The 64,952-nt window shown below is 55.2% G+C and overlaps 6 protein-coding genes across 7 annotated transcripts in view; 1 reads left to right on the top strand and 5 right to left on the bottom strand.

The window, feature by feature from the left end:
- Positions 1 to 4,639, top strand: part of LOC148045254 (atrial natriuretic peptide receptor 2-like) — a 4,953-nt gene extending 314 nt beyond the window's left edge. Inside the window, exons 2-9 of the mRNA XM_087715291.1 lie at positions 5 to 162; positions 1,677 to 1,823; positions 1,934 to 2,057; positions 3,395 to 3,463; positions 3,567 to 3,741; positions 3,828 to 3,926; positions 4,306 to 4,397; positions 4,502 to 4,639. Coding sequence (XP_087571417.1) covers positions 5 to 162; positions 1,677 to 1,823; positions 1,934 to 2,057; positions 3,395 to 3,463; positions 3,567 to 3,741; positions 3,828 to 3,926; positions 4,306 to 4,397; positions 4,502 to 4,561 — 924 coding nt within the window. The 3' untranslated portion in view covers positions 4,562 to 4,639. The remainder of the gene's footprint in view (positions 1 to 4; positions 163 to 1,676; positions 1,824 to 1,933; positions 2,058 to 3,394; positions 3,464 to 3,566; positions 3,742 to 3,827; positions 3,927 to 4,305; positions 4,398 to 4,501) is intronic.
- Positions 4,174 to 12,277, bottom strand: LOC148045255 (sperm-associated antigen 8-like). The gene is made up of 7 exons (XM_087715235.1): positions 12,175 to 12,277; positions 11,733 to 11,982; positions 11,391 to 11,565; positions 9,271 to 9,316; positions 5,780 to 5,897; positions 5,631 to 5,693; positions 4,174 to 5,375 (listed from the first exon to the last, which is right to left on the bottom strand). The coding sequence occupies exons 1-7, from the start codon at positions 12,186 to 12,188 to the stop codon at positions 5,253 to 5,255; spliced, it is 789 nt and encodes a 262-aa protein (XP_087571361.1). The 5' UTR covers positions 12,189 to 12,277; the 3' UTR covers positions 4,174 to 5,252.
- A 14,744-nt stretch (positions 12,278 to 27,021) lies between these two features.
- LOC148045256 (adenosine 5'-monophosphoramidase HINT2-like) lies at positions 27,022 to 29,125 on the bottom strand. The gene is made up of 5 exons (XM_087717057.1): positions 29,047 to 29,125; positions 28,756 to 28,890; positions 28,556 to 28,660; positions 27,361 to 27,433; positions 27,022 to 27,205 (listed from the first exon to the last, which is right to left on the bottom strand). Exons 1-5 carry the CDS (start codon positions 29,104 to 29,106, stop codon positions 27,114 to 27,116), a joined length of 465 nt encoding a protein of 154 aa, XP_087573183.1. The 5' UTR covers positions 29,107 to 29,125; the 3' UTR covers positions 27,022 to 27,113.
- Positions 29,126 to 29,281: 156 nt separating this feature from the next.
- On the bottom strand, positions 29,282 to 33,952 carry LOC106550881 (TATA box-binding protein-associated factor, RNA polymerase I, subunit C). Its single transcript, XM_087715236.1, is given in 13 exon segments — positions 29,282 to 30,275; positions 30,554 to 30,691; positions 30,815 to 30,992; positions 31,201 to 31,244; positions 31,247 to 31,322; positions 31,473 to 31,608; positions 31,962 to 32,033; positions 32,581 to 32,690; positions 32,692 to 32,699; positions 32,792 to 32,920; positions 33,010 to 33,252; positions 33,387 to 33,462; positions 33,566 to 33,952. Coding segments are annotated over 13 exon segments (2,583 nt in total). The 5' UTR covers positions 33,950 to 33,952; the 3' UTR covers positions 29,282 to 29,286.
- Positions 33,953 to 37,966: 4,014 nt separating this feature from the next.
- On the bottom strand, positions 37,967 to 46,654 carry FAM221B (family with sequence similarity 221 member B). 2 transcript variants are annotated; one of them, XM_087717058.1, is made up of 7 exons: positions 46,537 to 46,654; positions 45,694 to 46,154; positions 44,777 to 44,920; positions 44,321 to 44,431; positions 40,846 to 41,049; positions 39,704 to 39,823; positions 37,967 to 38,069 (listed from the first exon to the last, which is right to left on the bottom strand). In XM_087717058.1, exons 2-7 carry the CDS (start codon positions 46,145 to 46,147, stop codon positions 38,029 to 38,031), a joined length of 1,074 nt encoding a protein of 357 aa, XP_087573184.1. In that variant the 5' UTR covers positions 46,148 to 46,154; positions 46,537 to 46,654; the 3' UTR covers positions 37,967 to 38,028. The 2 variants fall into 2 exon arrangements, with proteins under 2 accessions (XP_087573184.1, XP_013924342.2); XM_014068867.2 differs by having other exon boundaries at positions 37,967 to 38,228.
- Positions 46,655 to 49,126: 2,472 nt separating this feature from the next.
- LOC148045257 (avidin-like) lies at positions 49,127 to 50,553 on the bottom strand. The gene is made up of 4 exons (XM_087715307.1): positions 50,382 to 50,553; positions 49,976 to 50,177; positions 49,615 to 49,735; positions 49,127 to 49,160 (listed from the first exon to the last, which is right to left on the bottom strand). Exons 1-4 carry the CDS (start codon positions 50,481 to 50,483, stop codon positions 49,127 to 49,129), a joined length of 459 nt encoding a protein of 152 aa, XP_087571433.1. The 5' UTR covers positions 50,484 to 50,553.
- Positions 50,554 to 64,952: the final 14,399 nt, after the last annotated feature.

A 64,952-nucleotide genomic window follows, 5' to 3' on the forward strand; every position in this document is an offset into this window, starting at 1 on the left:
GCAGAAGGTGTGCAACAGCCAGCCGCCCTACTTCCGGCCCACCACCGACACCCGCCTGCACAGCGAGGAGCTGGCTGTCCTGATGGAGCGCTGCTGGGCTCAGCAGCCAGCAGAGCGCCCGGATTTCGCCCAGATTAAAGCCTTCATCCGGCGGTTCAACAGGTAAGGCCTCCTCCTCCTCCTCCCACCCTGGGGGATTGGTGTGTGTGTGTGTGAGAGAGAGAGAGAGAAAGAGATTGAGAGAGAGAGAAAGAGAGAGAGCTTCCTGCTTCAGCTTCTGACCCTCTGACCGGGAAAGGGTAGAAGGTCTCCTCTCCACGCAGCCCTGGAGAAGCTGCTCAGGAGGGCAGGGAGGGCACCTGGTTGCAACCATCCCAAGGTGGTCTTCTCATGAGATGCAGACGTACCTGAAGGGGCCTCGGAGGAGAGCCTTCTCTGTGGCTGCTCCGACCCTGTGGAATCAGCTGCCCCCAGAGGTCCGGACCTCACCCACCCTCATGGCCTTCAGAAAAGCTGCTAAAACCTGGCTGTTCCGGCAAGCCTGGGGGCTGTTGACCTTATTATGTAGGGTCCAACCCCAATCAGAACGTATGCGCGTTGGAGAATGTTTTTAAATTTTTTTTTAAATTTTTATTATTTTTTATTAGTAAAAGAAAAATACAACAGCCAATAGATTGCAAAAGACAATACAACATCCGCCACTGTTTTGCTTTAACATTTGACTACGTTTCGAGACATTCCAAAATAACTTTTCCTCTCCCCTTCTTTCTCTCATACCATTCCCTCCTTCCTTCCCTCCTTCCCTCCTTCCTTTCTTTCTTTTCTCTTAGATTCCCTCCTTTCTTCCCTCCTTCCTTCCTTCCTTTCTTCTCTCCTTCTCTCCTTCCTTCCCTCCCTCCTTCCCTCCTTGCTTCCCTCCCTGCTTCCCTCCCTCCTTCCTACCCCGCTTTCTTCTCTTTCTTCTCTCCTTCCTTCTTTCCACCTCTCCTTTCCCTTCTCTCCTTACTCTTCCTCCCCTTTAACCTTTCCCCCTTCTTCTGATTCCTCCCCTCTTTCCTACTCTTACATTCTTACAAATTTTTTATTTTTATTTTTTGTTTTGTTTTCCTTTTCTTGTTCTGTGGAAGCTGCCCGGGATTGGGCGGCCTATAAATCTAACAAATGAATGAATGAATGAATGAAGGGGGTTCCAGCTGGCCCTGGAGAGAATCTCCCTCTTATCCCATTGAACGTGGACTGAGGGTCCCCATGGGGAGCCCCCCCCCCCCCCGAGACCTGAGATGGAGACAAAGGAGCCAGGGAAGCTCCCTGTGGCAGCATAGGAATCTGGCTGCAGGGAAAGGAGGCTCTCCAAAGCGGGCTTTCTCAGGCTCTTCTGTGGCTCAGCTGACAGATAGCCCCCTCCCCAAAGAGGCGGGTGCTCTTCCCACCCAGAGGATTCAAGGGTGGGCTTCCTGGAGGAGAAGTCAGGGCTGAGGGTGTATGTGGAAACTGAGGCTACTCCAGCAGGGCAGATGCTCCCACTGTCCCCAACCTACAACAGTGTTGCCTCTCACCCAAAGGCGTCCGAGGGAGGGGTTCAGGGGTGGCACTTGCACATGCCCAGTCCTGCCCCCCTTCCCTTCCCCCACCCTGCCTGCCCCCACTATGGACCCTGCCCTCCACCTCTGACTCAGGGAAGGAAGTACCAGCATCCTGGACAATTTGTTGTCGCGCATGGAGCAGTACGCTAACAACCTGGAGAAACTGGTGGAAGAGCGCACGCAGGCCTACCTGGAGGAGAAGCGCAAGGCGGAGAATCTGCTCTACCAAATCCTGCCCCAGTGAGTCCAACTTCTGCCTCCCTCCCTCCCTCCCTCCCTCCCTCCCTCTGGGGCTCTGTGGCCCGAGGCCGCTCGGAGGGTCAGCAGCTCCTCTCCTTCCTACCCCTCAGTCCGGTAGCTGAGCAGCTGAAGCGGGGCGAGACGGTGCAGGCCGAAGCCTTCGACTGTGTCACCATCTACTTCAGTGACATTGTAGGGTTCACCTCCTTGTCGGCAGAGAGCACCCCCATGCAGGTAGGCTGCAGCACAGGTGGGTAGGTAGTCCCTATCAGGTCTGAAATGGATGTGGCCGACTCTGGTCCTCCTTGGTTTGGGCTTGGAGAAGTCTCCCCCCCCACCCATCCACTGGCTGGGGCAGGTCGAAGGACAGATTCCCACCAGCCAGTTTCCCTTGAACGTCAGGAGCTCCCAGGTTCCTCCACTGAGGAGTTGGGGTGAGGTCTGTTTTCCTCACTCAGTGTAGATGGGGAGCCGTGCATGCGGTGCGGCCACCAATAGCAATAGCAGTTAGACTTATATACCGCTTCATAGGGCTTTCAGCCCTCTCTAAGCAGTTTACAGAGTCAGCATATCTCCCCCAACAACAATCCGGGTCCTCATTTTACCCACCTCGAAAGGATAGAAGGCTGAGTCAACCCCTGAGCCGGTGAGATTTGAACAGCCGAACTACAGATAACAGTCAGCTGAAGTAGCCTGCAGTGCTGCATTTAACCACTGCGCCACCTGGGCTCAATAAATATGGCTGGTCCAAAGCAAAAGGCCAGTACTTACATAAGTACCGGTTGTTGGGGAAAGTGGAGTGGCTGTGTTGAGGTGGTCTATTGCAGTAATGGTAAACCTACGGAATGCCTGTCACAGGGTACACGCCACGCCATTTGCGGTGGCATGCCAGGCCTCCGGACACTCTGGAAGTTGACCACTCTCTGAGGGTCCTGGGGGTGTAGTCCAGAGGGGAGGGGAGGGGTGAGGCCTGGAGAGGCCTCTTTTGACCAAGGTGAATTGGAGGGGGGGTATTACACGCCACAGAATCAAGGTGGGCCTTTGCTGAATTTTTGGCATGCTGAGCCCAAAAGATTCACCGTCCCTGGTCGATGGGGATGACCATAGCCCACTGAGCTCAGTGCCATGTTCTTACTAAGCCCCTTGGGGGGGGGGTTGGAATGATCGTGAATCAGGCGACTACTTTCCAGTCCTCCAGTGGTTCGGTGTCACATATTACATGAACACAGCAATCGGGTTTTGGTGCTGGCTTAGGGAGTTGGGTGAATGAAGCCGTTGGGAAGCAGAGGCAAGGCAAAGGTTGCTATTCATCCCCCTCCTAATGGTCCCTTATCCCTCCTGCAGGGCTGGGTGTCTCCAATCTGGTCCTTCTCATTCACCTCTGTCAATTGGTCTCTTCTCGCTTTCTCAAAACTGTCGAACCCTCCACCCGCGGCATCAGCAGGAACTGCGGTGCCGGAGGGTCCCAGCCTCATTGGGTCTTGGCCCTGGATGGCCACCTACTCTTGCTTGATTAGACTCCCCTCACCTGCCCAGCCAGCTCACCTGTCTCTCTCCCACCCACCCATCAGGTGGTGACGCTCCTCAATGACCTCTACACTTGCTTCGATGCCATCATTGACAATTTTGACGTCTACAAGGTGAGCCTGGCTGGGTTGGGGGGAGGGGCTCTTCCTCTACAGCAGCCCTGCAGGGAGCCCGCCCCCTCCCCCGTCTGACCCTCCTCCTTGGCCCTGGCTGTAGGTGGAGACCATTGGGGATGCCTACATGGTGGTGTCTGGTCTGCCTGTCCGAAACGGCAAGCTCCATGCCCACGAGATCGTCCGCATGGCCCTGGCGCTCCTGGAGGCTGTGAAGACCTTCCGTATCCGGCACCGGCCCAGTGAGCAGCTGCGCCTACGCATCGGGGTCCACTCGGGTGAGTCTCCAGCAGGCGAGGGCCCACCCCACCTGAGCATGCACAGAGCACCAGCGGTTCAGCCGCCCTCCTCTGCCTCCCTGCAGGGCCGGTGTGTGCAGGAGTGGTGGGCCTCAAGATGCCACGCTACTGCCTCTTTGGAGACACGGTCAACACGGCTTCACGCATGGAGTCCAATGGCGAGGGTGAGACACCCCCCTCCCAATGCTCTGTCTGCAGGGTCCGTGCATCCTCACCACCCGCTCCTCTGGAGCCTGCCCCCCCTCCACCTTCTTTCCAGCCCGCGCCCCCCGCCCCAACTTCCCTGTGGATCTCCTCTCGTCTTCAGCAGAGGCTCCAGTGCAACAGTAGCCCCGTTTCCCAGAGACCGAGTGGGCTGGGACCTCCTTAAGGGCGAGGGGGGCACAACAAGAACAGCGAAAGCCTCCCTAGTTTAGTCTAATCAACTTTATTGCGGTCTCTGTCACTGCTGTGGGCCCCAAGACCCCCAAGTGCGCTGCTGCTGGGCTCTTTGGGAAGGGGACCCTGGGGGGGCATTCACTCTCCTGCCCCCCTCCCTTCCAGCCTTGAAGATCCACATCTCGGCAGCCACCAAGGAGATCCTGGACGAGTTTGGCTGCTTTCTGCTGGAGCTCCGGGGGGACGTGGAGATGAAGGTGGGTGTGGGGAAGGGGCTGCCCTTTCCCTGCTCCGAGGGGTGGGCTGCATTGTCATAAAAGGGGGCAGGAGGCCCCTCACGCAGGCGTCTGCTTTCCGGCAGGGCAAAGGGAAGATGAGGACCTACTGGCTGCTGGGCGAAGAGAAGACGGCTGTCATCTGAGGGGGAGGGGGGCTCCCTCTGCGGGGACCCAGCAGGAGCAGCTGCTCCCACAAACGAACAAACGGACGGACGGACGGGTGGTGGGTCTGCCCTGCCTTGGAGCAGCGAGGGAGGGCACCAGGCAGCCAGCCTGCAGGCCAGGAGGGCTTTGCGCCAGGGGAGGCAGCGCTATGCCTGGAGCAGCCAAGGTGGGCTCTTGCTGCCCTGGACACCGAGGGGTCTTCCCCCGCCTGGCCTGTGACACCTGGGCAGCAGGAACACACCTGCCGACCCAACTGCAGATGCCCTTTGCCCACTGGGGCCTCCTGGACCCATTCGATGCACCGCGCCCCGGCTCAGCCGGCTGAGCCAGCCCTTCAGCCCTGCTGCTCATTCCCCCGCTTTGGTTGCAAATTCAGGAACCAGGCAAGCAGTTTTGTCCGAATGGAAAGAGGGAGAACAGCCCCCTCCTCCATTTAGCAGGAGAAGGGATGGCAAAGGCTCTCTCCAGCCCCGGATGCTTTGGTGGTGGTGGTGGTGGTGCGGCGGCGCAAGGGAACTTCCTGGAAACGGCTTTGGGGGTTGGGCCTTCAGCTCTTGCAGGAATTTCACAGGGAAACCAACACTTTGAGGAAGGGTCTCTCCATCCCCCCCTCGGCCTGTATGAGCTTGGTACTTTTCCCAATGGGCCAGGGGGGCGGCAAGGAAGTGTTCAAAGGTTGGGGCAGTTTTCTGGGCTGTACAGCGACGGCTGGTCGAGGCATTCCGGGAGGGGGGTGGTGAACGTCGCACACTTCCTGAAAGGGGTGTCGCCAGTCCGGATGCTGGAGGTGCCCTGTGCAGGAGGGGGGTAAAAAAGGCTGAAGAGCAGCCGGGTGGGTGGAGCTGCCCTTCTGGCATGGGTCACCCGTCCTCGTGGCTGAGTTCAAGCCGCCCGGCCAGGACAAACTCTCCCTGCTGGAACAACAGGTGCCCGGGCTGCCCGCCCGCCCGCCCGCCGTGTCCTTCACAGCCTCTCAAGGACGAGCCTCATGGGGGGGGGGGAGGCAGAAGGGCATGGCAACAACAGATTGGAGAGGGTGGCACTCACCGGCACCTCCCGGGCATGTTCAAGCCAGAAGGTCTGTGGTTGTTCCAGCCGGTAGTCGTGGGGCTGCAAGGGGAGAGGAAGCCATGAGGAGGAAGCACAGGAGGGGAGGGGGGGGGTGGCTGCTATTCTAGCCAGCAGGGGCCCCTTACCTGGGTGGGGGGCAGGGGGGCAGAATGGAAGCCCTCCTGCCTGTAGTCCCGGTGGGTGATGGAGAGGGACTCCATGGGCTCAGGCGGAGGGTGGGTGTCGCCCGCCAAGAGGCTGGTGCTGCAAACCAACAGTGACAACGGCAGTTGAGTCAAGAGCTGCACTGGCAGAAGCGGGGGGGGCAGGGGGGCTGGTTGCAAGATGGCTCTCTTGCCCCCTCCCCCCCCCAGGGGGCAGAAGCCACCTCAGGGACCAGAGGGCTTCCCTTGTCAAGCAAGGTGTGAGATCTTCAGCACCATCAACGGCACTGAACCCAGGGAATTTTGGGGGGGGGGGTGTGTCACCAGCAGTTGGGGGGAAGGAAGGCTGGTGGGGGTCACTGCAGCCCCGTAGAAACCTCCTCCCGGAAAGGTTTTATACGTTCATTTTCTAGACGGAGAGCAGAAGGGCGAGGATCATTTTTTTCCAAAGTCTTTTATGAATAAACGAGAGCACCCAAAAACCTGCGGGGTCCTTTCATTGGTTTCCCGGAGAAAGCGGGCTTTGGCACTGCCGGAGCATTCCTTGCGGGAGCCCTGCGTGCCAGCCTCAAAGGAGGCCACTCCCGGCGTGTATAAACGGTTGGGAGCAACACGGCAAACATTGATCGGGCTCTTTGGCCAGGCTCTAACTCGGCCGCCTCCTCTGCTGTCCAATCGCCACGACTGAAGGGGTGGGAGCTCCTCCCAGGCACAGGGAAAGGGCTGGCACAGCTCCGGTGGCTTCATGCCACCGTGCCCATCCCTGCCGACTGGTCGGGCGAGAAGGGCAAGGAAAGTCCCGAGAGCAGCAGCAGGAGCAGTGCTGAAGGGAGCTTCTTCCAGCCCTAGGGTCCCTGTCCCGGTGCCCCTGCGTGAATCCCTTGTTCTCAGCAGGGAAGGCCACAGTGGGAGGAGGGAAGGGGGAGTGAATTCCTTTGCCAGGGCTCCACCTGCCAACCTGCTCTGGACATCAGCTGCCTCCCTGCAGCTGCAGGGGCCCCTGGGAGTGTCCTTGCGTGTCTGCTGGCCACAGTGGAGACTTCTGCAGCCATCGGCCTGCTGGGGTTCTTTCAACCCAAGGAAACCCTAGTTGAGTGGTGGTGGTGGTGGTGGGTGGAACAGCCCGCCTCCTTTTCCCCAGCACTTCTCTGGCCTCCTCCTGCTGCTGCTGCCACTTGCCTTACAGATGGTTCTCTCTGGCCCGGTGCCCCCGTGCAGCTGCTGCTGCCACTCTCTGCCTGGCCAACCTTCGCTGTCCCGTGCCCCACATCCCACTCTGGCCCCTTCCTGCCTGGTTCTCTCCTTCGTCGCTCTTTCAGCTTCCAGGGTTGGGCAACGTGGCCTCCCACCGGTCCTTGGGCAAGACTGGAGAGCCTTCCACGGTTGGTGCTGTGCAGAGGTGGGTTCCTACCAGTTCGCACCTATTCGGTAGAACCGGTTCGTCAAATCTACTGAACCGGTTAGAAGAGGTCCCACCGGTGGACCCGGAAAGCAGGCCACACCTACAGAAGAGGTTCCAAACTTTTTTTGAAACCCACCAATGGTCCTTGGATATGATTATTCTACACTATCAAGCTCCTATTTATAAAACTCATAAGTGCCTCTGTGAAAGGTAAGGATGACTACTGCGTTTGTGGCGCAATCAGAACATTGCGGGTGTTGAAGTTGTTTTAACACAAACCAAAGATGCCTTTTGAAAAACAAGTTTACATCCTATTCTTATGCATGCCAGTGCTGTGTGTGACGTAATTTAAGGTGGTTCTGGCAAGTGTCGTTGGCATCTTCATATCCGGTCACATGGGCGGCAAGCCACTCCCATCCGGTCACATGGGCAGCAAGCCACTCCCACAAAGGAGGCCACACCCACAGAGTAGGTTCGAACAATTTTTGAAACCCACTACTGGTGCTGTGGCTCAGCTCCCTGGCAAAAGGCCCCTGGAAGAGCTGGGCTCTTCCCTTCCGCAAGGGAAGAAATGCCCGGGTAGTCCCACCCTCTGCTCCCAGTCCTTGCACCAACCACTTCATGCTGGCCCCTGCCCACTCGCTCCTCAGCTTCCCCTTCCGGAGGCTCCAGGGGACACTCTCTTAGGCAGCTGATGGTGAAGAATGATGGCAAGAATTGGGAAGGTTTACCTTAATGCAGTGGTCTCCAACCTTGGCAACTTTAAGACTTGTGGACTTCAACTCCCAGAGTTCCTCAGCCAGCTTTGCTGGCTGAGGAACTCTGGAAGTTGAAGTCCACAGGTCTTAAAGTTGCCAAGGTTGGAGACCACTGCCTTAATGGACCAGGGTGGATACGATAGCAGCCTTCCAATACCTGTGAGGCTGCCTCAGGGACGAGGGGGTCAACCTGCTCCCCAAACCACCTGAAGGCAGGACAAGGAGCAACAGATGGAAACTGACCAAGGGGGGGAGCAACCTGGAACTAAGGAGAAACTTCCTAACGGAACAATTAACCAGTGGGAGGGCTTCCCTCCAGAGGTTTTGGGTCCTTCTTGCCTGGAGGTTCCTAAGAGCCGCGTGTCTGAAAGGAGTAAGATCTCCTGCTTGAGCAGGGGGTTGGACTAGAAGACCCCTTTCAACTCTCATTCACTGTCCAGACCAGTTGGAGGAAAGAGGCTGCCCTTTAACAATAGCAGTTAGACTTATATACCGCTTCATAGGGCTTTCAGCCCTCTCTAAGCGGTTTACAGAGTCAGCATATTTCCCCCAACAACAATCCGGGTCCTCATTTTACCCACCTCGGAAGGATGGAAGGCTGAGTCAACCCTGAGCCGGTGAGATTTGAACAGCCGAACTGCAGAACTGCAGTCAGCTGAAGTAGCCTGCAGTACTGCATTTAACCACTGCGCCACCTCGGCTCTTTTTAATATAGATATAGAGATATATAGATATAGATATAAATATAGATATATATAGAGATAGATAGATAGATATACATATACATATACATATACATATACATATACATATACATATACATATACATATACATATACATATACATATACATATATATATATATATATATATATAGAGAGAGAGAGAGAGAGAGAGAGAGAGAGAGAGATAGGTAGAGATAGAGATATCAATAGCAATAGCAATAGCAGTTAGACTTGTATACCGCTTCATGGGGCTTTCAGCCCTCTCTAAGTGGTTTAAAGAGTCAGCATATCGCCCCCAACAACAATCCGGGTCCTCATTTCACCCACCTCGGAAGGATGGAAGGCTGAGTCAACCTTGAGCCGGTGAGATTTGAACCCCTGAACTGCAGATAACAGTCAGCTGAGGTAGCCTGCAGTGCTGCACTCTAACCACTGCGCCACCTTGGCTCTTTTTAATATAGATATATAGATATATAAATATATAGATATACAGCGCCACCTCAGCTCTTTGACCTTGACAGGCCCACAGCAATGCCTGGGTGCTAAGTGGTGGGTGGGCGGGGGGGGGTAGAAGCTCATGCTCTTCACCTGTGTTTCTGGTACAGGAGATGCTCCATCATGGCCTCTCGTTTCCCTGGGGATAGAAGAAGGAGACAAGTGGGGTTGGGGAGCATCCATGGGGAGGCTGGAGAAGGACCTCGCCCAGGAATGGAGACAGGAAGGTGGGCCCCAGGCTTCCGTAAGGGGGGGGGGGAGATGGGAGAAAGCCATCCCCACCAGCACTCCCTGGTGCCCCCAATTGAGACAACCGGACCACAAACCCTCTTTAATTCAAGGTAGGACCAGAAGGGGCCTCCAGCAGGCTCTGCTTATGGAGGCAGGATTAGGTGGCTGCCCAGATGGCTTGGGGATAGCAATAGCAGTTCGACTTATATACCGCTTCCTAGGGCTTTCAGCCCTCTCTAAGCAGTTTACAGAGTCTGCATATTGCCCCCAACAATCCAGGTCCTCATTTTACCCACCTCGGAAGGATGGAAGGCTGAGTCAACCTTGAGCCGGTGAGATTTGAACTGCTGAACTGCAGATAACAGTCAGCTGAAGTGGCCTGCAGTACTGCACCCTAACCACTGCGCCACCTCGGCCCCTTCGCAGAGGGAGTCTGGGTGACTCCTACCTGTCTTAAAAACAAGAGACACCCTGCAGCCACCACCACCCCCTCCCCATTTTAAAAAAGGAGCACATTCATAGCCACAGTCCGGAAGGATCTGCCACCAGGGGCCTCCAGGACTCGCTCCAGCCCTGGAGACACCCTCTAGCTGATCTGCAGGCCAACTGATTCTTAACCCCTCCCCACTTCCCCCCCCCCCTGGGAATTTCACGTGAGCAGGATGCCCGTTTCCCCTCCATGAGCTGTGGGGGCCTGGCGTGATCCATTTTGCTCGGCTGCCCGAAGGAGTCGGGCACAATCTACCTTTTGCAAGGAAGGAGAGCAGCGGGCCATGAGTCGCAATGTGTCCCTCTACAGTTTTACAGTACAGGTAGTCCTCGACTTATGACCACCCTCGGATGTGGAAAATCCACCCTTAAGAGAGCCGTGACATGATTGTGACTTGCAACCCCCCCTTCTGCCTTTCCCGCCGAGTTTACTTGCCGGGCGCTGTCTGGGGAAGTTGCAAAGGGCAGTGCCAGGGCCCCCGAGAACCCTTCAGCAGTTCTAAGGTGAGCACCGGCTGTCAGTCACTTTTTAAGGTGCTGTTGTAACTTTGAGCAGTCATTAAAACAAGCGGTCATAAGTTGAGCACTACCCATAATTTCAAAAATAAACCCTAGATGCTTTAGAGCAGTGGTTCCCAAACTTGGCCACTTTTAAGACTTGTGGACTTCAACTCCCAGAATTCTCCAGCCAGCAGAGCTGGCTGGAGAATTCTGGGAGTTGAAGTCCACAAGTCTTAAAGTGGCCAAGTTTGGGAACCCCTGCTTTAGAGGGGAAAAGGGGGAGTGTGGAATTGAAACCAAACTGTCTCTTTGAAGCATCTTCGGGAGGAGTTCCTGTTGACCCAAGCTGCCCAGGAGGCTGACTCAAAGGGTCTTTCTCAAAAAGTAACTGGATATTTCTTTTTGTTTTCCCTTGGGGGTTTATCTCTGTCTTCCAAGTCCTCTCAGAAAGAGGACTAACGACCAGAGGACCCCAAGGAATATAAAACCTTCCGTTCTCCGCCATTCAGTCAGAACTGAAGAAGCTTCTTGGATGAGGAGCAAAATGTCTTCCAAGGGAAACCAAGAAAATCCAGTTGCCTTTTGAAAAAAAGCCTTGTGGGACTTGATGGACGACCGAGAACTTCCACAGACATGCTCAGGGGGGTGTTTTGGGGGAAAGGCCAAGAAGAGTTGCACATCAGGGCTGCCTGTATCCTGATCGGAAGCCACAGCAAGGAAGGCCCTGCCCAGTGGCCCAAAGGGAGCAGCCAAACTCCCCATCCCTTGGTTACCCGATTGGGGCTGCCCGGCTTTCTAGTGAGTGGGAAACAAGTGGCCGCCAGGGTGGGGAGAATGAACTCCAGCTGGCTAATCCTCTGGAGTAGCATGGCAGCCAACCCCCGAGAGAACCCCTTCCTCTCCCTGCGCAGATGTTGCTCGCTAAGCCCCTCCTGGGCTCCACTCCAGGCCTCAGGAGCCTCTCCTTGGCCCCCTCCTGTCCTCTTGCCCACCTCGCACAGGGAGCCCCGTTTTCACGGGGCGAGGATAGGAGTCCTTCATCGTGGTGGTCGTGGGGATGCCGGCCAGGAAGTCAAGGGTAAGGAGGCCAGGATGCCCATGCCGGTAGAAAAAGCCCTCGGTGCCATACTCGGGTCTCGGCACATGGTCCAGATCATTGGTGGCTCTCTGGGAGAAGCAAACATGGAATCAAAGAATGCTCCCCCCTCCCCCCCCCAGGGCCAACCCCCCCCCCAGCTTGGTCTACAGGGCAGGAGAGGAAGGGTCACTCGGAAGCTCCTCCCGCACGGGCCAGGCAGGGGCTGCGCTGGGGATGCGGAGGGCGCTGCCCTGACCTCTTCCTGCCAGTTGTGCATTAGGCACTGGCCGCGGGCGGGCGGCTCCCTCGGCGCCTCCGGGACGCAGGGCAGGGGCGGCTCCAGATCGGCGGCCGGCAGCTCCCCCAGGTACGGCCCGGGCACGCCATGGCAGGGCGGCAGCTCCACCGGGTGCGTCTCTGCGGCCTGCCGGTCTGCCTCGGGCTCCGGCGGCCTCTCCGCAGGACAGGGGGCCGTCTCCGCCGGGATCCCGCGGGGCTCCTCCTGGCTGGTAGGGGAAGAGACGGGAGAGCGGCGGGTGGCGGTCGGTGGGGCGCTGGGAGGCGGGAAGGGGCCTCGGCTGCTCCGGCCACCCACCGCCCTGCCGAGAACGCCCAGGGCACCGAGAGCCCCCCGCCCCGCTCCCGAAGCCAGAAGCCGCGGGCGGGCAGGGCCGGTGGGGGAGGCGGCTCCAGCTCACCTGTCCGCCTCCATCGCGGCCAACGCTTGGCTGGTCTCCACGGAGACGCGGAACCCGGCGCGGGCGGCCCTGGGGAGGGGGCGAGCGGCGGAGCGGCCGTTGGTTGGCTGAAGACGAGAAGGAGGAGGAGGAGGAGGAGGGGAGCGGTGGGCGGGGTCCGTTCTCCCCCCCCCCCCGGCCGGCGCAGATGAGCGAGTGAGGTCATAGCCCCCCTCCCTGCCCGACAGCAGATGGGATTTGCCCCCTCCCCGCCGGTCAGGCTGGCCAGGGCGACCTCCGAGAATAGCAATAGCAGTTAGACTTATATACCGCTTCCTAGGGCTTTCAGCCCTCTCTAAGTGGTTTACAGCAGTGTTTTTCAACCTTTTTTGTGCAAAGGCACACTTCTTTTCATGAAAAAAATCACGAGGCACACCACCATTAGAAAATGTTAAAAAAAATTAACTCTGTGCCTATATTGACTATATATAAGGTGTTTTTCCCACGGCACACCTTACACTATGTCACGGCACACTAGTGTGCCGCGGCACAGTGGTTGAAAAACACTGGTTTACAGAGTCAGCCTCTTGCCCCCAACAATCCGGGTCCTCATTTCACCCACCTCGGAAGGATGGAAGGCTGAGTCAACCCTGAGCCCGTGAGATTTGAACTGCCGAACTGCAGATAACAGTCAGCTGAAGTGGCCTGCAGTACAGCACTCTAACCACTGTGCCACCTTGGCTCAGTAGCGGAGGCCCAGCGGGTGTCTCTTGCCACGCCTCGGGCGGGGGTCGTGGCTACCGTTGCCTTCAGCACAAGGGGGCTGCGAGGATACGGTCAAGAAAGGCAAGGCGGCAGTTGGATTAAAAGTCCACCCGGGGTCTCACACGCCACACCTTGTCCAGGTCCCTGGAGAGAGGTGGTCCGCCAAGGTGGCCCAAACGCCGCCATCCCAGCCTCTGCTCAGATTGGGCGGCTGCAACTCCAGAAGGCCAAAGCGGGATCCCTGGGGAGGACACAGACATTGCCCAGGGCCACTAGACCTACCCCCTCTTTGCCCCATGCCCACACGGGGTCTCTGTCCACCAGCCTGGATGCCCAGCCCTCAAAACTGGTGCCTGATTGGGGAGCCTGGGGGGTGGGGGGTGGAGGCCCTTTGGACAGCTGCCTGCAGAATGTGTCCCAGCTGCCCCTCAGAGCCAGCTCTCCACCACCACTGCAACAGGTGTTTCCCAGGCAGAGTTTCAGCTCAGGACCCTGGAAGAGAGGCAGGAAAATGCTGTCCCCTAACTCTGTGTGTGTGTGTGTGCCTGCGCACATGCATGCAAGGGGGGGGAGGGAGAGGTCACTTCTATCCAATAGGAAGAAGGGCTGAAGCTATGTGTTTGTGTGTGTGTGTGTGTGTCTTTGTGCACGCTGTCCTAGGGGGCAAAGGAGGGTCCTTGCTCGGCCCTTTGGAACGAGCTCCCTGTGGAGATTCGGACCCTCTCCACCCTTCGGGCCTTCCGGACGGTCATGAAGACCTGGCTGTCCCAGCAAGCCTGGGGTTGAGTTCCCCCCGCTACTCGAATTTGCTGTGTCTGTTGTGCTTTTAAGTTGTTCGTATTGTCTGATTGTTTCTGTCTTACTTTTTGTAATTTCCCCTCCCTTGGCTTTTGTTCAATAGCAATAGCAGTTAGACTTATATACCGCTTCATAGGGCTTTCAGCCCTCTCTAAGCGGTTTACAGAGAGTCAGCATATTGCCCCCAACAATCTGGGTCCTCATTTTACCCACCTCGGAAGGATGGAAGGCTGAGTCAACCCTGAGCCGGTGAGATTTGAACCGCTGAACTGCTGATCTAGCAGTAGCCTGCAGTGCTGCATTTAACCACTGCGCCACCTTGGCTGTTCAGCCGCCCTGAGTCCCTTCGGGGAATAGGGCGGCCTACAAATTGAATAAACTCCAAACTCCAACTTTCCTTCTCCTGAAGGAAGATATTCTGGATCCTCTCACTGGTGCCAGCGCTAGCACCAGCCAGCACCTCTCTTTGGCCCAACATTGGCCTCTCGCTGGCTTCCCTAAATGGCCTGCAGTTCCCCGAGGATGGCTGGCCATTCTAAAAGTAGCACATAGAGCCACAGCCAGCCTGGCAGGGGTCAGGTGAGGGGGGAGGGGCTCCAGAGGGGAAGGACTTACGTTTATTTTATTTATCTTAGTTTGTCAAACATGCAAAAAAAATAACATAAACATGAACACAGTAAACAGGTACGAATAAATGGAGACAGTAGGACAGGGATGGTAAGCACACTGGTGCGCTTATGCGCGCCCCTTACAGACCTCTTAGGAATGGGGTGAAGTCAACAGTAGACAATCTTAGGTTAAAATTATGGGGGGTTGGGGATGTAACAACAGAGTCAGGTAGTGCATTCCAGGTGTTGACCACTCTGTTGCTGGTCATATTTTCTGCAATCAAGTCTGTAGCGATTTACCTTGAGTTTCTATTGATTGTGTGCTCTGATATTATAGCAATAGCAATAGCAGTAGACTTATATACCGCTTCATAGGCCTTTCAGGCCTCTCTAAGCGGTTTACAGAGAGTCAGCATATTGCCCCCAACAATCTGGGTCCTCATTTTACCCACCTCGGAAGGATGGAAGGCTGAGTCAACCCTGAGCCGGTGAGATTTGAACCGCTGACCTGCTGATCTAGCAGTAGCCTGCAGTGCTGCATTTAACCACTGCGCCACCTTGGCTCTTATTGTGATTGAAACTGAAGTAGTCATAGTTCTAGGTTTCCCAAGGCCAAAATTTCAAGCCTGGTGGCATCAGGGATTCTGTTGCAAGCAGAGGAGCGGAGGACTCTTTTCATGAAATATCCCTGGACTCTCTCAATTGTATTAATATCTGATATACAGCGCTTAATTAAATTAAATTAATGTTGCTCTGTTCGGTGGCCACTTTAGGAATAATTATTGTTATGTATGTGTTCACTTCTTTGTGGTAATAGTACCAGAGCTTTTCTTTTCAATGCCTTTGCAAGGAAAACCAAACAGGATTTGGTAAGATTTGGTGGTGTACAAATTAATACCTATTTAAATAGAGACGATTACAAAACCAGCAGATAAATAAATAGCAATAGCAGTTAGACTTATATCCCGCTTCATAGGGCTTCCAGCCCTCTCTAAGCGGTTTACAGAGTCAGCATATATTGCCCCCACAGTCTGGGTCCTCATTTCACCCACCTCGGAAGGATGGAAGGCTGAGTCAACCTTGAGCATGTGAGATTAGAACCGCTGAACTGCAGATAACTGCAAGCTGAAGTGGCCTGCAGTACTGCACCCTAACCACTGCGCCACCTCAGCCATTGGCCATCTCATGAAGGGCCACATCACCTGGTCGCTCACCGGCGATCTTGGAAAAAGTCCAGAAGGTCAGTTAGATTGAAGGAACCAGGATCCACCCACAGCCCTTCAAGTACGGGACGATGGCTGTCCCAGCTCCCCACAGCCTTCTCTTCCTCAGGCTAAACCTGCTCATTTTTCATAGGATTTAGCCCCGAAGGCCCCGGGGCATTTCCGCTGCTTTCCTCTGGACTCCTTCCTGTTCTTCAGCATCCCTCCAGTACTGTGGCTGGAGAGCTGCAAAGAGTATTCCCAGGACAACCTGAAAGAGCAGCAGAAAGCAGGACTCCCTTCCGGTGACTTCAGCATGATGACTCTGCTGGTGCAGCTGAAGAGTGCCTTGGCTCTTTTTGGCTGCTGCACCACACTGCTGGCTCCCGCATAGTTTATGGTCTCCTCCCAAGGGCTCCTCTTCAGCCAGGCACTGCCAGGAGAAGGCCTCAGTTACATTACTCAGAACCCAGAGAGAGGGAGATGAGAAGGCATCAGCTGATTGATCCAAGAGTTGATGAAAGGGAACAACTCCAATCAAGAGAAGCGAACATCAGACCAAGACAATCAGATAGGATTTCAAGAGCCGAGGTGGCACAGTGGTTAGGGTGCAGTACTGCAGGCCACTTCAGCTGTTCAAATCTCACCGGCTCAAGGTTGACTCAGCCTTCCATCCTTCCGAGGTGGGTGAAATGAGGACCCAGACTGTGGGGGCCATATGCTGACTCTGTAAACCGCTTAGAGAGGGCTGAAAGCCCTATGAAGCGGTATATAAGTCTAACTGCTATTGCTATTGCTATTTCTCCATTGGATAGTCCAAGAGAGTATGACCAGAATAAACAAGATATATGAGTTCAGACATACATTTTTTTATTTCACAACCCCACTCCCACCACCCTTGAATGTCCATAGAATTAATCTAGGGTTAAACTAATCACGTACACAGAGTCTTGGCATCTTTCTTGATGGGGTAAGTTTCAACACGTCTTATCTGAAAAAATAGGGTTAGGATATTGCACAACAACTTATCTGTTAGGGCTACTCATCATGATAGGCTTAGGCCATTAAACACATATCCGGCTAGGGTTATGATCTTGTGAAACCTGCACCACATGGGGTCAATTATGCACACCCCAGCCGGGGAGGAGGGGTATGCACGTCACATCCGGAGGGTGGGGGCTGTGCACCTCACTTCCGCTTAGGGGGCATGATCTGGTGATGTAATCAGCACGTGGGTTTGTTTACTTCGATGACGTCACTGATCAAAAGTACTGATGATTTTCATTTAAAAAAAGGTATGAACTATATCTACTCTCTACAAAGAGAAGGGAGGAGACAAAGCTATGCAATGGCCAGAGACAAATCTGGGCAATTGAAATTGCTCAAAGAGAAGATGAAGGGCAAACGAGAAGCAATGTTGAGGTTAGAGATGTTGGCCAATTCCGTAGAGTTCACCACAGAGAGAGCGAACACCAGAGAAGAACCTCAAGACATGATTCTGATGATGGAAACATGGATCAGAGGCACACCCAAACCTATGAGGCTAGCTCAGTAGAAGGTGAAGGACCAAAGAAGAACTTCATCCCATGACTCTGGTACAAGGCAGATCAACCAGAGGAGGAGAGCCCCAACCTATGAGGTTGGCCCTAAAGATGATCAGGGACCAAGGAGGATGCCATCACGTGAGTCTGCTGACCAGAGATGGAGGACCCACACACAAACTGACCTAGTAGGAGATGACCAGAAGCCTTCCAACCCATATGAAGTTGACCCAAGAGATGGTGAGCATCAGAGGACAGCGCAGTCCTCTGACCCTAATTTCAGGGATATTGAAGTAACACAAGATAATATGGGGAACAGCACTCGGCCACGCGAAGCCACCTCTGTTCCCAATCAAACCGCTGACCGTGAACGTAATCTGCTGAGAGACCAAAGGCCACCAGAGTCTGGTGAAGTTCAACCATCAAGGAAGCCTGGACAATCTAAGGCAGAACGAAGTCTGACTTCTGAGCTACTGCTAGAAGCTCCCAGACCAAGTTATCAGTTATTTTCTACCAAGCCAATTTGGGATGGAGGATACTTCATGTGAAGGAGAACCGGGATGGGGGTGGTCAGGAAAAGAGTGGTTGAGGGTAGCCAGGAAGGACAGACCACCTTTGCATTCTCAATGAACCTCAAGCTCCCCTTTTTGGCTTAGTGGCTTCTTGTCACTGCGTGTAGCTGCTAGTCCTGCTTCCACCCAGCTGATCTCCCAGCAGAGGCCTCCAGAGGCAGCCCCACGGCCAGGAGCCGCCCATTCACAGGACTTCCATTCAATTGGGCCAAGCAGCACAGGAAGCCCCCTGCCCCACAGTAGCCCATTCCACAGAGTGTGCACTATCTTTAAAAAACCCTCTTCTTCCAAGGGAGGGAGAAAGGAAAGGGAAAGGAGAGGAGGATGGAAGGGAGAGAAAAGGAAGGAGAGAGGGTAGGAAGGGAAAGAGGAAGAGCAGGAGCAAAGGAGAGGTAAGGGAAGAAGGAAGGGGAAGTTGAGGAGGAAGGAGGAAAGTAGAGAAGGGGGGGAGGGAGAAAGGAAAGGGAAAGGAAAGGAGGATGGAAGGGAGAAAAGAGGAAGGAGAGAGGGTAGGAAGGGAAAGAGGAAGAGCAGGAGCAAAGGAGAGGTAAGGGAAGAAGGAAGGGGAAGGAGAGGAGGAAGGAAGAAAGTAGAGAAGGGAGAGAGGGTGAAAAGAAAGGTAAGGAGAGGGTGGAAAGGAGAGAAAGAGGAGGAGAGAGGGTAGGAAGGGGAAGAGGAAGAGCAGGATCAAAGGAGAGGTGAGGGAAGAAGGAAGGGAAAGGAGAGGAGGAAGGAAGGAAGTAGAGGAGGGAGAGAGGGTGGAAAGAAAGAGGTAAGGAGAGGAGGATGGAAAAGAGGAGAGAGGGGTAGGAAGGGAAAGAGGAAGAGCAGGAGCAAAGGAGAGGTAAGGGAAGAAGGAAGGGGAAGGAGAGGAGGAAGGAAGAAAGTAGGGAAGGGAGAGAGGGTGAAAAGAAAGAGGTAAGGAGAGGAGGATGGAAAGGAGAGAAAGAGGAGGAAAGAGGGTAGGAAGGGGAAGAGGAAGAGCAGGAGTAGGAGAAAGGTACAGGAAGAAGGAAGGGGAAGGAGAGGAGGAAGGAAGAAAGTAGAGAAGAGAGAGAGGGTGAAAAGAAAGGTAAGGAGAGGAGGATGGAAAGGAGAGAAAGAGGATGAGAGAGGTTAGAAAGGGGAAGAGGAAGAGCAGGACTAGGAGAAAGGTACAGGAAGAAGGAAGGGAAAGGAGAGCAGGAAGGAAGAAAGTAGAGAAGGGAGGGAGGGAGAAAAGAAAGGGAAAATAAGGTGGTGTTACAACAGGAGGAAGGGATGGTAAACAAAGCAACCCAAACTGTATATTATAATCTATTAAATGAAATAATAAATGTATAAGAATGATAAATGTTAAAACACCTGTAACCAAACGACATACTGGATGTGATGATGGGTTTTGGGGGTCTTTTTTTGTTTTTTTTATTGTGTGTATGTGTTGTCTATGTAATAAAAATATTATATATATATATATATATATATATATATATATATATATATATATATATATATATATATATATATATATATATATATATATATATATATATATATATATATATATATATATATATATATATATATATATATATATATATATATATATATATATATATATATATATATATATAAACCCTCTTCTTCCTTTGTCCTGGTTCTTCCAGGATTGCATTCCGTGGGTGGCCTCTGGTTCCAGCATCTTGGAAGGGGAAAATAGTTCCTCTTTCTTTCCCCGCTGCTTCTATCCTATCCCCTTCTTCCCAGAGCCCAAAGCCCCCCCCCCACGTTTCCAGCCTTTCCTCCGAGCAAGCTGTTCCAGTCCCCCATCTCTTCATCACCCCCCCCCCCCTGTAAAGAATCTTCTCCAGCTCCACAATGTTCCTTCTGAGGTGGGGCCCTGGACCTGTGCAGTCTTCCAGATGTGGTCACACCACTGGTTTATGCAAGGCACATCCTCACGTTGACCCTTCTGGCCTTTTACACCCTGTAGACCCCCTTGAAAGGTTCCCCTTTACTCCTGGCCAGCTCTGATCTCATTCCTCTGCATTTGGGGCTCTGGACACGTGCCTCACCCCCTGGAGGGGAGAACCAGACCCTCTATGAAGCAGCAGGCCCCCCAGAATGAAAGGGCCCGGGGTTTAAGGGGCTCAGAAAGAAAGCAGCTCACAAAGGGCCCACCGCCTTCAATTCAGGTGCTCCGATGCAGGTCTCCAAAACCAGGACTCTGGAAACCCTTTTTCCGCCTTTCCTTGGGACCGAAGCCCGTTCAGCCGTCGGAGCAGTGATGGGGCCTGCTTGCTCGGCACTTCTGCCAGCCGCTCCCGGAGAATCGGAGCAGCCCGGCGGAGCCTGCCCTGAGCCGGAGCTGCTCGCCCCCTTCGGGCTTAGTTCCGTGACGCGAGGCGGGCTGGCGGAGGGGGCTTGACCGTCAGCGCAGACGAGGCTATTCTTAGCCGGGCGGGCGCAGCAGGCGGGCGGGCGGCCCCTAATTGGCAGCCAACAGGCGCCCCTGCCGTTGCAACCTGCACGTCCGCAGCGCCCCCGGCACCCCTCCCGGAGCCTCTGCCTTCCCCGGGGATGGGGAAGTGCGGGGCCCCCGCAAGGGCCTTCTGGCATCTGGGTGCATCTACCACCTGGCTCCATCTTATGCACGGGTCGCGGGGCGAGGGGTCTGCACGGTGCCGTCGGTCCAAGCGAGAGGCCGTTGACGAGCAGCCCGGGGCGGAAGGGCTGGCGTGTCCTCCCGGGGTCGTCCGAAAGGGAGTCCTCGCGCCCTCCGACGGCCGGGCCCACCCAAGCCAGAAGGGGGTGGGTGTGTGTGTGTGTGTGTGTGTGTGTGTGTGTGTGTGAGAGAGAGAGAGAGAGAGAGGAGCCTCCAGACCTGCTTCTCTCCCTCCACCCGAGGCCCCGATCCAAAAGCCACGCGAGCCATGGGCTCCGGCCCGACCCAGGCTCCCTATGGGCGATCGGTCACGGAGGACCCATGTGGTACCTCCGACATCTCTTCACCCGCATTTCCAGGGTGGCCGCCGAAAGCGCAGAGGCGCCGGAGACCCGCAGCTCAAGACGAGCCCCTGGCGCGGAGGGGGAGGGGGGGAGAACCTCCCTCCCCCGGGGAGCCGGCCGGGCTCGTTCCGCTTTCCCCGCAGCGCAGCAGCGCCATCCGGCGGCCGCTCCGTGCACGGTCTGCCCCACGAGAACAAGAAGGGCTTTCATCCTGCGCTGCCCGAGCCTCGCCGAGCCTCGCCCCGCCGTCCTTCCTCCCGCGGCGGAGCCTCGAGCCAAGCAGCTAAATTTAGACGGGGGCTGGGACGGAGCAAGGGGGTCCCGGTGGGCTGCTCGGTTAGCCGAGTGACGACAGGCACAGGAGACCCTGACATAGTCCAGGCCGGGAGTCGGGACGGGGAGGTGGGCTCCCCATACAGCCGCGCAACTCCAGCCCCGCCCCTCTCCCCACAGAGCCCGTTCGCACAACACACAAACCCGGTCTTTCAATTCACTTGTTTACTGGATTCCACCCAGGAGTTTCACCGTACATTGCAGTTGCTTTTGCTTTTAATGTTTATTTAAAAGAAAGGCATGGATTCAAAAGAAGTAATATTAGTATTTAACAGAATTACAAAGACAAGGGATGCTCAATATAACATTAACAAATGATATAAAAGTATGATAAAAAGTATTAATCTTTCAGTGCAGAACCGAAATCTCCAGTATATTATCAGTAAATGGTAAAAATCCATCCAAATAGTGTAGAGAAGTGCTGAGTGTCTGCCCTCCCTTGTGCCCCATGTGCCAGTGGACAGCTGGGGCACAAGGGAGCACCATGGAGTCAACAGTGCCACTGTGGGGAGCCCAAAAGCAACTGCCCTCCGGAGTGACGTCCCTCCATAATTTAGTAATACCAATAGCAGTTAGACTTATATACCGCTTCATAGGGCTTTCAGCCCTCTCTAAGCGGTTTACAGAGTCAGCATATCGCCCCCACAGTCTGGGTCCTCATTTCACCCACCTTGGAAGGATGGAAGGCTGAGTCAACCTTGAGCCGGTGAGATTTGAACAGCCGAACTGCAGAACTAGCAGTCAGCTGAAGTAGCCTGCAGTGCTGCATTTAACCACTGCGCCACCTCGGCTCTTTTTAATAGAGATATAGATATAGATATATAGATATACATATAGATATACATATGCATATGCATATGCATATACATATACATATACATATATATATATATATATATATATAGAGAGAGAGAGAGAGAGATAGGTATAGGTATAGAGATATATAGATAGAGAGAGAGAGAGAGAGAGAGAGAGAGAGATAAATAGCAATAGCCATAGCAGTTAGACTTATATACCGCTTCATAGGGCTTTCAGCCCTCTCTAAGCGGTTTACAGAGTCAGCATATGGCCCCCACAGTCTGGGTCCTCATTTCACCCACCTCGGAAGGATGGAAGGCTGAGTCAACCTTGAGCCGGTGAGATTTGAACAGCCGAACTGCTGAACTACAGTCAGCTGAAGTAGCCTGCAGTGCTGCATTTAACCACTGCGCCACCTCAGCTCTTGAATTTGAACAGCTCCCAGACCCAAGGACCACCGAAGCCCCCCCCTTCTAGGTTCACCCTTTTTGCCATTGTTCCATTGTTTTTTTTGTAACTTTCATACTGAGTGGCTGGGAGTCAGGCAGCATATAAATTATTTTTTAATATAATAAAACTTTAGAAAACCACATTGTTTGTATCTGCATTGCCATTCTTGCTTAAATTCTGATAAATTTCTATTGTATATAGAAATACCTTTTGCCAAAGTTGCATAGTCTCCAATCAAGATATTGTGTCTTTTCTCCAAAGTTGTGCAGATTTTGTGCTGTCAGCCTTGATACATTATGGTACTTTTTTTTAAAAAAAGAAAATGATATGTTCTGTTATCTAAAGATAGTCCTCACTTAACTGCGAAATACCCGTGGTTCGTCCATAACGCCAATGTGGAGAAAAGACAAGGACACAAGTTTTCTCGGGATGGAGTGACCCAGATTGGGGGTCTGGAAGCCCCTTTTATTGAGATAGGACAAAGGCAGGAGGAGCAATCAGCATGTGATGAAAGACAGCCTGTCAAACTACAATTGCTAATCTACTGCTCAGGGAAGTTCTGTCTATATATGGTCAAATCCTGGGCGTCGTTGGGTAAGGCACATCTAGATTGAACTATCAGGATGTTATGTTGTACTATCAGGATGTTATGGAGTACTATCAGGATGTTCTGTACTTTAGGAGTTTGTTTTTTTCTATGTGGTTCAGCGTAGCTGCGCATGCCTTGTTATGCACTGGGCCATGGGTGACCGCCACACCTACACAAGGAGTTATGTGGCAACACTTAACAGCGGTAATTTGGGACCAGAGTATCTATGTAGCTAAATGGCACGATCACAGACACATGACCTCAGCAGCAGCCCCAGCAGTTCAGGATCTCACAGGACTTCCTGGCGGGGACCCATTGGCCCTGCCTTGTGGGAAGCTGGCAGGGAAGGCCGCCTATGATGCTAGTGAGAACCAACTTCATTTTGAGGCTAATTTTTTACTGAATCTGAATCACAAGCTGTTCCGCTGAAGGGGACCGTGCACCAAAAGTTCTCAGGGCTGCTGGGACACAAGCTTTGGATGAGGCCCAAGCAGTTCTAGGGGGCCCCCAATTGGGTTCACCAATCAAAAGGTGGAGGGTGGGGCTGCAAAGATCAGGCCTGTAATATCTAAAGGTCTGCCCTCCCGCTGCCAGCCTCCTCAGACAGAGACACAGGTGGGCACCATCACATGCCTGGCTTTCTCCCGCAGAACTCCAGGTGTGGGAAAGCCTCGTCCTTCATCCCATCCTTATATTCATCAAGGTTTTGCCCCGTTCGGCACTTTAAATTTATGTACTTGTATTAAGAATTATGATTGTGAAATAGAACTGAGTTACATTCTTTTTTTGCATGTATAGTCTCGATTTTTATGATATATGGGGCACTTGTTAGCTTTTACATCATGTACTTTTAGATGAGTTCCCCATTTCAGACAAGTTTGTCATTGAATTGATAAAAATCCTTCTTGACTATTTGTTTCATCTAATACAAACCTTTTATGTAATGAATTCATAATTTAAAATGTTACAAAAAAAAAAAGAGCCGAGGTGGCGCAGTTGTTAGGGTGCAGTACTGCAGGCCACTTCAGCTGACTGCTATGTGCAGTTCAGAGGTTCTAATCTCACCGGCTCAAGGTTCATTCAGCCTTCCATCCTTCCGAGGTGGGTAAAATGAGGACCCGGATTGTTGTTGGGGGCGATATGCTGACTCTGTAAACCGCTTAGAGAGGGCTGAAAGCCCTATGAAGCGGTATATAAGTCTAACTGCTATTGCTATCTATCTATCTATCTATCATCTATCTATCTATCTATCTATCTATCTATCTATCTATCTATCAATCATCCTATTGATCTATGTCTGTCTATCTGTCTGTCTATCATTCATTTATTCATTCATCTTTATCTATCATCTATCTACCTATCTCTATCTATATCTATCTCTCCCTCCCTCCCTCTCTCTATATCTCCCTCTCTCTATATCTCCCTCTCTCTATATCTATCTATCTATCATCTATCTATCTATCTATCTATCTATCTATCTATCATCTATCTATCTATCTATCTATCTATCTATCTATCTATCTATCTATCTATCTATCTATCTATCTATCTATCTATCTATCTATGTGAAATGAGGACCCAGACTGTGGGGGCAATATATGCTGACTCTGTAAACCGCTTAGAGAGGGCTGAAAGCCCTATGAAGCGGTATATAAGTCTAACTGCTATTGCTATCCCTGGGGGGGGGGGGGGGGGGAGATATCCCAATGCCACTTTCCCCTCCCGGCTGTGCATTTGCCAGGAACCACAGAATTGTCCCAGGAACTATGGCAAAAGCCCATGGAGAAGCCTGGTTTGGGGTCACCCAGAGCCCATGCTCCTGATTGGCGGCTGTTGGAAAGGAAGGTGGCCTGGCTTGCCGCCCCCCCCCCCCCCCCCAGCTTCCAGGTCCACCTTGTACCGGATCCCATGCCTGGGTGGGTGGGTGGGCGGGAGGTGAGCTCACACCCTTGGCTGATTTTGGTTCTCAGGGACGTTGTGGTAAAATCTATGGTTGGAACAATGCCTCTGCATTCGCTGGCTGGGGAATTCTGGGAGTTGAAGTCCTGACGTCTTCAAGTGGCCAAGGTTGAGAAACACTGGGTTAGGGAGACTCTTTCCAGGCAGGGGCATTGCTACATTTGATCAATGAAATAAGAAATGGGGTGGGGGTGGAAGGAGGGCATGTGGGGGGGGGAATTCTCCTCCCTCCAGAGCTGGCAAGAGGCAGCCTTGCTTGAGGCTCTCAGCGCCTTTGCTTCATTCCTCTGTATCGGGGGTGACCTGTCCATCTGAGGTCAGGCATCCTTTCTCCGACCCGCCCGGAGTGCGGCACAAATTAAAAAATCCATCCTCTCCTTCTCTTCTAACAAGTCAGCGGTGCTCAGCAGTGCATCTTGAACCCGGGATCAGACAAGCGATGCTGTTGAAGGGCATCCCAGGACTTTGAGAGGTTTTGCTGGGGGTGGGGTGGGGGACGACACAGAAGCTCAGGCACAACCCTTGCAAGACTGAGTAGAGCTGTTGACTCTCCCCAATGTTGAGGATCCTCCTCTTTGGCTCTGAATGTGACCACATAATGCAGCTTGGGGCCACACTCTGGGTGTGTGTGTGTGTGCTTCCTTCCAGGCTCACAGCTGGAGAAGGAAGAGGAGGAGGAGGAGGAGGAGGCAGTCCCGGCCAAGAAGGCTTGGCACCCTTATCTTGTCACCCAGGTACACCCACGTTACACCTATCCTCCGTGAGCTGCACTGGCTACCCATTAGTCTCCGAATCCACTTCAAGGTGCTGGTCGCTACCTATAAAGCCCTACATGGCATCGGACCTGGGTACCTGAGAGACCGCCTCCTGCCGATCACCTCCCTCAGACCGATTAGATCTCACAGGTTAGGTCTCCTCTGGATTCCATCTGCCAGCCAATGTCGGCTGGCGACTCCCCGGGGGAGAGCCTTCTCTGTCGCAGCTCCAGCCCTCTGGAACGATCTCCCGGTGGAGATCCGGACCCTTACTACCCTCCCGGCTTTCCGCAAAGCCACCAAGTCCTGGCTGCTCCAGCAGGCCAGGGGGGCCTGTGAAACATCCAGCCCCGCGGAAATTGTGAATGTTGCGGTTCTGTTTTTAAAGTGTTGTCTTTGTCTAGTCTTCCCCCTTCCCTTGTCTATTGTGAGCCGCCCGGAGTCCTTCGGGAGTGGGCGGCATACAAGACAAATAGATAATAATAATAATAATAATAGTGTGTCAGTGGCAGCCTTTCCTGGACCAAGGCATCGTGTATCCCCCCATACCTTGGTCAGTTTGCAAATGGATTGTTATAATGTGCTCTACCAGGGCTGCCCTTGGAGACTATTTAGAAACTGCAGCCGGCCCAGAACGCCGTGGCAAGGGCAGGGGGGACTCCGTGGCCCAGAGCCCAGCCGTCTGAGCGGCCACCGGCTTCCCCTGGCTTGTCTCCACACTTCACAATCTTAACAAAGCTGCTGTCCCACCGATGAAAGGGGGTTCTTCTGGAACTGCAGCCCCCTCCCCAGAAAGCAGCCTCCCCCACCCCCATTTGAGGCCATTTGAAACGAGGCTCCCCAACCTGTAGGCGTGAGGGGTTTGCAAGCGGGCCGTGGGAATGGCCAGCAAGCACCGGTGCATCCTCCCTTGTGAGAGCAGCGCGCGAGTATGCATTCCATTTAAGTGAGTGGCAGGCACATGTGCAGAGTGCTTCTGCAAATGGTGCTATGTGCTTGCTGGCCGCTTATGTCCCCTTCCCACCCACCCACCCCCATCCCCAAAGCAGAAACTCCGATTTAAAAGGGCAGCTCTGGTGCTGTTCATACAGGCCTGCTCCTGCGCCGTCTTTTGGGTTCCATGTCTTGACTTTATGGTTCTTCTATGCCAGTGTTTCTCAACCTTGGCAACTTGAAGAGGTCCGGACTTCAACTCCCAGAATTCCCCAGCCAGCGAATGCTGGCTGGGGAATTCTGGGAGTTGAAGTCCGTACCTCTTCAAGTTGCCAAGGTTGAGAAACACTGTTCTATGCCAACCCATCCAGAGATCTGATTAATAACTAAACCATCCCTGTTGCGGACTTCAGAATACGGCCCCAGTAGTGGGAGGGGGGGGGAGTGATTGCCAGCTGGCCTCCTGGGCACTTTGATGAGGTTCCCTTGCCTGGTTTTTGAATCCAGGCCCTGAGGCCTCTCTGAGGTGGGTCCCCATCAGCCGCACTCAGCCAGCGGCCACAAAGCAACCCTTGGGAAGAAAGAAGCCCACGCAGAGCCAAGGGCTGCCTGCTGCCCGCCCAGCGCAGGCCTTTTATTAAGAGCAGCGCCTGTACAGCGCAGGTTGGTTCAGCCGGGGGGCCAGCCCATCTGGCGCCCGCCCAGCACATGGAGGTGGAGGTGGTAGACGGACTGTGCCCCTTGGCGGCCCTCGTTGATGACTGCAGGAGGAGGGAGAAAGAGTTAGAGGGGGGGCACCGGGCACGTGCCAGCACCCTCGGCGGCAGGAGGGAAGAGCAACCCCCTCCCCCGGGACAACAGTGGCCCCGTTCCCCATTCACGGCTCTCGCCCAAACGGCTGCCACCTTCTACTCACCCACTCGGTAGCCCTCGGACAGGCCCTCCGCCTTGGCCGTCTGGCTGGCCACCACCAGCAAGTGTCCCAGGAGCTGGGCAGAGAGGGAGATGGAGGAGTGGGGGGTCGCTGGGCAGGGAGGGAGATGGAGGAGTGGGGGGTCGCTGGGCAGGGAGGGAGATGGAGGAGTGGGGGGGGTCGCTGGGCAGGGAGGGAGATGGAGGAGTGGGGGGTCGCTGGGCAGGGAGGGAGATGGAGGAGTGGGGGGTCGCTGGGCAGGGAGGGAGATGGAGGAGTGGGGGGGGTCGCTGGGCAGGGAGGGAGATGGAGGAGTGGGGGGGGTCGCTGGGCAGGGAGGGAGATGGAGGAGTGGGGGGTCGCTGGGCAGGGAGGGAGATGGAGGAGTGGGGGGTCGCTGGGCAGGGAGGGAGATGGAGGAGTGGGGGGTCGCTGGGCAGGGAGGGAGATGGAGGAGTGGGGGGTCGCTGGGCAGGGAGGGAGATGGAGGAGTGGGGGGTCGCTGGGCAGGGAGGGAGATGGAGGAGTGGGGGGTCGCTGGGCAGGGAGGGAGATGGAGGAGTGGGGGGGGTCGCTGGGCAGGGAGGGAGATGGAGGAGTGGGGGGGGGGTCGCTGGGCAGGGAGGGAGATGGAGGAGTGGGGGGTCGCTGGGCAGAGAGGGAGATGGAGGAGTGGGGGGTCGCTGGGCAGGGAGGGAGATGGAGGAGTGGGGGGTCGCTGGGCAGGGAGGGAGATGGAGGAGTGGGGGGGTCGCTGGGCAGGGAGGGAGATGGAGGAGTGGGGGGTCGCTGGGCAGAGAGGGAGATGGAGGTGGGGGGTCGCTGGGCAGGGAGGGAGATGGAGGAGTGGGGGGTCGCTGGGCAGGGAGGGAGATGGAGGAGTGGGGGGGTCGCTGGGCAGGGAGGGAGATGGAGGAGTGGGGGGTCGCTGGGCAGGGAGGGAGATGGAGGAGTGGGGGGTCGCTGGGCAGAGAGGGAGATGGAGGAGTGGGGGGTCGCTGGCAGGGAGGGAGATGGAGGAGTGGGGGGTCGCAGAGCCCCTTCCCCCCGCCAGGCTCCAGACCCGAGGAGAAGATCCAGCCCCCCCCCCCCCCAAGCGGGAGGCGGGGAAGCACGGATCCTTCACCAGGCTCGTGGGGGGGGGGTGTCGCCCCCTGCCCACCCGCCCTTCACCCTCTGGCCATGCCAGCCTTCTCACCTGAGCGTCGCTCTCGGAGACCCGGCTAAGGCGCGTCAAGGGCCGGCGCGGGATCACCAGGAAGTGCACCGGAGCCTGCGGCGCTGCGTCCCGAAAGGCCAGGCACTGCGGGCGCCCGAGAGAAGGGAGCGAGAGCGCGGTGAGCCTCCTGCGCGCCCCCCTCTTGCCTTCCCCGACCCCCGATCCCAGCCGGCGCCCACCTGGTCGTCCTCGTAGAGCACGTGCGCCGGGATGGAGCCGTCCAGGATCCGGCTGAAGACGGTGGGACCGGGCTGCTCGGCCGCGCGCTGCGCCCGCTCCGCCTCCTCGCTCGGCCCGCCCGCACTCAAGCCCCTCTGCCGGACAGACGGCGCCTGTCACCCCGCTGCGACCCCCGCTTGCAAGGGGGGGGCCTGGAAGCCCCCCCGGGAAGACTCCGGAAGAGGCGCTCGGAGCTATTCTCTCCCCCCACCCGTTCCGCCCCTGCCCGCCGCCGCCGCCGCCCCCCCTACCTGTCCCGGACGGCCCCAGGCGCGAACCAGCAACCGCCCCCCTAGCCTCGCCGCCGCCATGCCTGCTAGCGCCGCCCCCTCGAGCAAGTGCATGCGCACTCCCGCACCTCTGCCCCTAGCGGTGGGACAAGAGATTGCAGGATGCACTCCCCACACACGTGTTACACCGTCCCCTTCCCGACAACAGCAAGAGAGGCAGCCCGGCTAAGAAAGCGACTCCTTTATTCGCACCCCCCCCCCTCAGAAGCCCATGCGGGCCCGTTTCGGCTGCGGCCCCTGGGAAGAGGAGGGTCCCCGCTGGCTGCTGCGCACCGAAGCCTGGCTGGCAGAGAAGGGCTCCTCGGGGGGCTCCGGGGGCTGGTCCAGCACAGCCAGGTACCGGCGCAGGGTCTGGCGTCGTTCGTGGGGGATGCCCCGGGCGCTCAGGCTCTGCGAGGACAGCAGCTCCTGGGAGTCCCCCTGGGAAGCGGCTGGCAAAGTGGGGGGAGCCTGGGCGGGGGGCTCCGCGGGCAGGGCGGGAGGGGGCCTGGGAGCCCTGCCGTCCCCCGACCAGTCACTGAGCTCCGACTGGTAGCTGGTGGAGGAGGTGAAGCTGCCCGAGAGGCTCTGCGTCCCCCTGCGCCGTTTGGCTCGTCTCCGCTGCTCCCTCAGCGCCTGCTGTCGCCGGGCCTTGGTGGCCCCCAACCTCTCCAGCCACCAGGCCGCCCAGTCGCCCGCCCAGGAAGCCTCCAGTCGCTGGCTGAGCTCCCCTGGGGGCAGCTGTGGGGCGGGGGGCACAGGGACCCCACTCTCGTCCCCCCAGGAGCAGAAAAGCTGCTCTTCCCGCATGGCCCCGCGCAGGCGGCGGGAAGCCTCCAGAGAGGACGGGGAAGCCCCCTCCGTGTCCCTCGGCTCTCGGTGGGCGAAGAGGCAGCCCTGGTTGAGCGTGGCCGGAGGGCACTGCCAGTACAGGGTGGGCGGGGCAGCCCGCTTCCAGGACCTCAGCCAGCGCCGGTAAAGGGTTGCAGCTCTCGGGGTACAAGCTGTCTTGGCTCCGCCTGGAGAAATGGGGTCCTGGCAGGGTCTGCCCACCACGGCGCCTGCAACGCTGGTCTCTGGCTCCGAGTCGGTGGGAGCCTCCCCATTGGCCTGGGGGAGCAGCGGCTGGTAGAAGAGGTCCCCGGCCTGGGAAAGCTGGAAGACCAGCAGGGTCTGGATGCCCTCCTTCTGGCCCAGGGCTGCTGCAATGCCTGGATTGGGGGGGGGGGGGAGAGGAGGAGAGATGAGATGGGGGGGGGGGAAACCAATTCTTGAAGCCCTGCTGGATGCCCAGCTATGCCAGGTTCTGCCCTGCTATTGGCAAGGAGGCTAGCCCGGGTTTTTGGATCTGGCTGGTATGTGGGTGGGTGGGAGTGATAGCAGCTTCTCCTCTGGAGGTGCAGGGAGGCACCCAGAACCTCCTTGGAGTGCAAAGCCCGTTTCCCTTCATCTGCCACCCCTCCCACCCACCCACCCCTCCGGCCCCTACCTGCTGTGGGGACGGAGAGCCGCTGGCTGAGGGCGCTCTGCCTCACAGGCACCTGCGCGGGAAAGTGGGGCAGACACTCCTTGATGGAGGGCAGCTTCTGGGGCGCACCTTGGAGCTGGCAAGGGAGGCTGTGCCCACCTGTGGAGACAGCCCAGCCACCTCAAGAGTCCTGCAGCACCTAGGTTCCCCCGCCCCCAGGGCCACTGGGCATGACTGCCTCAATGCCAATGGAGGGTGCAGGGCACTCTTCTGAGTACCCACCTGAGTACTGCAGCAGGAGCATCTCCTGGGAGTGGTGGGCACCCAGGAGCACCTTGTGGCTGTGCTGCCCAGGCCCGGCAGGTATGTGGTGGGCATAGATGGGTGGCCGCTGCATCATGTGCTCCCAGGACAGGACAGGCACCAGGGGGAAGCGTTCGTCCAGCACAAAGACCGAAAACTGCGGGTGAATGAATGTTAATGTGTGTGTGTTGTGTTTCTAGGCACAGGGACCCTCAGCCAAGGAGCCAGCCCCCTGCTTCTGCCAAGCCATGGGGGCAGCCAGGGAAGGCAGCCTGCACAGAAGGGAGGGGGGTGCCCCAGGCTGAGGCCCCTGGTCCAGGCAAAGTCTGCCCCCAACAGCCCCCAAACAACCCCCCCCAAGTTACCTGCGTGGCCACTAAGTGGTGGAAGGGCTCCGAAGGGCCCAGGTCTTGGAGAGAACCAGGCGTTCCCCACGCTGGCAATCCGCTTCAGCCCCCACCTTGAAGAGGTCGAAGTGGGAGGACACCTGGGGGGGGGAGGCAGGCCAGGAAGGTCAGCAGCTAGGTGCGACTGCACCCCCCCCCCCGCCCAGGGGCCCTTCTCAGCAGCCCCTCCCTCATAGGCAGAGGGATTGGCAGCTCAGCCGCCCCCCCCCCCCCCCCCCGCTCAAGCTCACCCTCTGGTCGAGACCCTTCAGGCCGGTGTGGTCGGCAAAAGTCAGCACTTGTGGGTGGGCAGAAAACTCGCTCCAGCGCCAAGGGGAAGGGTCCCGGAAGAAGAGGCTGTCGCGGTCGTGGTGCAGCCGCCGGAGCCTGTAGGGAAAGGGGGTCAGTCCTGCCCCCTCGCAGCCAAAAGCTGGTCTGCTGGCAAGAGGGCAACACCTGGACTTCCAGAGGCAGCAGGGACAAAGGATCTCTCCCCCCCCAAGGCGCTCAGGGGGCCCATTGGCCATTCCTCCCCCCCGCCTCCCCCAGCAGAACAGCTGTTGTAATATAGTTCCTTGTGTAGGTGTGTGTCCCCCATGGCCTAGTTCATACTAGGGCTTGCAGAGCCACGCTGAACCACACAGGAGAAAACAAACTCCTAAAACCCCATAACATTCCCCTCCATGCCTCCCCTCCAGTGTGGGCCCCACTCAAGGAGGCAGCCAGCCTCACTTGCTCACCCCGTCTCCACGTTCCAGAGGTACAGCTCCCCTTGCAGGGTGCACAAGGACAGCTCGCCGGGTAGGTGGGGGCTGCAAGGAGACAGCGGAGCTAGGGAAGGGCAGAGGTCCCTTGCCTCTTCCCCCCCCATCCCAAGCAGGAGGCCAGCCCCTCATGTCCCACTGGCAGAAAGCTCCCGGAGCCCCACCCCCCAGCCCTTTGGAGAAGACGCCTGTTGTAATATAGTTCCTTGTGTAGGTGTGTCCCCCCCCCCATGGCCCAGTTCATACCAGGGCTTGCAGAGCCACGCTGAACCACACAGGGAGAAAACAAACTCCTAAAACCCCATAACATCCTGATAGTTCATAACATAACATCCTGAGATGTGCCCTACCAATGACGCCCAGGATTTGACCATATATAGACAGAACTTCCCTGAGCAGTAGATTAGAAATTGTACTTTTACAGGCTGTTTTTAATCACATGCTATTGCTCCTCCTGCCTTTGTCCTATCTCAACAAAAGGGGCTCTCAGACCCCCAATCTGGGTCATTGTCCCTCCATCCCGAGAAAGGTTGTCTCCTGTCTTTTCTCAACATTGGCCTCATGGGCGAACCACAACGTTACAGACGCCCCTTACCTGACTGCGATGGAAGAACAAGGAGCTTCTGTGCGAACCACCTGCAGAGGGCTGGGGGCCTTTCCACGCTGCTTTCTCCAGGCCCCGCAGAAATGGTCGGAGCGCACCCCCCAGGAAGTCTGGGAGGGAGGAAACAGAAAGGGACCCTTCAAGAGGGGAAGGGGGGGGGCAACAGAGGGCCAGTACCATCCTCGGGACCTGCCGTACCCACCGCTGCCCTCCAGGTGCGCTGCTGCCACTTGCTGGACGGCCCCATTGAGCTCGAACTGGACGGGTAAGCCGCGGAGTTCGGGTCTTAGGGCGCCGCTGGCCATTGGCCTCAAGGCCGCCTCCTGGAAGCCTGCAGGGGCCGTTAAGGAAGAGACGCGCGGCGAAGGGGCGCCTGTCCCGCCGCCCAGGACCGCCCCGCCCCTTCGCGCCGCAGGATACAGAGCCGGTCCGCCGCTTCCCCGGCTGGGAACACCAGGCAGCCCCGGCGGGGAGGTTTACCGCGTGCGCCGTCGGGCAGCCAGGCTAAGGCTCCGCCGGTGGGGCTCTCGTCGAAGGACAGGCGCCGCCGCCGCTCGGCCAGATCCTCGTGGAGCCACTCGGCCACCACCTTCAGGGGCAGCTCCGACAGCCAGTCGCGGCACAGCGAAGCCACCCCGGAGAGAGGCCGACCGGTGCTGAAACGGCACGACGGAACAGCGGCCGCTTAGACGACGCCCGCCCACCGCAACGGTTACCCGAGGGCGTCTCGGGGAAGCAGCCTCGCTGGCCGAGCGCAGGTCCCGGGCTCTCCCCCGCCGCTCGCCCCGCCAAGGGCACTTGCCTGCCTCCTCGCGTCTGGCCTTCCAGGGCTCGAAGGAGGCGGGTCATCCCGCAGACGCCTCCGGCTCTCCTCTGCGGAAGAGAGCGGGCGGCGGGTAAGGAGGGGCCGGCGGGGGCCCGCCGTCCCTCCCCGCAGGACTCCAGGGAACCGCCGCCGCCTCCCGCCCGCGCTGACCCAGTCGGTGGAGTCGCCCAGGTAGACGTGCTCGTGCAGCAGCCGCGCCGTGGCCCCGAAGGCCGCCTCCGGCTGGTCTAGGAAGAGCCGGCCTAGCTGCGGGCCCAGCGCGCTCAGGGCCGGGGCGGCGGAGGCGCCGTCGATGGGGGCCGCCGCCTCCGGGGGCTTCAGCGGCAGCGGAGCGGGCTCGACGGGCAGCCAGATCTCCCGAGCCTTCCGGCGGCGGCGGGGTAAGAAGAGCGGCGGGGCTTCCGGCCCATCTGGAGCCGCCACGCCCACCTGCCCGCACTGGCCCCAGCCGCCCGTCCGCAGCCCGGCCCCGTCGCGCCTAGGCGGCCCCGCGCGGAAGAGTCCCGGGAGCAGCGCCGTGGGGAAGGCCGCCATCGTGCGGGAGTTCCCGGCCGCGCATGCCCGGAGCCGCCCCGCGCGACGCTCCGGCCTGCGCCCCCTGGCGGCCCGAGGGGGGCGATCTCCGAGGGGAGGGGCCAGCTGCCCCGCTCTCCGCCTACAAAGCGCCGTATTCTCCCCCCCCCCCCACTTTCCGTTCTTGGCGATTCTCCGCTTAAGGCGGCTGGGGCTGGAGAGAAGGAGGGGGGGCCGGACAGGTGGGCCGAAGAGAAGGCTTCCTAGCATAGAATTTTTTGGCCAGGTGTGATTGGACACATAAGGAATTTGCCTTTGGTGCAGATAGCAATAGCAATAGCAATAGCAGTTAGACTTATATACCGCTTCATAGGGCTTTCAGCCCTCTCTAAGCGGTTTACAGAGCCAGCATATCGCCCCCACAATCCGGGTCCTCATTTCACCCACCTCGGAAGGATGGAAGGCTGAGTCAACCCTGAGCCGGTGAGATTTGAACAGCCGAACTGCAGTCAGCTGACTGTATGCTGTCAGTGTACATAAAAAAGAAAAAAAAATACATTCATCAAGAATCATCTGCATATCTTAAGGACCACTCAAACGAGAGATATAAACGAGACTGGGAAAAATGGATCGATTATATACAAAATAAATATGGGACTAAGAAATCCCAGATAGCTTATGATTAAGATCAGGAAATGATATAAATTGTTTAAAGTTAGCCTAGCAAGGAGGAGCTAAGTTCAATGTAAAGATGTTATCAATTTTCTATTCTTTTTTCCAATATATTTTAGACTGTTTTTTTAAAAGATTTATACCATGTATGGGTTCTGGGAAGTCCGGGGGAGGGAAGGCTGGGGGGGGGGGTTGGGGGAGGGTGGGAGGGAGAGATGTATATTAGGCTTGACGAGGGGTGTTAGATTTTAAAATAATATGATTGCACATGTATACTGTCTTCTCTTTTTTTAAAAAAAACTAAGATATGTTAAGTATATTGATATGGAAGCATAAATACCATCAACACAAAAGGGAGTTTGCTCAGAAGCTGTAATACACCAAGTGAATGAGAGGAAGAGTGGGAAGCAGAGGAGAGAAGAAAGATAGGAAGAGAGGGATAGGAGAGAGGGTGAGGGGGAAGATGAGGAGAATAAGGAGGAGTGGAATGAAGAGAGAGGAGAAGGAGAAAAGAAGGGGAAGTAGAGTAGGAAAGGATGATGGAGGGAAGAAAGGAGGTAGGAGAGAGGCAGAAGAAAGAGGTGTATGGAGAGCAGAAGAGCTAATAATGGGTTTTTATCTTTCTGGGCGTTGATGACAAGAGGAACTGATGTAATTACTACTTAATACAATAGGATATTGGCTATGGAATAGTATACATGTGGATTATGTGTTATGAAAATGGAAAATAAAAAAGTATATTAAAAAAAATAAGAATCATAAGGTAAAACAATCAGTGATAGTCAGAGGTTACTCATAAGCAATGAAATCATACTAGGAAAAATAGAGCAATATAAATCTTAAAAGATACAAGCAAGATGGTTATAGTTATAAGGGAGAGGAGACAGGTAAATAGGAAGGATGGGGAGAAGAAGAATAGAACAATAGGAATACAATAGAAAAAACAGCGGCTGGAGGGAAAATGGCCAAGGGGTTTTTTAAAACCTCAAAGCGCAGGAAAGGACCTCAACCGAGGGAAGCTTTCAAAAGTTGCCCTGCTCCCTTTCTCCTTCGCCCGTCTCCCAAGACGAAAGAGCTCCACTCGGCTACCTCACCAGCTCTAGGAAGGGAGTCCTTCAGGATTGGGCAGCATATAAATTTTAATAATAAATACAATAAATAAATAAAAACATCACGATGCGCGTTTCCAGCCAGCCGAAGCAAACAGAGCAGAACATTCACCGAGCATCACCCCCCCACACACACATAAGCACTGTACTCCAGGGGTAAGTCGGGCTTAGAAAGGGGCCCAGAGCCCCTCTTCTCCCCTCATAGCAATAGCAGTTAGACTTATATACCGCTTCATAGGGCTTTCAGCCCTCTCTAAGCGGTTTACAGAGTCAGCATATTGCCCCCAACAATCCAGGTCCTCATTTCACCCACCTCGGAAGGATGGAAGGCTGAGTCAACCTTGAGCCGGTGAGATTTGAACTGCTGAACTGCAGATAACAGTCAGCTGAAGTGGCCTGCAGTACTGCACCCTAACCACTGCGCCACCTCGGCTCTCATGGCTCAGCCCCCCTGGCCCCATCCAAATCAAAGTAATGCTGACCAGTTTGTGGGGAGGGAAGCAGGAGCTCAACCCACAAGCCAGACCACCCAGTGCTCAGAACCATCAGAATGGAATTTCTCTCTCGGCCAAGCGGAGCTCCCCCCCCCCACCTCGCACCAAGTACTTTCTTCCATGCCCAAAGCCAAGCGCAGCAGGCAGCGGGAGCCCAAGATGGAAGGCTGAGCCCCTCTGAGCCTTCACCGGCTGCCCCTCTCCTGCTCTCGGGGAGCAACTTGGACCTTCTGGTCCTCTCCAGGCATCCCAACCTTCCAGGCAGTTCCTGAACTGGTTCCCAGCCCCCCCCCAGGACCTGTGCACAGGGGAGGGTCTGTGCCCCCATGGCCCAAAGGGCCTTTCTGGGATGAAAAGGCTAAAAGCAAAAGCAGAACCGAAGGAAGGGCTGTCTCTGAGCAGAAGCCCCCATGCAGCTCCTGCTTCCTCTTGGTTTGGGCCAAAGGAGGGAAAAAGGGATGGGGTCTTGCCTATGCAGCCCCAGGCGGAGGCCCTTCACTCAAAGGAGACTCAAAGGAAGCCACCCAGCCCAGGAAAGCCATTTCCCGCTCTTTGCGTGGGAATGACCCAATGACCAGGGCCTGGATTGGGTTCCACCACAAATCCGCAAAGCCCTTATCCGCAGAGACATAAGCGCGAATACTAATTCGCGCCGTTCGAAGCGCTAAGGAAAAACGCGACCCTACCGCGATGACATAATTGCGGAGGGCAAATCTGTGCATTCCCAAGCACTCAGTACCCTAACCCTAACCTAACCCTAACCCTAACCCTAACCCTAACCCTAACCCTACCTAACCCAAAACCTAACCCTAACCCTAACCCTAACCCTAACCCTAACCCTAAACTTAACCCTAACCCTAACCCTAAAACAAACCCTAACCCAAAACCTAACCCTAACCCTAACCCTAACCCTAACCCTAAAACAAACCCCTAAACCTAATCCTAACGCTTACCTTAATTGAAATCGGCTTTTTGCCGTGGCGACGTTTTAAAGCGCCCTTCTGTTGCCGCGCTGTTGTCGCAGCGGTGATGACGCGCAGTGATGACCTCGCGGCTTTAGTGACGCGCTTATATCTCCGCAGATAAGGGCTTCGTGGTTTTGTCGTGCCACGCCTGGATTGTGCCCACCCCAACTTGGTAGTCAGAGCCAGAGGGCAGAGCCAGCCAAGGAGAAGAGCTGCCAGGCTTCCCTTTGGCAAATCAGGACTTGTTCTGCATTATTTTGCTGCTCAGGAGGATGGACGACACCTCCCCGTCTCCACCTCCCTTACCCAAATGCGGGAGGGCGGGAGCCACTCTTTTGCCTAAGCTGAGAGCTGAATGCTGCATGCATCCCTCTGCTAGAGAAGGGCCTTTCCAGCCCAGCTGGTTCTGGCAGGCTCAGATGCCCTCTTAGAGGGAGGCGGAGGCCCATCACACTCCTGCAGTCACCAGTGGCCAGAGGGCAGCAGCCCCCCGAGTCCTCTGAGCAGAGGGCTCCTTTGCCCTGACCCTGGAAGGTGGATGTGGCCCCAGGGGAGTGCAGGGCCCACCCCCCAGTGGGCATGATGGAGCAGTCCCAGAGGCTTTCTCAAGGGGAGGGCCGTCTCTTTCCCCTCCAACGTCCCTGCAGGGCTGGCTGTGTGAGAGCAGGGGATGTCCACAGGAGGAGGCCCCGCCAGCCCCCTCCCAGGGGAGCAGAATCCCACCCTCAGCCTGGCATCCTCGCTGAGCCTGCTCCCCCCCCGGGGGGGGCTCCAAAGTCACAGACACAAAGACCCCCGCAGAGCCATCTTTCTTTATTGTGCCTCCCTTGCGCAGCAGGAAGTGGGGTGGGGAGGGTGCCTCAAGCCTTCTTGTCGTCCTTCTGCAGGAACCGCCGGGGGCCTGGGGGGGGAAGAGGCAGAGCCCTTGAGCCGGAGGGGGGCGTCAGGGCCTGACAGGCCTGGTCCTGCAGAGCCCTGGAGGCGGAAGGGTCCTCAGAGCGCCCCGTCAGCACCACCGCACGCAGCTCGGGCAGCTCGGCAAAGGGCACATAAGCTTCTCCTGGGGAGAGAGAGGCCACAGGTGTTGGGGGGCCCCTGGACAGACGTGGGGACACGGGCCCCCAGGTAACAGCCTGCGTGAGAGTAAGAATGGGGCAGCCCCTGACCTGGCCCCCCGCGTAGCCCTTCCTGCGGCTCAGGGAGTTTCTGCTTCGGCTCATAAGCAAGCCTCCACCCAGCTGCAGCTCACTCCGCCCCTCTGAGTGGGTGGGTGAGGCGGCTTCTCCCCTGTGGGTGGTCTCTGTTCTTGGGTGCAGCTGAGCTGAGTGCAGCTCTGGGGTCTGCAAAAAGCCCCTCCCTCTGGGGCCCACAATGCCAGGCCACGGCTGCCTTTGCCTCTTCCCCTTTATGGATCCCTCCATAAAGATGACAAGCAGGGAGCAGACCTCGTGGCTAGAGCCCCACAACGGGATCTCCCTGGGGGAGCCCTGGATGACGGTCCTGCTGAAGGGGGGAGGAGGAAGGAGCTGACCAGGGGAGCGCCAGAGGGAGAGGAAGGAGCTGCGCTGCCTGACACCCGCAGCCCCAAAGGTTCCACCACAAAACCGCGTTCGACTAAAGCCGCTCGACGAAACCGCGTAGCTGACGTCATCACAGCGCGACAAAAAAAGCACGCTGCGAACGCTAAAGCTAAAATTAACCCCTAAACCTAAACCTAACCCCCCCAAAACTAACCCTAAACCTAAACCTAACCCCCCCAAAACTAACCCTAAACCTAAACCTAACCCCCCTAAACCTAATCCTAAACCTAACCCTTAACCTAACCCTAAACCTAACCCTTAACCTAACCCTTAACCTAACCCTAAACCTAACCCTTAACCTAACCCTAAACCTAACCCTTAACCTAACGCTAAACCTAACCCTAACCCTTAACCTAACCCTAAACCTAACCCTAAACCTAACCCTTAACCTAATCCTAAACCTAACCCTTAACCTAATCCTAACCTAACCCTTAACCTAACCCTTAACCTAACCCTAAACCTAACCCTTAACCTAACCCTAAACCTAACCCTTAACCTAACGCTAAACCTAACCCTAAACCTAACCCTTAACCTAACCCTAAACCTAACCCTAAACCTAACCCTTAACCTAACCCTAAACCTAACCCTTAACCTAACCCTAAACCTAACCCTAAACCTAACCCTAACCCTTAACCTAACCCTAAACCTAACCCTTACCTTAAAGTGAATCGGCTTGCTTTCAAAGCGCTATTTAAAGCGCCCTTCTTTCTCCGCGGTCGCTGTTGTCGCCCTGCTGATGATGTCAGCGACGCGGTTTAATCGGGCGCGCTTTAGTGGAGCGCGGTTTTGTCGTGCCACGGCCCCAAAGGCCTTGGCATGAGTGGCTGCTAAGATGCTGGGCAGGTCCTTGCCAAGGCCAGAGGGACAGATGCCCTCCCCCCCAGCTGGAGGGCTTGGAGGATTCCCTCGGGGGGGTGGGTGGAGGCACCGTAACCCCCCCTGCCATCCCCCATACCGTAAGGCCGGCCACCTCTGCGCCGCGTCTCCTCTGACTCAAAGAAGGTTGCGTGCTCCTCCCAGCGTCGGTCGCAGGCCGCGCACAGGAAGCTGGAGGCGAAGGCCATGCAGGAGCAGCCTGGTGGGACAGGAGGGGCACAGGTGGGGCATAGGGGGAGACACCCGGCCCCTGAAGCAGCCGCAGAGCCCTTTGGAGAAGGGGAGGGGGGAGGACTTCCTGCCCTGCTGCAGAGGTCTTGGGGAGGACCAGCTGAGTTGCACGGGTCTCTAACGCAGCCTCTGTTGCAAACAGCTTTGCAACTGTCCATTTATAATTAGTAAAAGTACACTTGATTCCAATCCAGTGGTTTCTTTCCTGATTACTAAATGAAGTCAATGCTGACAGCCTCAAAGTAAACACACCCTCCTAGTCCTGGCCTGCCTCGTGCAAGATTGAGGGCCTCTGTTCCTCCCTCCGTCCCTTTCACTCTCTGGGAACACAGGCCAAGACCGCCTGGACAGATGGCAGGAAGAGGCGCCGAAGCCCCCGGAAAGGTCCTGAGCTGGCACCCATTGGTAGGGTAGCCCCATTGGAGGAACTGTCCCAAGGGAGAGGGTCCTGGGGGACGGTGCCTGGGTCAGCCTCAGGTAGCCGGGGGAGGGGGCCCCTTGGCCGTGCAGCTGGGGGAGATGGTGCCACTTTGGCATTGGCAGGCAGAACGCAGAGGTCATTCATGCCTGCTCCGTTGGGGAGGGGGCTGTGCAGTGCCGGTGGCTGGAAGAGGCTGAGATTTGCGTGCGGAGTTGCTGGAGAGACGCTGCCTTGGTGAGCGATGTGGGTCACGATGAGGAAACCCTGGAAGAAGACCAGATGGGGCTGGGAGCAGAGGAGCCGGGTGTGTTGCTTTGATAAGACGCCAGGGGTGGAAGGAGTAGAGAGGGAGGGCTTGGCAGGCGGACTAAGACGCGGGCGCTCTGTAGGGCCGAGAGCTGCTCTTATTAGGACAGCCGTAGCCACCGGGGATTGGATTGCGGAGGGCGTTGGGGGGGGGGCATCCTCTCCCTCGAGGCCAGGAGGCAGCCTGCTCGCTAAGAGGAGGAAGGGACTCAGCGTGCCCAGAGAAGCCAGCAGCCTGGGGTGGCGGCCAATGGGGTGCTCACCTCGGACGCAGCATCCCCGTGCTCCGATGGGCGAGTGTTCCTCGTGCGTGTGCGTGCACCGGCATTTTGCTCGCCAGGATGCCACATCGAAGCCAGTTCTTCGCCGAAGCCAGAATTCGCCCACCTCTTCCGGGTATGTCGGAACAAACAGGAACCCCTGGCACCGGCAGTCTGTCACAGTGCAAGGCACAGTGGCTCGTTTCTCTGGAACACAGAATTGGCCCTCAAAAGGGGGATTCCGGAAGGAAGGGGGGGAGGTCATCCGGCAAAGCAAGCGGGGAGTCTCTGGCCCCCAAAGCCTCCTCTGGGGGGGAGAGGACCCCCCTGGGCAGGGAGACCCGTCCGTCCCCCCCCCAAGCAGGAAGGCAAAGGACCTTCGAGTTTGCACATTAATTTCATTTTCTTTTAGGCAAGACGTGGTATCTGACACAGCCTGTTCTGCCGGGGACCAGGGGGGCTGAGTTCTGAAGACCCAGAGGACAGAACGTGACCCGTCAAAACCGCGGTCCACAAAAGCGCGCTCGACGAAAGCGCACATTTGACGTCATCACAGCGCAACGAAAAAAATTAAACATTGAAATAAAAATAAAATTAAAGCAAGCCGATTCACATAAAGGTAAGGGTTAGTTTTAGCGTTAGGTTAACGGTTAGGTTTAGGGTTAGGTTTAGGGTTAGGTTTGGGGGGGTTAGGGTAAGGTTTTCGCTTTATTTTTACATTTATCGATCACAGCGCGATGTTTTCGTCGCGCTGTGATGACGTCACGTACGCGCTTTCGTCGAGCGCGCTTTTGTCTACCGCGGTTTTGTGGTGGAACCGGACAGAAAGGGCCACGGGGACCTCCAGAAGGAAGCAAACAGCCACGCCCGGCTGTCTCCAAGGCTGTTCTGTCTTTTGCCCGTTATTTTTGGAAGGCTAAGAGGGGAAAGGGCTTCCCCAGGGCTTCCCAGGGGGCTTCCCAGGTCACACGAGGTGGCAAGATGCTGGCACGTGCCCGTTGCCCCCAGGCTAGAGGAATGGCAGCCGTCCTGAGGAAGGGCCGACAACCTGACCCTCTGCCGCGTGATGCAGTGAGCCTGGTAGAAATGGCATCTTCGGTTGCGCCCAGAAGGGAACTGGGAGCTACCGTGTAACACGGCCAAACTGGGGAGAGCCCAGGACAAGTTCTGGACCGTGACCCGACAAATGCATGAACGTCAAAAGCGCGCCGACAAAACCACGGCGCTAAAACCGCGATGTCAAAAGCGCGCTGACAACAGCGCGATTTAAGTTAAGGTAAGGTTTAGGGTTAGGTTTAGGGTTAGGTTTAGGGTTAGGTTTAGGGTTAGGTTTAGGGTTAGGTTTAGGGTTAGGTTTAGGGTTAGGTTTAGGGTTAGGGTTACAGCGCGCTTCTGTTGGCGCGCTGTTGTCGGCGCGCTTCAGCGCTAATTCGTCGGCGCGGTTTTGCCACTGCGGTTTAGTCAGGCGCGCTTTTGTTGTTCGCGCATTTGTAGTGGAACCGTTCTGGACCAGGTGCAACTTCCAGGTGATTTTCAAAGATGATGCCATGTCCAGCGTGTTGCAGTCGTCCCGCCAGTGACCAGGGCACGAGTGGCCCCAGTCCAGGAATGGGCACCGTCTCCTGTGAAAGGCCTCCCCAGCCATGCCTGCCACCTGGTCCTGCAGCGGAAGGACACCACACCCCCCCCGCCGTCCTGCATTGTGCATACGATTTTGTCTGCTTGGGGTTGCAGGCCCTCTGGGAAACCATCCTGTGGGCTTCAGCAAGGGATGAAGGCTGGCCACGCACTGGCAGAGCCTGTCTGCTGCAGGGAGGGCTGTGCCAGAAGTCCCTAGTGGAAGCTCCCCCCCCCCCCTGAGCCAGTCTGCGGGCTCCAGCAGGTCCGGAGCTGCTGAACTTTGCAAGTCTTTGCAGAAGGAAGGCAGGGCTGAGAGCCAGCAGCGACCCTGTGAATAGAGTCCACAACACTGGGCTTTCCTGCACCCTTTGCTTAAGGCCCTGAGGGCTGGTTCTCCAGGACCACAAGCGGCACCCTGGATGCCCACTTCCCTCTGCTTCTGCCACCCTCCTCCCGAGAGCTCCTCCCATAGGCTCCCCACCTGCACTTCCCTTGGCAACAGAGAGCATCCCACCTCTCTGCCTGCTGCCAATCACCTCCAATAGACCGATCAGATCCCACAGATTAGGCCTCCTCCGAATTCCATCCGCCGGCCAATGCCGACTGGAGATTACCCGGAGGAGAGCCTTCTCTGTGGCTGCTCCGACCCTCTGGAACGAACTCCCCGTGGAGATTCGAACCCTCACCACCCTCCAGGCCTTCCGCAAAGCCCTTAAAACCTGGCTGTTCCGACAGGCCTGGGGCTAAAGAGCTTCTGCCCCCCCTTCTCGAATGGTATGGTTGTTGTGTGTTTTTTAAATTTTGTATTGTTATGTCTCGTTTTTTTTTATACCCCTGTCTGTACCTCCTTCCCTGATTGAATTGTGAGCCGCCCTGAGTCCCCTTCGGGGAAAAGGGCGGCATATAAATGTAATCAATCAATCAATCAATCAATCAATCAATCTGTCCCGCTGGGAATAAGGTCTGAAGCCCCCAGCAAGGCCCTTCCAGTCAAAAGGATTAGTCTGTGACATCACCGTTGCCCAGGGGGGGGCCAAGGTTCCGCCTTTCGTGTCCCCGTTACCCTTCCCACCAAGGCGGAACCTTTGTATCTGCTTCCATTTGCCTACTTTTGGACTGCTGGTTTGGCAGAAGCTGGGGCAAATTGACAGGAGGTCATTCCGTCAGGAGGCTCTTGGGTTGTGCACCACTGAGCTCTCAACCTCTCCGTGGTCTTCAGACTTGGCATCCTAGCCACCACGGGAGCCACCGCAGCCCCTCGTCCTGCTGCTGCCTCCCCAGCTGGGCCATGCAAGCTCCCTTTGGCAAACAGGGTTCTGCCACTCTGTTGCGTTCACACTGCACACCCCAGGACTGCCCCCTCGCTCAGTGCCTGGGTCCCAGGCCATCAGGAGGAGGGAGGAGGTGGGGAAGGTCAGCTGCCAGCAACGAAGGAGGCCAGGGTGAGAAGCAGAGTCAGGACAGCCAAAAGGGCAGACGGGTGGGTGGGTGGTGAGATGGACGGGAGCAGTGAAGCAAAGGCGAATGTGGCCAAACTGAACCGTGAACTCCTGGCTGTACAATGGTGCTGTCCTGGAATTGCCATAGGATTTGGATTTGGATTTTATTGGGTTTGTATGCCGCCCTATTCCCGAGGGACTCAGGGCGGCTCACAATAAAAAAGGGGAAAGGATACCAAAAAATAAAATAAAATAAACAACAATTTAAAATTCTACAACAGCCGTAACCTCGAATGGGGCTGGATGGTTCAACAGCCCCAGGCCTGCCGGAACAGCCGGGTCTTAACTGCTTTGAGGAAGGCCAGGAGGGTAGTAAGGGTCCGGATCTCCACGGGATCATCACCTGCTCTGCTACTCACCCACGTACACCTGGTGCAGCTTCAGCAGGTGCCCACAGAAGCACCTGGACTCATCCCCCACCCGGAAGCAATCCCAAAGGTATTCAGGGCAGCGCCAGCCGATGTAGAGGCCTGAAGAGAACAGATGGGTATGCTCAGTAGGTGGGCTTGCAGAGGATGGGGGGCGGGGGCTATTGGAGGGCCCTGCCCCCAGGCAACCCAAATCCCACGAAGCAGCCTCAAACCTCTCTCTCTCATGGGGTGGGGGGAGAGGGGGCACATCCCAGATGCCAGTCTGGGAAACGGCTTGGACTCTGCCCAGGGTCCCCCCTCCTCCCTCACGCAGAGTATGCCCAGAAAGCAGCTCCTGGCTGCAATGCCCTCCTGCCCAGAAAGAGGTGAAGGCTTGCAGCTGGCATCGTGGCAGAGGCGCCCGGCAGGTCCTGCCCTCGGTGGGTCACTGAGGCTCCCACCCACCTGTCTGGAGGGACCTGAGGGCCGCCTCCTTTTCCAGGTGGAAGAGCTCCTTGACGCTCTTGGCGAACTTCTCTCGGTGCATGGCCTTGGCCACCGACACCAGCTCCTCCTTCTCGGCTGGCACGATGGTCCTCACCATGTAGGCTGTGGGGAGAACAGCCCCCCTCAGTGGCTCCTCCATCCTGGCTCCCGGTTGTTTTGCCTCAGCTGCCTCCCATGTTGGGCTCCAGGAGGGGCCTTCGCCCCCACTGCTGCCCTCCAGCCCCCCCCCCCTGCTGTTCCCTCTGCCTGCGCCACCTTAAGAGCCAAGGTGGCGCAGTGGTTAAAAGCAGCACTGCAGGCTACTGCTAGATCAGCAGGTCAGCGGTTCAAATCTCACTGGCTCAGGGTTGACTCAGCCTTCCATCCTTCCGAGGTGGGTAAAATGAGGACCCAGATTGTTGGGGGCAATATGCTGACTCTCTGTAAACCGCTTAGAGAGGCCTGAAAGGCCTATGAAGCGGTATATAAGTCTACTGCTATTGCTATTGCCTGCCTGCCTGCGAGCTGCTTCAAGGCGGGGGAGGCTATGGGGCTGTGGAGATTGCTATCCTGCTCCGGCTTTCTCCTCAAGGGCAGCCCCCCTTCCTTCCTCGCCACCTGCGTGAGAGGGGACACCTGTTCTCTGCTGGGCTGGAGCCTTGGACAGAGGCCACCCGCTTTGCCGCCTGCCTCCCCCCCTCTTCCGCGGCCAGAGCCCAGCGCGGCGGCCAAAGGGAAGCAGCATCTGGGCCAAGAGCCGCGGCGGGCCGGCGCTCTCTCCTCTCCTTCCCCCGCCCGCCCGCCCGCCGGCTGCCCCCTGCCCGGGGCCCGGCTGCGCTTCTGGCCTGCCCGCTTGCTCGCTCTCTCGCTCGCCGCCCTGGCAGACTCCCACTGACTTGGCGCGCCCTTCTTGGCCGGCGGGCATTTCTTTTTGGCTTTGGTCCATTCGGGCTGCTCCCTGCGGCCTTCACTCCCTTCCAGCCGCCGCTGCAGCCTGTCGGAGGGCGCCTTCCAGGAGAGCTGCGAGGGCGAGGAGAAGGTGAAAGGCGCGGAGGAGGGCTCGCTCGGGCTGGCGCTCCGCGGCTCCGGCCACTCGGACGAGGAGGGCAAGGAGGGGTCCGGGAGGTCGTCCTCCCCCTCCAACGAGCTCGACCGCGGCAAGACCGTGGTTTCTTCGCTCCCCAGGGAGGTGGTGGTGGTGGGCAGGATCAGCTCTTCCTCCACCTCGGGAGCCGTGGGCGACGTGCTGCTGGGCGCTGCCTCCTCCTCCTCCTCCTCCTTTCCCACCGCCGCCTTCCAGGACACCGCCGGAGGCCGCGAGGCTGCCGCTTCCGTGGGTTCCGCGTCCATGCTGACTCTGCCGGAGACAAGCACGGGAGGCGATGGGGCGGGCAAGGGCGCCGGGAGGGCTCGGGGGAAAGGAGCCGGGCAGAGGTCAGGGGACTGCCGGCTCTCCCGTGGCTGCAGAGCTCACCGCGAGCCTCTCTGCCGCCGTGGGCGGCGGGGGGGGGTGTCTAGTGGTGCAAACGCGAGAGCCGCCTCGCCTGAGGCGAGCCCCGGCGAGCCCCGCGATCTGCCGGCCGGCGGGCCAACGGAGCTCTTTCCCGACGTCCCGAGGTGCTTTTGGCTGAAGTGGGTAGGGCGACTTGGGGGGCAGGCGGGGCAGCCGGGGTGGTGGTTGAGCAGGAGTCTCTCTCTCACACACACACACACATACACCCATCCCGCAGCGCCTCTACCTCCGTGCGAGTCCCCGTCGGGCAGAAGAGCAGCGGCGGCCTGGAAGCCTGGATTCTCCGGCCGGAGGAGGAAACGTTTCCAGGGCAACAGAAGCCTTGTTGTATTGGCATAGCAGCGGCCGGCTGGGTTCCGGCCTTGTTGCTCCGCTCCTCCCGCTTCTCTTCCGTCAGCCGGGACTGGGGTTCCCCGGCTGGGCCCTCCCGAAATCAGCCCCTCCCGGGCCACAGCGCACCTACGGCAAGGAGGGAGGCTGGCAAGGACCCGCCCTGGGGAAAGGGAGCCCACCCTGGGGAGGGCAGCAGAGGCCACCCTGAGAAGGTCCAAAGGGATTCTTGGTTAGATTGATGGCCTGGCCTGTTGTCCAAATGTTAGTTAGCAGTTAGCAGTTAGACTTATATACCACTTCATAGGGCTTTCAGCCCTCTCTAAGCGGTTTACAGAGTCAGCGTATTGCCCCCACAGTCTGGGTCCTCATTTTACCCACCTCAGAAGGATGGAAGGCTGAGTCAACCCTGAGCCGGTGAGATTTGAACCTCTGAACTGCAGATAACAGTCAGCTGAAGTGGCCTGCAGTACAGCACTCTAACCACTGCGCCACCTTGGCTCTTATGTGGCCTGCTTAAATATCCCTGGTTCAAATTGGGTGCAAACCCAAAACAGGAGTTTACTCAAGCCTTCTCCTTCCCTTTGGTGAGGATCAGGTCCAGGACAGCAGCTCCTCCTGCCCTTTCTGCCACTAAAGGAAGCGGTCAGCAAGGGAGGACCAGGATGCCAGGATAACTGCCCACCCCCATCACTCCCGAAGGCCTCTCTGGCCTTCATCAGATGCAGAAACGGGATGGGACTTTTCGGCTTCTACCCTCACGCCACGCCTGCTTCTCCGCCAAGGTTCCTCCTCCTTGTCTGACACGCCCCCACGCATTTGCCCTGGCCTTCACCCACTTTACGACCTTTCTTGCCACTGTTGTTAAGCGACTAGTGGCAGTTCTTAAGTAAGTCACATGGTCATTAAGTGAATCTGGCTTCCCTGTGGACTTCGTTGGTCAGGTCGCGAAAGGAGATCACGTGACTCTGGGACACAGAGCCCGTCATAAGTAAGAGTCAGTTGGATCACCTGACCATGGGGATGCTGCAACGGTCGTTAAGTGTGAAAAGCAGTCATAAGTCATAAGGGGGGGTGTTGATGGGGTACAGAACATTCTCACCCCCAGGCTGTCCATTATCTTCCTTCTTAACTTTTAACGTTTTTATTCGTTTCAATTCTTTTTAGCGCTTTTAAGCTGGTATTACATTGTAAGCCATCCAGAGTCACTGCATTATTGAGATGGGTGGCATAAAAATAAATAAATAAATAAAATAAGCTCTCCACTTCCTGGGTCGTTTTTTGACATGCTAATGTTGAGCTGTTTGCTTTTGGGCCTTTGCCCGGACATTCTTGGCCAAGGCTTAAGCGAAATGCCACCTTTTCCTCGTGACACTAAAGGCCCACTTGCAAAATTCTTCTGCATGGTTGCAAATCCACTTTCCTTTGGCTGAACCGTTTGTTTGCGGTTAACCTCTCTGGCTTCTTCAGGTAAGTGATGAAATAGGTGTTAGCTAACCGGTGGTTCTAACAACGACTCTGCCAAGCTAACAAAGCAATTAAGTTGGATCAGCTCTGGGTGAAGCCAATTCATTGCTCATTTGCAAAAACCCATTTAATAGTTTGCTAATAAATTAATAGGTCAGATCCTCAGGGGATTCGCTGCAGGTTCCCAAGGGTCCCCAAGGGCAAAGGCTGTGTAAATGGCAGAGCAGTAGTAGAGGCAAGTAGAGACTTCAAACCCCATAGTTGGCTCTCAGCCCTGTGACCCGTCAAAACCGCGGTCCACTAAAGCACGCCCGATCAAAGCGCGTATGTGACGTCATCAGCAGCGCGACAAATAAAATTAAAAATAAATTAAATTAAAATTAAAATTAAATTAAAGCAAGCCGATTCACATAAAGGCAAGGGTTAGGGTTAGGGTTAGGGTTAGGGTTAGGGTTAGGGTTAGGGTTAGGGTTAGGGTTAGGGTTAGGGTTAGGGTTAGGGTTAGGGTTAGGGTTAGGGTTAGGGTTAGGTTAAGGGTTAGGCTTAGGGTTAGGTTTAGGGTTAGGGTTAGGTTAAGGGTTAGGGTTAGGGTTAGGGTTAGGGTTAGGTTAAGGGTTAGCGTTAGGTTTAGCGTTAGGTTAAGGGTTAGGCTTAGGGTTAGGTTTAGGGTTAGGTTTGGGGGGGTTAGGGTAAGGTTTTCGCTTTAATTTTAAATTTACCGCTCACAGCGTGCCGTTTTCGTCGCGCTGTGATGACGTCACGTACGCGCTTTCGTCGAGTGCGCTTTAGTCTACCGCGGATTTGTGGTGGAACCCTGAGCCCACCCCCTCCAGATGGGGGTCCTACCCAGGATCTCCGGGAAGCCTTCAGACTGGCACCCAGGGAGCTTCTGAAAGACCAGGGAGGCTGATGCTGCTCAGGAAAACATTTTATTGGAGAAGAGTGGCTGATGGGTGAGGCAGGAAGGCTCACCCCCATCCCCAGGCAGAAACCACGGGAACCTGGCTCTCTTCACCCTCTCACTTGGTGCGGTAGAAAGTGTTGGTGCCAACTCTACAATGAAGCAGGAGGGAGGAAAAATGTCAAAATTCATGGTGGCATGATTGCTGTTCACCCAGACTGAGCATTTCCCCCTCCCCCATATTCCCTCCTTCCACCCAACAGACTTTCAGAGTGTTGCCAGCTGTGGGCTCAGCTGACTGCGATGCCAGCCAAACCACACTTCAACCTTTCACCAGTGAGAAGCACCTGAGGAACTTCCTCAAAAGCTCAGCTGGGGGAAGTGGTAGGAACGGCTCTTGCTGATGCCAGCCTCTCCCGCCGGAGCTGCCCAGCCGGCCCTGGGTGCTGAAACGGCTCTTGAAAGGACGGGGCCATCGGGGCAGCCTTTCAAGAGCCACTTTCGGGGGTGGGAGGGCAGAGAGGAAAAGAAGGGGGCGCCGCGGGGAGACTCCCGGGGGCCCTTCCAGTTAGGGGGCACAGCAGTTCAGCCCCTGCTTTTCCTTACTTCGTTGCTCCCCAGTCGTCTTCCCTGGAGGCCGCCTCCTCGCGCAGCAACCAGACGGTCCTCAGCAGCTCCTTCCCGTCCTTAGCCACGAAGCACTGGCCGGCAAAGACGGTGATGGACTCTGAGGGAGGAATCGGCCAGGGGCTCCATTGGGGAGGGGTATGTTTCCCCCAAAGACCCCCCCCCACCTCACCGAGGCTAGCTTTAGGTTGGGAAAGTCTTTGGGCAGCCCCAGCTCCCGGGGAGGGGGCGCATTCAGTGATAGGATCTGGAAGAGGCAGATCTAAGGAAGGGGAGATCCACTAGATTCTCTCCCCCCCCCCTTCCATTTGCTTCCACCCCAAGTAGTGAGTGGCTTTACCAGAGAAGCTCCAGTTGACGGTGAAGCCGAAGGTGGGCTTGTCCCCCTGGCGCTGGATGCCCTGCAGCGGGGATGGCCGGATGGGGTTGCCGGAGGACGAGACGGCCGTTTGGTAGACGCCGCTGAAGACCCCGCTGTTACTGACGTTGCCGAACAGCACGGTGGAGGCCAGGTCGTTCGTCCAGTTGCCAGACAGGACGCACTAAAGAGAGGGGAAGCAGGTCACGGCGCTGGCCAAGGCCGGCTGCCCAAGAGGTGGAGAGGCTGGCAGCGCTGAAACCATTTTCCCCGGGGATCTGAAAACTCCCGCTGCTCCCACGTGCCCGATCCCCTGGGTGGGCCCCACGCCAGCGGGGGCTTTCCACGAGGGAGGCCGGGACCCTCCGCCCACCACTCCGCATCTCACCTTCGGCATGTCGACGCGCCCCGAGTTTTGAGCTTCGGCAGAATGGCCGGAGCAGCCGAGCAGGAGAGCGAGGAGTCCCAACGCTGCTGCGCCTATCGCCATGGTGCCCTCCAGGACTCAAGACTTGCCAGCCCCGGCGGGACGGGCTCTTATAAAGCGCCGCTTGGGCAAGCGCTGGCTACACCTCCCCAATGTTTCCCAACCTTGGCAACTTGAAGATGTCCGGACTTCAACTCCCAGAATTCCCCAGCCAGCGAATGCTGGCTGGGGAATTCTGGGAGTTGAAGTCCGGACATCTTCAAGTTGCCAAGGTTGGGAAACACTGCCCAATGGAGCTGCCGCCTCCCCAAACCCCTCGCGGCAGGGAGGGGCAGGATCCCCGCCCGAGGGGACGGAGGCTTCTGGGACATCGCTGGCCCTCAAGAGGAGTGCTGACCAGCACTTCGGCAGCAAGGGGTGGGTGGGGCTGGGGGCTTTTCCTCGGACTCTCCACCGCGGCTGGCCCAACGCGGGCATCCTCTCTCGGCTCCATGGGCGCTCCTCTCCCGCCATTGGTCCGCCAGCACTCTAAACCCCGCTTCTTCTTCATGCCGGGCGTTTGACGGAGGGATCCTTTCCCAGGGACCTTGGGCTGCGTGGGACGTTTAAACGCGCATCCTGGCTGCCAGTCCGCGCTCCGAGGGGTGGGCGGCCTCTGAAACACGAAGAGAGAGGACGTTCCTTTGATGTTCAGGCAAGGAGAGGAGGGCTGAGGGTCAGGGTTTCTCCCTTCCCAGCCTTTCAGGAAGCTGCCCCCCCCATAACGAAAAGGTTAATAATAAGCCGACCAGGCTTCCCTGCATGGCTGCCCCCCCCCCGTCCCGTCTTTTTAACCTCCTCCCACTTCGTCCAGATGCCTCTGGAGAGAAAGGGCGAAAGGGGGTTGAGAGCAGGTTTATGAGTGAGTGAATGAGAGAGCGCATCGCTCCCCTTTGATAAAATGTCTATGGAGATTCTGCGTCCTCCAGGCCACGGTTGTCCCAAAGGTGCTTTTTCAAGAGGCATCTGGACTTTCTGGCTTTCTTTTGAAGCCATTTCACTTCTCAGCCAAGATATTCCTTGCAGACATCTGCTCATTCGCATCCTTTTAGAGCGGTGTTTCTCAACCTTGGCAACTTGAAGATGTCCGGACTTCAACTCTCAGAGAAGCCAGGCAGGAAGATGAGGAACGCAGCCACTTCCCTCCTCTCACATCTCCCTCCCTCAGCCGCCTCTTCTCCCAACCTGGTTCTTTTGAATATATACTGTATGTGTCAGATGCTACTTCATTTAATAATCAGGAAAGAAACCACATTGGGTGCAAACCCAAAGCAGGAGTTTACTCAAGCCTTCTCCTTCCCTTTGGTGAGGATCAGGTCCAGGACAGCAGCTCCTCCTGCCCTTTCTGCCACTAAAGGAAGCGGTCAGCAAGGGAGGACCAGGATGCCAGGATAACTGCCCACCCCCATCACTCCCGAAGGCCTCTCTGGCCCATCATCAGATGCAGAAACGGGATGGGACTTTTCGGCTTCTACCCTCACGCCACGCCTGCTTCTCCGCCAAGGTTCCTCCTCCTCGGCTGACACGCCCCCGCGCATTTGCCCTGGCCTTCACCCACTTTACGACCTTTCTTGCCACTGTTGTTAAGCGACTAGTGGCAGTTCTTAAGTAAGTCACATGGTCGTTAAGTGAATCTGGCTTCCCTGTGGACTTCGTTGGTCAGGTCGCGAAAGGAGATCACGTGACTCTGGGACACAGAGCCCGTCATAAGTGAGAGTCAGTTGGATCACCTGACCATGGGGATGCTGCAACGGTCGTTAAGTGTGAAAAACAGTCATAGGGAGGTCCAGGAGAGCCTCCATTCCCTCCCCTTCCTTCTAACAAGCACCCAAGACTGTTTGGCTGCAAACCCCCCCCCCCCCCCCCCGCGATCTATCATCCCAAGACTTCGGGCTGCGGGCATTGACAGATAGTTGATTGGTTGGTTGCTGTCCCAGGTTCCTCCTTGCAACAGATTTACTCCCCCCTCCCTCTTCCTTGGACTACTGACACATCCAAAAAACCCCACCCCTTTTCCTTTCCTTTCTTCTTGGAACAGCATCTGTCCCAATGGTGCCTCGGCCATTCACTTTTTTGAGGGGGGGGGGTGTTTGATGTAGTACAGAACATTCTCACCCCCAGGCTGTCCATTATCTTCCTTCTTAACTTTTAATGTTTTTATTCGTTTCAATTCTTTTTAGCACTTTTAAACTGGTGTTACATTGTAAGCCATCCAGAGTCACTGCATTATTGAGATGGGTGGCATAAAAATTAATTAGAGCCAAAGTGGCGCAGTGGTTAAATGCAGCACTGCAGGCTACTTCAGCTGACTGCAGTTCTGCAGTTCGGCTGTTCAAATCTCACCGGCTCAAGGTTGACTCATCCTTCCATCCTTCCGAGGTGGGTAAAATGAGGACCCGGATTGTTGTTGGGGGGCGATATGCTGACTCTGTAAACCGCTTAGAGAGGGCTGAAAGCCCTATGAAGCGGTATATAAGTCTAACTGCTATTGCTATTAAATTAATAAATAAAATAAGCTCTCCACTTCCTGGGTCGTTTTTTGACCTGCTAATGTTGAGCTGTTTGCTTTTGAACCTTTGCCCGGATATTCTTGGCCAAGGCTTAAGGAAATGCCACCTTTTCCTCGTGACACTAAAGGCCCACTTGCAAAATTCTTCTGCATGGTTGCAAATCCACTTTCCTTTGGCTGAACCGTTTGTTTGCGGTTAACCTCTCTGGTTTCTTCAGGTAAGTGATGAAATAGGTGTTAGCTAACCGGTGGTTCTAACAATGACTCTGTCAAGCTAACAAAGCAATTAAGTTGGATCAGCTGTGGGTGAAGCCAATTCATTGCTCGTTTGCAAAAACCCATTAATAGTTTGCTAATAAATTAATAGGTCAGATCCTCAGGGGATTCGCTGCAGGTTCCCAAGAGTCCTGGATCTGCGGGGAGTTCATTCCAGAGGGCCGGAGGCCGGTTCTTTTGAATATATACTGTATGTGTCAGATGCTACTTCATTTAATAATCAATAACCACTCAACTCCATTTGCTTGATATTAAGTGTACTTTTACTAATTACAAACAAAAAGTAGCAAAGCAAAGCTGAATCTGGTTAATTAGGCGCGAAAGCAAAGAATATCATGTATAGTTCAATCCCCTCCCCTTGGGAGCCCAGTCCATAGTCCAATTATAATTCACCCAAGTGTCAGGTGGGAGATATCTTCAAAAAAACCTCACCAGGGTGGAATGCTGGACAGTTAACCTTGGCGGGAAACTCCCTTCCTCCGCATGCGCAATGAGATGGTCAGGCCAGCATCTAGAATCTTCCTCCAGCACATAATGATTCCCTTCCCAAATACCATGCCCCCTCTCCCCGTTTCAATGGCAGCCGAAGCAGCATCAAAGCAGAGGCTGACAGTATGTTTTATTGATAACATTTTTTTCTTTAAAACCATAAAAAGTTCCATGTCAATCTGAACAGTGTGTCGTCTGGGCATAATTAATTTCGTCACTTTCATCTGTCAGGACTTCTTCATTTTCCATTGTTGTGCAAACACTATTCTTGCTGCTGTTACTACATGCAAAATTAAACATGTGTTCCCTTTATTATACTGTTCTGGCAGTATCCCCAGCAGAAATAGCCTATGCGAGAAGACATAATCTCCCAAGAGAAGTTCATCTCAGATTTGTCAAGAAGATGATAAGAGTTGAAGTACTTTAAAAAGCAAGAGATGAACCTCGGCAACATAAAGGCAAAGAAATTGTGGTGTTGAAACAGGTGCCAAGAGAGTAAGGAACCAAAGAAGACAACATTAATTCTTGACAGGTCAGCTGGTTAAATACAATGTGTGATGTTCCCGTGGTTTGTCCATGAGGCCAATGTTGAGAAAAGACAGGACACGATCTTTCTCGAGATGGAGCAACCAAGATTGGGGGTCTGGTAGCCCCTTTTATTGAGATAGGACAAAAGCAGGAGGAGCAATAGCATGTGGTTAAAAACAGCCTGTAAAAGTACAATTGCTAATCTACTGCTCAGGGAAGTTCTGTCTATATATGGTCAAATCCTGGGCGTCATTGGTAGGGCACATCTCAGGATGTTATGTTATTCACTATCAGGATATTAGGATGTTATGGAGTACTATAAGGATGTTATGTTCTTTAGGAGTTTGTTTCTTCCTATGTGGTTCAGTGTGGCCGCGCATGCCCCGTTATGCACTGGGCCATGGGTGATCCACACCTACACAAGGAATGTACTGTAAATTTTAGATGGCTGATAGATACCAGAGGGAATTTTGGTAACTTGGAATGACAAAAGTTATAGCTTGGACTCACTAGGCAAAGCCTATGAATTCTATGAATGTCACTTTGGAACTACTGAAGAGCAGGGAAAGGGAGAGGAAGGCGAATGTAAAGGGCAGAGAGAACTAGCAGATGTGGAAAAGACTATACGGCAGGAAGAAAGTGAATCTGAGAGAACAGGACAAGCAGAACAAGGAGGAGCAAAAGTAAGGAAACAGAGAAAAATAAAATCAACTACTAGAACAATACGACCTATATACGCTCTACATGGGGCTGCCCCTAAAGAGTGTTCGGAGACTACAGTTGGTCCAGAATGCAGCCGTGCGAGTGATATCGGGTGTACCTAGATACACCCATGTTACACCTATCCTCCGCGAGCTGCACTGGCTTCCTATTGGTCTCCGAACACGCTTCAAGGTGCTGGTTATTACCTTTAAAGCCCCACATGGCCTAGGACCCAGATATCTGTGAGACTGCCTCCTGCCACATACCTCCCAAAGGCCGATAAGATCTCACAGGGTGGGCCTTCTCCGGGTGCCGTCGACCGGACAATGTCGGCTGACGACCCCTCGGGGGAGGGCCTTCTCTGTAGCTGCTCCAGCCCTGTGGAACAATCTCCCCGCAGAGATCCGGACCATTCCCACTCTCTCGGCCTTCCGAAAAGCCACTAAAACCTGGCTGTTCCGGCAGGCCTGGGGCTGTTGACTCCATGAACGAGGTCCAGCCCCACCTAGGTTGAGTGTATAGTGTGTTGCTTTTAAATCTGTTTTCTCTTTCCCTATATTTTAACTTTTTATTTTTACTCTTGTACCTTGTAAGCCGCCCGGAGTCCTACAGGATTGGGCGGCATATAAATTTATTAAATTACAATTACAATTAATTATACAAGTGAGAAGATGGAGTAAGAAATACAGAAGCTATCAATTAACATAAATGGATTGCATTCACCAATGAAAAGGGGGGGGAACTTTCACAAAATTACAAAAATTAAAACTTAATCTGCCGCCAAGAAGTTCATATTCAAAAACAACATAGTAGACTTTTAGAATTACTGTGCAAGTGGGCCTCGCTTACCACCCAGAGGCTTACCATGTAAGGACAAATCGTGCACTACAAAGATCATTTGGAGATGGGAGGAATATAATTTACGAGATTCCCTGCATGTATTGCCCCTCTGACTATGTAGGGCAAATGGGGAGGAAGCCAACTACTAGATCGCAAGAACACGAGTGAGTGGTCAGAGAAAGAGACCCAAACTCATTGGTAGCCTCACATTGCAGTGAACAAGGACATGCGTTCAATTTCACAGCTGCTACGATTGTTGGCCAAGTAGGGACAAAAACAGCCAGAGAAATTTTTGAAGAGTGGGAAATGGGCCCTTTGTCAGTGAGTAGAAGTGCTGATTTACCACCCACCTACCAGTGAGAAGGCACGTGTTTGCCTGCTGATCACGCAAGTGAGGATGTGCGCACACACTTGCCATTCATGGCCTGGTTGCAATCCCCTCACATCCCCCAGGCTGAGGACCCCTGATCTGAATCATGGATGAAGATGCTGAAGAGCACTGGGCAAATTGAGGAGCCCCCCCTCCATTCAGGGCCACAGGCTCATCCGGTGGTTGCAATGTATGTCCCTCCTTGTTCTACCTTACCAAGAAGTAGAGAGAAGTTCTCTGGGGAGGGACGCCAGCAAGCTCGGAAGACGACACCTCCAGTCCCGGTGACTGAGCTAGCTTAGCTCCCAGGCTGCGCTCTCCTTCATCAGGGGTCTAAATATCCCCTTTGGACCGCATTTTCTTGGCCCGCTGATTTACTCCAAAAACAACTTATATCTAAATACTAGTAAGAAAAAGGAGATGGTGCTAGATTTCCGGAAGCACAGAGAGGAACCTGCCCCACTGTATATCGAGGTGGGCTGTGTGGAGAGAGTTTCCTCTTTTAAATTCTTGGGAGTGCTTATTAGTCAAGATCTCACCTGGGAAAACAACACGTCTCTGGTGATTGGAAAGGCCCAACAGAGACTTCATTTCCTTAGAGTCCTGCGAAAAAATCAGGTGGAACCACGGCTGATGACCTCTTTCTATCGCTCCACCATAGAAAGCGTCCTCACATATTGCATTATAATATGGTATGCTGGTTTAACAGAGCCGAGGTGGCGCAGTGGTTAAATGCAGCACTGCAGGCTACTTCAGCTGATTGCAGTTCTGCAGTTCGGCTTTTCAAATCTCACCGGCTCAGGGTTGACTCAGCCTTCCATCCTTCCGAGGTGGGTAAAATGAGGACCCGGATTGTTGTTGGGGCCAATTTGCTGACTCTGTAAACCGCTTAGAGAGGGCTGAAAGCCCTATGAAGCGGTATATAAGTCTAACTGCTATTAACAGCTGCGGACAGGAAGGCACTACAGAGAGTGATCAATTCGGCACAAGAAACCATTGGTTGCCCTCTGACACCACTGGGTGACATCACCAGATCTCGCTGCTTTAGCAGAGTAAGGAAGATGCTCAGAGATGATTCACACCCTGGTCTGTGTCTCTTTGCACTTCTATCATCAGGCAGAAGACATCAAAGAATAGCCAGTTGAACAAATAGGTTTAAAGACTATCCTTGGGCTGTCAGACTTTTAAATACAACCACAATCACTCCATGCACATGTGGAAACATATGACTATTTTCCCCCTTTCTTTCTTTTTTCGTTTCCACTATAATTTTGCACCAGTGAGGCTAAAAACAATTTCGTTGTATTTATTTTGTACAATGACAATAAAGACTATACTATTTACTCACAATAAGATTGATTCTGGAGATGGAAGTTTCTCTCCTCAGACTGGGAAGATTGTGGTGATAAAACAGGATAGTTTCCTTGTCACTTCCAGGAAATCCGTGTTTCTCTGCTGTCCACCCAGGGAGTGTGATTGACGGAATTATGGGCTGGCATGACGTCACCGTTTATGCTAAAACTTCAGGTGAGTTGAGGTCAATGGGATGCGGGAAGAATGTGGCTGAATACAAAGTCTGCCTGAAGCCCTTCGGGGAAAGCCTTCCTGAGGGGGACCCCACTTCTGGAGATGGGGTTTTAAGCTGCATAAGGAACCAGCGGCCATTCCCCAGGCCTGCTGCGCCCCCGCTGTGGCCGCTTCCCTGCCAGGGTCCCCGGGAGGCCGGAAGGCAACCTCCACGCTCCTGCGCAGCCCGCTCCTTCTTCCGAGGCTCCGCCGCTCCGCCGCTCCGCCGCTCCGCCGCTCCGGGCACCAAAGGCCAAATCGTGGCTGGTCAAATCGTGGCTTTCCAGGCCGCCGCCGCCGTCTCCACGCCGGGCAAGCGCACAGGAGTTCAGCCCAGCGGCCCCCGGGCCGTGGCAGGGGCGGAGCCTTCCTGCTCGGCGGGTGCGTGAGTGGCGGCTGTGGCGGCCAATGGGCACCCGCGGCCTTCCCGGGCAGCCTCTCGCACCGGGCCAATGGGAAAGGCGCGGCAGCCGGGCGGCAGCTGGCCCCGACGACGTCATGGCTGCGGCCACTTCTGCGGGAGCCCGAGCGCGGCGGCCCGTCCCGGCGCGGACTTCTCGGTATGGGCGGCGCGGCTCTCGGGCGGCTCCAGCTGTTGCTCCAGCTGCTCGCCGGGCTCAGCCTGCGCCCGCCGGCTGGTGAGTGCGCGGAGGGCGGGCGGGTGGGCAACCCTGGGGCGGGGGGGGGGAGCGGGCCCGGCGGGAGCTGTCCGGGGCTCCTGGTGCTGAAGGAGCTCGGAGCTCTCCCCCCGCCGCGGTGCTGAACGCGAGCCGCGCCGGCGCGGGAAACTGGGGGAGCTGCGGCGTTGCGGGCCCCGGCAGCATCCTCCGCCCAGCTTCGCAGCAGATCCCGCGCCTTTCTGGAACGGGCTGGCCATCTTGCCTCCCAGCGGCCCTGCGCCTGCAGGCGGAATGGCCTTCCAGCCCTACGGCGGCCCGCCAAAGACCCCGCGGGGCTAAAAGCAAGCGCGCGGGAAGCATGGGGGAAGGACAGCGGAGGCGGAATGGTGGGGGTTTGTGAGTGGGAACGGATCCACCGAGCCCGAAGAGCCCTGGAGCAGGAGGAGGAGGAGGAGGAGGAGGAGGAGGCCCTGTGCCTTTCCACCCACGTTGCCTGAATACAGTCCCTGGTTCTCAGGCAGCGTCTGGTACCTTAGGGGGGCACCATTCCCCTTTGGCCCTGCCCTCCTTGTCTTCAGCTTCAGAGGTCCGGAGTGTTACTTCTTCCTGTCCTCCAGAGAGAGAGAGGGGGGGCAGGGGGTGAGAGAGAGGTACCCCTGTCTACCAACCAATGGAAAGGGATGCCTTTCCAGTGGAACCCCTGCCCGTCAGCTCTCAGGACTTTTAATGAGTTGATGGCTTCCAGCAGGGAGCTCATTTTCAGGGGAAGGAATATTCTCTGTGCTTCCTTGAACTTGCAAAAATTGTTTCATGGCTGGGCTGCTCACATTTCTTGCCCTGTGCCCTTGGCTGCAGCACCCTTCCAAAGGATGTGACCGATGGGTCTGCAGGGCGTGGAGGTTCTTCAGGAAAAGCCCCCTCCTTCAGGGGAAGCCCCTCTCCATCTTTCTTATGACCCTGGGTAGTTCTTGGTGCTGTTTTGGTGCCTAAGGAAACTTGCAGGCTTGTGGGATTGTCCTAATTTCTGCATCAGCTTTTTGACCTCTCTGAGGATATTGAATGCACAAACCCCCTACCACAGCATGTTTTACTTGGGTTTGTCCAACTGAAGGCCTCCGACTTGTTCCCTGGAAAAGGCATGGCTTAGGTTTAGGTTTTGTTTGACTTGTATGCCGCCCTATTCCCGGAAGACTCGGGGCGGCTAACAATCAGAAGGGGAGGGGGTACAAAAATAAAAATAGAAAACAGAAATTTAAAATTCAACAACATTCATGACTTAGGATGGGGCTGGATAGATCAACAGCCCCAGGCCTACCGGAACAGCCAGATCTTGGTCGCTTTGCGGAAGGCTGGAAGGGTAGTAAGGGTCCAGGTCTCAACGGGGAGCTCGTTCCAGAGGGCCGGAGCAGCCACAGAGAAGGCCCTCCCCCAGGGAGTCACCAGCTGACATTGGCTGGCAGAGGGAATTCGGAGGAGGCCTAGTCTGTAGGATCTAATAGGTCTATGGGAGGTGACTGGCAGTAGGCAGTCTCTCAAGTAACCAGGTCCGATACCATGTAGGGCTTTAAAAGTAACGACTAGCACCTTGAAACGTGTCCGGAGACCAATGGGCAGCCAGTGCAGCTCGCGGAGGATAGGTGTAATGTGGGTGTACCGAGGTGCACCCACAATCGCTCGCGCGGCTGCATTCTGGACAAGCTGAAGTCTTCGAACACTCTTCAAGGGCAGCCCCATGTAGAGCGCGTTACAGTAGTCCATGGGGGACGGGAGCATTTCAAACTCCACATTGAGAGTTCTTAGACTGCTCAAACTGAAAGGCAACCCTGAGGCCAAACCAAGATGTCATGGATTGGGCCCTGATTCCGCCCCCCCCCTTCCCCTTCTTAGCTTCTATGCAGCCATTACAGACATGTATCTCTGAAGGAGTCAGCCTGTTACGAAGCCATCATGGGTTTCTTAAAAATGGATCATGCCAGACAAGTCTTATATCAGTGTTTCTCAACCTTGTCAACTTGAAGATGTCTGGACTTCAACTCCCAGAATTCTCCAGCCAGCGTTCGCCAGTATACTTGGGGAATTCTGGAAGTTGAAGTCCAGACATCTTCAAGTTGATAAGGTTGAGAAACACTGCCTTATATCCTTCTTTGATTAAGTGACTAAATTAGTGGACCAGCAAAATACTGTGGCAAAGTATACTTGGGTTCCAGTAACACATTTGATAAAATAGACCACCGCCTACTTCTTGGCAAGGTAGAACAATGTGGGATAGACAGCATCACCGCCAGATGGATTTGTAACTGGCGGACCAACTGGTTAACCCAGTGTTTCTGGGGAATTCTGGGAGTTGGAGTCCAGACATCTTCAAGTAGCCAAGGTTGAGAAACACTGGGTTAACCAACTGGCTGACTGCATCTACATGGAGGGGAGTATGGTGGGGTGGCCTAAGGCTCTGCTTCAGGCCCAGGACTCTTCCATATCTTAACAAATGATCCAGATGAGAAGATGGAAGCTCAGCAAATTTGCAGTTGACGCCAAGCTGAAGGAAGTTGCTAACACTTTTGATGATAGACTCAAAATCCAGAAGGATTTTGGCAGACCTGAGCATTGGGTCCTATCCAACAAGATGCAGTTCAACTGTGAGAAAATACTTAGGCAGAAAAATGAAATGCATAGATGTAGAAGGTACCTGGGTTGATAGTAGTGAGAGGAATTGATTGATTGATTGATTGATTGATTACATTTATATGCCACCCTTTTCCCCGAAGGGGACTCAGGGTGGCTCACAATTCAATCAGGGAAGGGGGTACAGACAAGGGAATAAAAAAGACGAGACATAACAATACAAAATTTAAAAAACACACAACAACCATACCATTCGAGAAGGGGGGCAAAAACTCTTTAGCCCCAGGCCTGTCGGAACAGCCAGGTTTTAAGGGCTTTGCGGAAGGCCTGGAGGGATCTAGGTGTCCTGGTGAACCACCACTTTGGTATGAGCTAGCCGTGTGCTGCAGCTGCCAAAAAAGCCAATGTAGTCCTGGGATGCATCAATAGAAGGATAGCACCAACATCATGAGAAATTATAGTACCACTCTATACTGCATTGGTGAGGCCACACTTGGAGGACTCCATACAGTTCTAGTCACCATGACCAAAAATAGCAATAGCAGTTAGACTTATATACCGCTTCATAGGGCTTTCAGCCCTCTCTAAGCGGTTTACAGAGTCAGCATATTGCCCCCAACAATCCGGATCCTCATTTTACCCACCTTGGAAGGATGGAAGGCTGAGTCAACCCTGAGCCGGTGAGATTTGAACAGCCAAACTGCAGAACTGCAGTCAGCTGAAGTAGCCTGCAGTGCTGCATTTAACCACTGTGCCACCTCGGCTCTTTTTAATATAGATATATAGATATATAGATATAGATATACATATAGAGATATATATAGATATAGATTAGATAGATAGATAGATAGATAGATAGATAGATAGATAGATAGATAGATAGAGATAGGTAGAGATAGAGATAGAGATATAAATAGCAATAGCAATAGCAGTTAGACTTATATACCGCTTCATAGGGCCTTCAGCCCTCTCTAAGCGATTTACAGAGTCAGCATATTGCCCCCAACAACAATCCGGGTCCTCATTTGACCCACCTCGGAAGGATGGAAGGCTGAGTCAACCCTGAGCCGGTGAGATTTGAACAGCCGAACTGCAGAACTGCAGTCAGCTGAAGTAGCCTGCAGTGCTGCATTTAACCACTGTGCCACCTCGAAGAATGCTGAGACCCTAAAAAGTATCCAGAGAAGATCAAGAAAAATGATAAAGGGATTGTGGGCTAGATCATAGGATGAATGGGTGAGGGAGCTAGGTAACTCTAGCCTATCAAAGAGAAGGACTAGGGGTGACATGATAGCCATCTTCCGGTACTTGAGGGGATTGACTTATTCTCCAGGGCACCAGAGGGCAGGGCAAGAAGTAAGGGGTGGAAGCTTGTTAAAGAGAGATCCAACTTAGTAGTAAGGAGAATTTTTTTTGACAGCAAGAACAATTAATCAGTGGAATAGTTTGCCTCCCCCCCCCCCCCCCAAGTTGTGGCTTTTCCATCACTGGAAGTTTTCCAAAATAGACTGGACAACCGTTTGACTGGGATAGTATTTATTTAGTAAATTTATTTAGTAAATATATAGGCCGCCCTATAGGGTATAGGGTCTCCTGCCTTGAGTAGGGGGATGGACTAGATTAGAAGACCTCTAGAGGCCCTTTCCTGCCTGGGATTCTATGTTCTGTGCTTCCCTTCCAGCCTTTGTGCAGGCTATTCCACTATTCTGGGCTTCTTCTAGAAGGAGGCGCACCTGGAGAAGTGATGCCAGTGGCGTACCTGTCCCATGCCTTGCTGATGGCTGGGAGTGGAAGGGGGAGCCCTCTAGTACCCCAAAGCCTCCCTGCCTATTTGTTTTTGTTTGTTTTGTTTTCCCTTTATTTGTATGCTGCCCTTTTCCCTGGGGGGACTCAGGGCGGCTCACAGTTCAAAAAGGGGGGGAGGGAAGGACAAACAATTTTCCAACATGAAGACAATACAACATATTAAAAAGAAAACACAACAGTCACACAATTCGGGTGGGGTTAGAATCTTAACCCCAGGCCAGCCTGGACAGCCAGATCTTTAAAGCGGCGCGGAAGGATTGGAGGGTGGTGAGGGTCCCGAATCTCCACGGGGAGTTCGTTCCAGAGGGTCGGAGCAGCCACTGAAAAGGCTCTCCTCCGGGTAGTTGCCAGTCTGCACTGGCTGGATGATGGAATTCGGAGGAGGCCTAATCGATGCGATCGTATCGGTCTAGTGGAGGTAATTGGCAGTAGGCGGTCTCTCAAGCTTCTCCCCACTCCCCATCAGGCACAGACAGACTTCCCAGGTCCCACATGTCCTTGAGGCTAATGACAGCACTGGCCAGGCCTGAATGACCCTTTGGAATTCAGAGCCAGGCTGCCTCCCTGTCAGGGCACATGGCAACACTGAGCTTGGAGTTCCTGCCTGCTTGCTCCGTGCGTGTCCCTCGTCCCTTCCTTTCAGGTTGAAGTGGCCTTGGGGAGCTTGTGGTTCAGCATCTTGTGGGAATCCAGCCACTGCCTGGTGTCAGCCAAGGGATGACCTCGGAATCCTTCGCTTTGCAAAGCCCATGGATGCTTGGGACGATCGGAATGGGGTTTCATGAGCCTGGTTCCAGCTATTCGTGAATATGTCACTCCAGACTGCCAGACAGCCAGCTAGATGGGTCTAGATCATTTTTTTTTTGTTTAATTTATTTGTATGCCGCCCTTTTCCCTGAAGGGGACTCAGGGCGGCTCACAACTCAAAAAGGGAGGGGAAATACAAACAGAGTTACAAAAACATAGAAACCATACATAGTTAAAAGCACAACAACCATACCATTCGAAGTGGGGCAGCGAGTCTTTAGCCCCAGGCCTGTCGGAACAGCCAGGTTTTAAGGGCTATGCGGAAGGCCTGGGAGGGTGGTGAGGGTTCTGAATCTCCACGGGGAGCTCGTTCCAGAGGGTCGGAGCAGCCACAGAGAAGGCTCTCCTCCGGGTAGTCGCCAGTCGACACTGGCCGGCTGATGGAATTCGGAGGAGGCCTATTTGAGTGTTGTCTCTTTTTCAGATTGACCCCTGGGCTGGACAGGCGTAAACGAAATCAAACGCTGCTTCTGTTTCTACAGCAACTGTAGAAACAGAGCAGCCCGGTTCTTCTGCCTGCTTTGGGATTCCCATGAAACCTGCCTTTTGCCTGTCCCAAGGGGGCTCCTGCCTACTGTGGCCGAGCCTTGTGGTAGGCGTGAGTCTAAGCAGGCTTATGAAGCTCCTGAGGACAGGCTGCCTTTCTCTCTCCCATTGGCCGTTGGAGTGTAGGTGAGCCACAGAAGGGAACCTCCCTAGCCGAGAGTTGAACTCCAGGCTCCCGCCGCGCTCTGTGCTGGGCTGTTTGCTTGAAGGCTGGTGAGGTCACATCATCAGTGCTCTGTGCCCTGATGAGGTTTCCCGTGGCACAACAAAACCGCGCTCGACTAAAGCGTGCCCGATTAACCGCGTCGCTGACGTCATCAACAGGCGACAACAGCCAGCGCGGAGAAAGAAGGGCGCTTTAAATAGCGCTTTGAAAGCAAGCCGATTCAACTTAAGGTAAGGGTTAGGTTTTAGGGTTAGCTTTTAGGGTTAGGTTTAGGGTTAGGTTAAGGGTTAGGGTTAGGTTTAGGATTAAGGTTTAGGTTAAGGGTTAGGGTTTTAGGGTTAGGTTAGGGTTAGGTGTTAGGGTTAGCTAGGTTAGGTTAGGATTAGGTTTAGGGTTAGTTAGGGTTAGGTTAAGGGTTAGGTTAGGGTTAGGATTAGGGTTTAGGTTAAGGTTAGGGATTAGGTTAGGATTAGGTTTAGGGTTAGGTTAAGGGTTAGGCTTAGGGTTAAGTTAGGATTAGGTTAAGGGTTAGGGTTAGGTTAAGGGTTAGGATTAGGGTTAGGTTTAGGGTTAGGTTTAGGGTTAGGATTAGGGTTAGGTTTAGGGTTAGGTTTAGGGTTAGGTTAAGGGTTAGGATTAGGTTTAG

Source organism: Thamnophis sirtalis, unplaced genomic scaffold, assembly GCF_051295495.1.
Source record: "Thamnophis sirtalis isolate CommonGarterSnake01/CBP01778 unplaced genomic scaffold, rThaSir2_p1.2 scaffold_5, whole genome shotgun sequence".
In the NCBI taxonomy this organism is placed as follows: Eukaryota; Metazoa; Chordata; class Lepidosauria; order Squamata; family Natricidae; genus Thamnophis; species Thamnophis sirtalis.

What these genes read in the sequence shown, in the direction of transcription:
- LOC148045256 (XM_087717057.1), bottom strand. Translation starts at nt 29,106, where the DNA reads ATGGCGGCGGCGAGGCTAGGGGGGCGGTTGCTGGTTCGCGCCTGGGGC. An exon ending in CCTGGGGCCGTCCGGGACAG is followed by an intron (nt 28,891 to 29,046) that starts GTAGGGGGGGCG and finishes TCTGTCCGGCAG; the next exon opens with AGGGGCTTGAGTGCGGGCGG. An exon ending in TCTCCGAGAGCGACGCTCAG is followed by an intron (nt 27,434 to 28,555) that starts GTGAGAAGGCTG and finishes CTCTCTGCCCAG; the next exon opens with CTCCTGGGACACTTGCTGGT.
- FAM221B (XM_014068867.2), bottom strand. Translation starts at nt 46,147, where the DNA reads ATGGACGCGGAACCCACGGAAGCGGCAGCCTCGCGGCCTCCGGCGGTG. An exon ending in GGCCAAGAAGGGCGCGCCAA is followed by an intron (nt 44,921 to 45,693) that starts GTCAGTGGGAGT and finishes TTCTCCCCACAG; the next exon opens with CCTACATGGTGAGGACCATC. An exon ending in CCTCAGGTCCCTCCAGACAG is followed by an intron (nt 44,432 to 44,776) that starts GTGGGTGGGAGC and finishes TGTTCTCTTCAG; the next exon opens with GCCTCTACATCGGCTGGCGC.
- LOC148045255 (XM_087715235.1), bottom strand. An exon ending in AACGGGGCTCCCTGTGCGAG is followed by an intron (nt 9,317 to 11,390) that starts GTGGGCAAGAGG and finishes TTCTATCCCCAG; the next exon opens with GGAAACGAGAGGCCATGATG. An exon ending in CTCCTGTACCAGAAACACAG is followed by an intron (nt 5,898 to 9,270) that starts GTGAAGAGCATG and finishes GTTGGTTTGCAG; the next exon opens with CACCAGCCTCTTGGCGGGCG.
- LOC148045257 (XM_087715307.1), bottom strand. Translation starts at nt 50,483, where the DNA reads ATGGCGATAGGCGCAGCAGCGTTGGGACTCCTCGCTCTCCTGCTCGGC. An exon ending in GGCGCGTCGACATGCCGAAG is followed by an intron (nt 50,178 to 50,381) that starts GTGAGATGCGGA and finishes CCCTCTCTTTAG; the next exon opens with TGCGTCCTGTCTGGCAACTG. An exon ending in GACGACTGGGGAGCAACGAA is followed by an intron (nt 49,161 to 49,614) that starts GTAAGGAAAAGC and finishes GCTTCATTGTAG; the next exon opens with AGTTGGCACCAACACTTTCT.